General features: G+C 36.8%; 2 protein-coding genes across 7 annotated transcripts; one reads left to right on the top strand and one right to left on the bottom strand.

Annotated features, from left to right (window-relative positions):
* Window positions 1-23,370: 23,370 nt before the first annotated feature.
* On the top strand, window positions 23,371-25,360 carry CRH (corticotropin releasing hormone). Its single transcript, XM_026706072.2, has 2 exons — window positions 23,371-23,699; window positions 24,260-25,360. The coding sequence occupies exon 2, from the start codon at window positions 24,278-24,280 to the stop codon at window positions 24,863-24,865; it is 588 nt and encodes a 195-aa protein (XP_026561857.2). The 5' UTR covers window positions 23,371-23,699; window positions 24,260-24,277; the 3' UTR covers window positions 24,866-25,360.
* A 4,940-nt stretch (window positions 25,361-30,300) lies between these two features.
* Window positions 30,301-67,949, bottom strand: TRIM55 (tripartite motif containing 55). Of its 6 annotated transcripts, none has more exons than XM_026706130.2 (11): window positions 67,640-67,949; window positions 66,917-67,089; window positions 63,436-63,601; window positions 60,710-60,805; window positions 56,390-56,623; window positions 54,161-54,183; window positions 53,937-54,061; window positions 51,623-51,840; window positions 49,798-50,085; window positions 46,189-46,279; window positions 30,301-30,996 (listed from the first exon to the last, which is right to left on the bottom strand). In XM_026706130.2, exons 1-11 carry the CDS (start codon window positions 67,805-67,807, stop codon window positions 30,986-30,988), a joined length of 1,593 nt encoding a protein of 530 aa, XP_026561915.1. In that variant the 5' UTR covers window positions 67,808-67,949; the 3' UTR covers window positions 30,301-30,985. The 6 variants fall into 6 exon arrangements, with proteins under 6 accessions (XP_026561915.1, XP_087787445.1, XP_087787447.1 ...); XM_087931319.1 differs by having other exon boundaries at window positions 63,436-63,616; window positions 67,640-67,924; XM_087931321.1 differs by having other exon boundaries at window positions 49,921-50,085; window positions 63,436-63,616; window positions 67,640-67,924.
* Between the last annotated feature and the right edge of the window lie 4,140 nt (window positions 67,950-72,089).

Raw genomic sequence — 72,089 nt, 5'->3', positions numbered from 1 at the left:
TCTCATAAGGATAGCATTCTATTCATCATAACAGAAAAAAACCCTTCTATTCTCACCAATCTAATTTTAGAAGGAGGAGATTTCTAGAGAAAGGCTTTGGAGAATGACAGGACCATTAACGGGAAAAGTTCATATAGATTATATAGGATTTTACATGGTTGTGTTGCATGCCATGTAAGGCTTAAACCCATCATTTTGTGTTGTACTCCAGTGGACATTAGTAATAAATAAAATGGTTGTAGGATTGGTGATATATATTCCATAGAGATGGCCCATTTAGACTATCCACTGTGTTTAGAACAAGTGAAAAAATTTAAATCAAGTTTTCAAAGTTAGCTCCAAAATATGTTTGATAGTAACTGCATTATCTCTAAAGCAGAGAAAATTCATAGAATCCAGGCATAATAATGGTTAGAGTACACAAACTTAAATGTAACAAGTTAATTGTGACTGAAAATAAATTCCATTTACACATAGTCCTGAATCTACGTCCATTCATTTAACAATGGTTCAAAGTTACAACGGCCTCAAAAAAAGTGACTTATGACCCCCATCCTCAGTAATACAACTGTCACATTACCCTCACAGTCATATGATTACCATTCAAGTACTTGGTAACAGGTTCACATTTGTGACAGTTACAAGGTCTTGCAATCACATGATCCTAATCATTTCCTAGCCAGCTTCCAACAAGTAAAGTTAACTGGAAAAGTCATATTCACTTAACTACTGCTTGATTCATGACCTTATGAATTGCTTAACATCCATGATAAAATGGCTATAAATCAAGTCTGGTCATGTGATGACTTAGTTAACCAGCCTTATTGCTTAGCAGTCAAAATTCCAGTCCCAATTGTGGTTGTTAAAGGGCTATCTGTATTTCAGAAGGATTTAAAAAAAATATCTAACAGATCAATGTTTTATTTTATAGAACCGATCTGCAAGACAAGAATTGAAATCACTGGTGCCTCCTGTCCAGGTGGCTGGCCTGGGAAGATATTGGACAGTAGCTGACACTGAAAATCATCAAGATGTCCAGAAGGAATCAGATGGATAGCAATTTCACTGCAATATTTTTCTGTAAGTATAAATAATCTCATTAGGTGAATTTCAACTTTCCAAATTGGAAATCCAGTTTGAAATGGATTTACATTATCAGTGCACCCCAGGATTGGAATTATATAGCATCACCCCCTTATAACAGAATTTTTCTCAAAAAGGGAAAGCCTGTTGAAATGTTGAATAAAAAAGCAGAGTCGACTACATATCTACACTATAGGCAGTCATTTTATACACAAGCTATTGAAAGGAATGCCCCAGGTACATTTTCACAGGCTATGTGTTTCTCAAAGGAGAGGTGTTGTGGTTTTCTTACTCAAGGAGACATAAAAAGGACAGACTGATTTTAATTTCCTTTTATTTTTTGTACTAGGGACATAAAACTGGCTAACCCACTTGTATTTTAAATTGTAAAAAAATAACTCCCTTTATGTAGGGCTTCTGGGTTTTGTATGTTACTTTTAAAATAATTCTAAAAGTTTAATTTAGAATTACCACCTGCTATTTGACTATGTATAGCTGTTAACTATTTTTTTTTCTGGTAAATTGCAATGTAAGCTTCTTCTGAGCTATAAATAGAAGCTAAATGTGATTTCATATCTTAGAGTGATCTTTCTATTTTGTAATACAGATACATAGGAAATCTCATGAGTTAACTATGGATATATTTCAATTAGGAAATTTTGTTGGTTGAACATTTTTTCATATATTTATAGTTGTAGTTTACTTAATAGTGTGTTCTACAGATACGGAGAGAGTAGAAAAGATTTATAGATGTAATAATCTCCACTGATTAGCAGCCAAGGAATACGTACAGTTTTGAGTTTTGAATCTGGGTTGCAGCCAGTGATGTCATTCCTCTAGTGCAAAGCTTCTATAGTTTTATCTTTAGACAACTCAGAAACCCAATATTTTGATAATTCTTGAGCAAATCATTTCACACACCGAAATATTTTGGTACAGAGTAAAATGGTAAAGAGTCATTCTAAGTCTACAACCTGTGTTAAAGCATTAAGCATAAAGTATTTGCTGACAATAAGAATGCAGAGCCAATGCTTCATTATCTAGTTAATTCCAAAAGCTCTCACTAGGAAGCAATTCTAGATTATTCTTTTATACATTCCTGTTTCTTGCCTTTCTTTATTGAACACAACAACCTATCTGTATAATGCAAGTTTGTTTTAGGAAAAGTTTTTAGACTTAAACTACTTCGCTTTTGTTCTCACTAAGTTATATTCGATCCCTTGCAACCCCATGGACCATAACATGCCAGATCCCCCTTATTCTCCACTGTCTCCTGGAGTTTGCACAAATTCATATTCAACGTCAAGGTCTAGGACTAGTTTGTTTTAAAAATAGCTTTGGTGGAATAAGGCAAGATTCTTTTTATCCCAGCACTTTCTTTTCCACAACGACCTATTAGATATTCTGTGGTCCTTCTGAAGAGGAGAGGAAGGCATAACCTTTTCTTACCTCAGTTCTCCTGCAGCTGGTACTGTATTGAAGCATGCTGTGTATGCTGAAAGTAATATGAGACTAATAGTTTTAATAGAACGATCCTTCCTGAATTTATCCAGTTCCCTTTGAAAGAAACATAATCACACTTTGATTTTATCATGCCTTTTCTCCCAAATGAAAGAATATCATTTTTAAAAATCTATTTTAATTTTAATAAGAGGTGTTCAAACTTCTGCTCAAACTTCTGGTTTCCCTAATCTGGATACTACTGCAGTCATGTTGGGAGTACCAAAATGCTTCCAGGTTGAAAGGATTTGGCAGTGACATCAGGGTTGCTCGGGGATGCCCAGTTGTGGGCTCCTTTAATGTCCTCTTTAAGCTGTCCACTGATATGGTATCCATCTATGTATTCACACTTGCCTGCTTTCAAACTGCTGGTCAGCAGGAGTTGGAGTGAGTGATGGGAGTTCACCCCATCCTGCAGCAGTAACTGGGTCTCAAACACAAGCTTGCCAGTTGTCAGCCCAACATCCTAAATATGTGAACCACTGCACTCCTTACTCTGGATTACAGTGTTGGCAGTTTATTTTCAGTCCTTTTCCTAATGATCTGAGGCATGGCATTTGCTTTTTCACAACTACCACACAATGAATTGACATGTTCATAAATTGACTATCTACTGTGATCTGAATAGCTTTTTCCTGGTTAGCTCCACACTGCTCAGACCCCATTCGGTGGATGTCTCTATGTATATAGTTATTTATTTAAAGTTTATGCTGCTGGGTTCAGCTGTATCCTGGTTGTTTATCAAATAATCATATGCAATTAGAATATTAAAGAAGCAACAAAATAATGCTATAAAACTATAAATACCATCCGAAACATTGATCAGAAACCAACCAATCCACCATCCAGTTCCAAATGCCCTCAGGGTTCTATCCTTATTCAAGGCATTTCTGAAGGATGTCAAGGAAGGTATAACTTAAATATTTGGTAGAAGCTGTTTATAAGATAGAACAAAGTATAAATTGTGTGTGTGTACGTGTGTGTGTGTAGGGGAATTGCCATAAAGTGCATCATATTATAATTACTTAAACTTATCAGTTGATTGTCTGGTCCCAACCCAAAGATGTAGCTTTGATGTGACATCTTTCTCCATGCTAAAGGGACATGTTCCATTTCCTTCTTTCCAGCTTTCTTTCCTCCTTACATTCACTCTAATCTTTTCTTTGGTTGCTTATGGAGATTCTCAATCATCCAAGTCATGATTGTCTCAAAGGTGTTTTTCCAAAAGGCAATTGGACTTCCTTGCTTTTTTTTTCTTTGAAAATGTTCCAGCTTCTCATTCAAGAAGCTTTTTCAGTCCAGTTCAGGAAAGTCCAGTTGCCTTTTAGAAAAGCATTTTTAGTTCTTTCTCTGGGCCTTCCCTAGAGTGAGAGAAGGCAAGGCAACCTTTTCCAGCTCCAAACTGCTGCCCACTAAAGAAGAACAAATTAAAGGTGAACACAGGGAAGTCAAGAAGGGACCACCAAGGAAAAGTCACTCATTGACCAATAGAGATAGCCAATATTAGTGACTTTCAGACAGCTGATTGATTGACAATGATGGCTGATTGACCGATTATGTGCCATCAAGTCATTGTCAACTCTTGGCAGCCATATAGATAAATATCAATGATAGCTACTGTTGTTAACTTGGGCTCATTAATTGCACAGGAAAGCTAAATAATCAAAATTTGCTTATTTCAGCATAAAGATGCAATGTTATTATTCAATAAATTAATGACAAACCTTTTACAGAATAAAAAGATATCTAGGGCAAGTGCAAGTGAGTTATATTATTTAGTTGAGGTGAAAATATGATTCATGAGTTCTGGTAAATTAGATTCACAGACATTGCTAAGTCTTTAACTGTGCTTTACCAACCACAGTGGTTGTGTTCATGTATGTGTGAAGCAATCAAACAATATTGTGATTCAACACAATGGTAGCATTTAATCTTTGCTTCTTTGATAATGCAATACTCTAAAATGAAGTATGTGCATTTTTCAGCTGCAGACATCCTACTAAGATATTCATATAATAGACAAGCCCTTGTGTTGCAGCCATTCAGACTGCAGGTATCAGTGAAGGCAAGATAGAAGTCATAATGATGAATCAGTTGATAGTTGCAGCTCCAAGAATATATTTAATTTCTATACTTCTTTTATAAAGATTGCTTATTTTAATCATTGATAGAATGATAGAATTGCTAATTACAAATAGAGAAACAAAAGGGAAAAGATGGAAAAGGAAGGGAAAATACAATTTAGTTTTAAGTAATATTTTCATATTTTAGCTTCTCAGGTTGAAAATCTCAATTTCTTTAATCATAGATCCTAAGTAAAGTGACTCCATAAATATCCTGGCCAATGCATCATGGTGGTGACTCATTTGAGGAAGCCACACTGGGTGCATTCTTATAAAGCAGTCTGATGTCAGGAGTACAACCTACCTACCGGTAGTGAAATATGCCAAAGGTATGGTGTATAGTATCCACTTCTTGACATTTGGCAGGCCAAGTTTAAAATTGGTTTTAAAAGTTTAAAGGACTGAAGGAAGATGTAAACGGCATACATTTTTATGGAAAGGAAAGGCTTTCAACAAATACTTATCTTTTGGTTCCAATGGAAAATCCCTTGTTTCATCTGTGTCTGTTGAAGGTAAGCCCTGAAACTGTATAGAATACTTTCTACTGAATAACATTAAATAAAATTAAATTACACAATGCATTTAAATAAAATGTTTATGAATAATTAATCAAAACAGAAAAAATAAAAATTAACTTGTTTGTACAGGAGATTTTTACTTTCCTTCTTGAATAATTTCTCCCTGATGATATCTGCTCCCCATAACTTTCAAGGTACAAGAGCACCATTTCTCATATTTTGCCCAAATTAAGCAGAATCAGAGATGAAACGTAACAATCATTCTACTGAAGCAATCTTAACCTGCTCCTTCCATTTTGCTTCCACGCTTTCATAATAGGAAAGGAAGTGAAATATAATTTCATTAATTAAAACAGCAGGAGAATTCTACAGAGCCATGCTTTTAACTTTAATTACCTAATCTGGAAATTGACCAATACTTGAGAGTTCAACCCTTGTTCAAATTTTTGCAATAATCACATAATTATTGGATGTTTATCTACAAAATCTGAAAAATGGCAATGAAGATGCTGTACTAGTAGAGTACACTGGAGTCAGTTGTGAGAAAAAATTATTACTTGAAATAGCAGCTGCAGAATATACTGGGGAATAAAACAAAAATGCTGAAAGAAAGCAATGATTATTATCTATAGCCACACCAATTCCAAAGTAACTACATGGATGTGTCCATGAAATTATTCAGAGTTGAGCTTCATTTTGTTTACAATTAAAATAGCTTCATGGATATTATGATATACTGGTAATATGATTTGTGAATGGTGAGAATGTTAAGCTTATCATAGGTCTGGAAGATCAGCCCCAATTTATATGCACATGATGCAGTGGTGGGATTCAAATTTTTTTACTATCAGTTCTGTGGGCATGGCTTGATGGGCGTGGTGTGGCTTGGTGGGCATGGCAGGGGAAGGTTACTGCAAAATCTCATTTCCTCCCCACCCCACTAACCTGCTTTCCAGCTCCATTCTCCTGTGCAGGCCAACAAAAGAAAGCCCAGCCAATCAGCTGGGACTTGGGAGGCCGAGAATAGATGGAGCGGGGCCAGTCAGAGGTGGTATTTGCCAGTTCTCCAAACTACTCAAAATTGATGTGATAAATTGCCACCTTTTGTAGAATATAAATGGGTATCAAACAAATTCACAAAACAGTTTCAGTATTTTTACCATTGTTGATTTTTGTTGATTGACATTGTATTCATGTTGTTGCTGGAAGATGATGAATTTCAGTTTATGGTAAGTAAACCATTTGAAAGCTGGTCCATTTGGTCCAGTGGTCAAGCAGAAAATAATATAAATGGACAGTGGTTCTCAGTTGTTACCAATTGTAGCAGATTTAGTAAAACCTTTAAGTATAAAAAGAAATGCATTAAAGTAAGATGGAATGTCAGGACTTGAGTGGATACATGCCAGCATCTCTAAGTGAGATGAATCATGCTGCTTGCCTTCCACAGAACGTAGCTAGCAGAGTACCAAGTCATTACTTTCACTGGATTCCCTGGAGTTTACTTAGGAGTAAGTATTGGCAAGTGAAGTACATAATGTAACTGCTTATGGCATATGTGTTAAGCTAAAATAAATAGAATTTGAAAGCTCAGTATTTCTTGATCTCTTGGAATTATCTTGCAGGCAATAAATAATCTTTTTATATAATAGACTATTTTTTTAATGTTCAGTATAAGATATTTAGGGGGAATATCTTCAGTTCAATCCCACAAGTGAATTTTCTGTTTCAAACTTTCTCGAGGAACAAACAGACTCATCAGGCTCAAGATCTCAGACAATACAAGCCGACTTTTATCCTCCTCTCCAGAAAAGCTAGATTTCTGCTTTGCTTATAAATAGTTCCTGACATTTTGGATAAGGACCTCCAGAAAGTCCTACTCTGCTATGAGGATTCTAATATTGGCATGGCTCTTTGGTATGTGTAACTTGGCCAATTTAATTTTCTTTAATGATTCAAAATCCACATTATAACTTAACATCATGCAATGCCATGCCTTATTGAATAAGCCACAACTGGCTGAGTTCACATAGGCTAAGCTATTGCTCATGATTCACAGCTTCCAGTGGCTGAGTTTACAAAATATATGCAAAATGAAACAAATTATACTGAAAGCGTAATGTGCTATATGAAAACAATGTAAGTATTGTTCAAGTCTCTGATCTGTGTTTTGAACATATGGCTTTCCAGCTTCTTGTCTGAAGCTCTGCAATAAAAGGGAACTTACTACTTCATGACGCAACCTACTTCACTGGTTGATGGGTTCCTACTATATGAAAATTTCTCCTCGTATCTAATCTGAACCTGTAATTTCATATGTATATTTCCAGTGGTGGGATTCAAATAATTTAACAACCGGTTCTCTGCCCTAATGATTTCTTCCAACAACCAGTTCACCAAACTGCTCACGAAGTTAACAACTGGTTCTCCCAAAGTGGTGTGAATTGGCTGAATCCACCACTGTATATTTCCCTGTAGTTCCAGTCTTGCTATCCAGGGTGACAGAGAATGAGTCCATTTTTCTTAGCATGAGGGATAAGCTTAATGTTTTCTAATATTGAAGAAAATAAACTATAATATTGAAGAAAATAAACTCTGTGTTAATATAGTCATTGTGATAACAAGTTGAGATATATTATAAAAGAAACTAAATCTATCTCTGCAACCTATTTTTAAACCTATTCCAAATGTTACAATTGCTCATAAGAAATTCTGAATCTAATTTTAAGCCACATTTCTGATGCCTCTCTGAAAGCTATAAAACTGTCCTTTTATATGTTCCTTTGGAGAAAGAAGAGAAAGAAAGGTTTATTGTTATAATTGATATGAAAAATTAATTCACAGCTGACTGACAAGCTAATTAACAAATCATTTTGAACCAACAGGTTCCTCTTAACAAGGGCAGAATTGTTCCCATATAGCTAATGAAGCAATTAAATTTCTCTTTAATTTCCATTTATTAAGTATGTGTAAATGGTTTAAAAGAACATGTTTGAAATGTTACCTTTAGTAGTATGTATATGTGTGTCTGTGTATCTTATAACTATTTGTTGAAGATGGAATATTTAATGTTTCGTTCAAATATGGCTGAGGGTAAATGACATTTTAAAGAAATTGTTTGATAGATATGAACAGAAGAAAAATGAATATTTCCTGCAGTTATTATCCAGAAGGATGTTCAGTATTGATTACTAGGCATTGTTCTGATTGGATAAAAAAGCTGGTGATGCAAAGAATTTGTCAAATTTACACAATCTGCTTAGAAATATAAAAATACATAAAATTATTGCTATGTTGAAATGTGCCCTGCAATTTTAAGTAGTGTTCTTTTGCTGCAGAAAAAGATTTCTATCTACCTAGTTCTCAGGCTCTCTTTAGAAGAAATTCTCTTTAGAATTTCTTTCAGTGATTTTTTTTTTTACCTTACTTTATTGTTGAAGAATGGTGTAAGGTGCTTCAATGTTTTTGTTTGTTGCACATTATTCCTTCATTGTGATGCTTCCTATACTTCTAACGTGGTGTTTCCTTATGAAATACAATGGGTGGGCAGGAAGCTTGGGAGAATGAAGAAAACAACCATTAGAAGACTATATTCACACATTCCTTGGTTACTCCATAAGCGGAGGCTCATATTATGCAAATCTCATCAAATGTTTTGACCATTAAATTGAGTTAGCATGGAGAGAAAATAGAGAAGAAATTTTTATCATAGTATTTTATTTGGTTCAGGGAGAATAGGTATTAAGTCTCAATATTATTTATATGTATTTATGAATAATATCTTTGGCTATAGACAGTGATTCATTATAGAGTAACAACATACAGATTTTGTTCATATATCACACTACACCATTGTGGTTTATTTAACAGAATGTAATTAATCAATCAGATGAATTTGTATAACATGGTAATCATAAATCATGCTGTTCAAATCGCAATGACTGATTTAATGCAGTATACAGTATCAAAACCAAACAAACATGCTAGTTTAATGAGATGTTCAGTCCCAATAACAGTTAATACCTAATACAGATCAACAAACAACTGAAAATTGTTTCCAGAATAAAATCCAGGATTATAGAGCTCTATCTAAGTGTATTAATGAACTTTTATACCAGTCCAATGATTACCTCAGGCGTTGTCAAGTAACATGTCTCTTCCGTTTCCAAGCAGGGTGGTTCATTTTACTGGTACCAGAATTCTTTGAAATCAAATCGTCAGAGACTGAAATTTTGTTGTTTTGTTTCGTTTTGTGTTTTGTTTTGTTTTGTTGAAATACATGCACCTCACTATCTGCATTAAAGTCCTTTCCTGTCATTGATTGTCTTTGGCCATAGAACATTTCCAGATGAAGATGTTTTTGAAGGTACATTCTGGCTTTTGTGTGAAATAAGCCCTTGATAATTTGATGATGTGGTAATATGGGACATGACTTTGCGAACAAATCTGATAACACTTATTTGTTTTCTTCAATAGCACTATTAATGATGTTTCAAGTCAGCCAATGAAAAGAGATTTCTGGCAGAGTTAAAATAGTCCCTGCAGCTGGAAACTTTGTTCCTGAGAACATCCAGACTTGGAGTTTAGAAATTAAAAAAGGGGGGTTGGGGGTAAAAAGAAATGTCAACCTGATATTAGTCATGAATGCAGAGAACGCTGGAAGCTTTAGAAGCCCTCAAATATTTGCCTTCCTTTTTCTTTTTCTTCATGCCTTAGAAATGTATCTTTCTTCCCCACCAGATATGAAGGGAGGAATGGACCATGTCATTTCATCAGAGAAATGTGTTTGTTTCTTGTTCTACATCAGAAAGTAGCCAACACACATCCATTTTAAATGTTCTTTTGAAAAGAATTCAGACAGGTTGGGAAATAAGCAGCTTTTCTGGTAGTATCTCAAGACTTTGATGATTAATTTGGGGCCAAATTATATGTGATGCAGGAGAAAAAGTCAGATGTGAATAGAATTTCAATGCATTCAGAACGTTCCGGCATAAAGGGAATAACAACATGGACAGAGCCTGAAGGAAAGGGGTTGGCCTTTATTCCAGATAATTTTTCTGATAAAAATCACTCTTCTAATTTGCTATTTGCCTCATAACGTAACAGATGAAGCAAAAGAAAAAAGAAAAACAAAGCTTTTGGCCCCTCTGTCCTCTAAGCAAAAAGCCAGCAGGAGCTGGGAGTGGGTGTTAATTGGGGGAAAGGGCATGGACAGTAATAGGAAAATCATTTCACAGCACTGAAGATTCACCATCTGATTGCTATGGCTACTGTAAACACAAGGTGATGATGTTAGGCCATCATGTTCGAAGAGGACCCTGACATCTAATGGGTTGTGTCCGCAGCAGAGGTGGTATTCAGCAGGTTCTGACCAGTTCTGGAGAACTGGTAGCAGAAATTTTGAGTAGTTTGGAGAACCAGGTTGGCCCCACCCCCATCTATTCCCTGCCTCACGAGTCCCAGCTGATCGGCTAGGCCTTCTTTTGTTGCCCTGCACAGGAGAACGGAGCTGGAAAGCAGGTTAGTGGGGTTGAGATTTTACAGTATCCTTCCCCTGCCACAGCCACCAAGCCATGCCCACCAAGCCACACCACACCATGCCACGTCTACCAAGCCACGCCCACAGAACCAGGAGTAATTTCTTTTGAATCCCACCACTGTTCCGCAGGTGGCTGGTAAGACCTATATGGGCATGGAATGTTCTGCCACATATCGGGCAGACATATGTGGGCACCATTGTTGCAGCATTTTCAGCTCTGGCTTTGTGGAGTGCTCGCTTCTTTTATGCTGTAGTTGTTCTTCTGTCTTCAAATGTCTGGCAGCCTTGGTGATCAACATGGGCCATGTCGATCGATCTTGTAGCAGGGTTTCCCAGGAGGTGATGCCAATATCCAGGGACTTGAAGGAAACACAAGTTAATAGACCCACAGCATTCAAACATAGTTATGGATGCTTAAAAAGAAGCATTACGTCATACATATAGAGAAACATTATAGTGATTTTGCTCTATCACAAGCCCATGAGATAACCTGATATTAGGTAGCTACTAAGGCTTCTTCCAAATGTTACCTACATCCTATAAGAATAATGAGCCATTCTTTTAAGATGGCATTAGTGCTAGGCATTTAATAAGTTACTTCTTATTAAATCTGTACCAAAATAAAATTGAGTGCTGCTGGAGAAATGATAGCTGAGGATAGTGGTGGCAAGAATACATATTTTATCTACTATACATAACTTCTAAAAATAATAAACATATTTACTGAAATGTTTCAAAATGGCTTGCATCAGCAATAATAAAGGTAGTAATAAGAATGATTATCATGTAACTATTGGAAGGAGCTTTTAAAACACAAAGGGCATATTTACAAAGCATATAATTAATCTATGGGATAGATTCCATAGGAGTTTAATAGGCCAATATGGTATTAAATATACTGTGAACCTACACTTATAATCACGGTGTACACTTAATATTACAAATGACTCACCAATGTTGGTTTGTTTGAGAAATCATGGCTTCAAATCATGAATCTATAACTGCTGATGTAGGATCTACTTACAGTTAAAAACTCAAACCACTAACACATTTAATCTAATTTCATTTATGTTACTGATTATTTTGGAGATAAGAATTGATTGAAAGGCCAGGAAGATCTATGTGTCTTTGAAAATATATCTATAAGTTTCCTATTCTTTTAGTGCCAATTATTATTACAATACATGCACAAACAGGCGGAGATTATGCAAGTGAATTTCCCAGTAGCTTGTTACAGGGCTAAAGGGAGAAGTATCATTTGCATTCCTTAAAGAACTGATTGAGATTCCAAAAACAGATTGGAAAGTTGAAGGTAAGAAATGCACAGCTTGAAAGTCTTTACTTTTTGGCAAGAAAGAGTAGTCCAGATTGACATAATCTGTGACATAGTTTCTAATGAAGCATTGATAATAAAGCATTTAAGAACAAAACACTATTTAACCCATTGGGATAGATACACAAGAGGTTTTTGGTTGAAATTCTGTCAGCCTTGAATAGACAAACTCATCTTGAATTGAGTTTAGAGAGGGATTCAAGTGTAAATAAAAACCATGGGGAGAAAATGCTTGAGGTATGAATATATGTATGCATATATGTATGCATATACCCTGGGAACTAGAATTAAGAGTTGCAAGAAAAATCTTTGGGAAATTAAGAAGAAGAAATCTTTTCTGATTAGTATTCATCTCAAAGCAGTTATGTATTATATTTTTTATAGATGTTTCCTTCAAAAGTGACACAATATAGACAAAAACATAAGATTTAGCTGAAGGAGGAAACTAATTCTAGCAAAACTGACAATAAGAGAGGTTAAGAATGGATTGAAGAGTATGTGACTAAGTTACAATCAATGAAGATATATTTCTCACAGTGTGTGTATTTCAACTTATTGGGAGTGAGCTCATATAGCAACATACTTCTCAATAGCATATATAACATTGCACTACAAATGCAAAGCAGGAAACTAATTATGAGACTGGTTGGATTGCCAAATATAAATGAGTTGAAAGACTGCTAAAGGATAATAGGCATACAAAGAAATGGAATAATTACATCAATTTCATAATGGAAGACACTGAATAACCACATATCCATTTTTAAACTAACCAGTTTCAGTATTTAATCAGAACAGATAAGAAATGAAGCTGTCAATCTAAAGATTAAAAAATTCTGTTTACAATTTGTTTATTGAATTTTTTTACATCTCAATACTATTTCTGATATTACCTCAAGTGAATGAGCTCATTACAGACAATGCTATGTCCAATATAAAATCTAAGAAGCTAAGACATTACAAGCACATTGCTCCAATACTGAGTTTTAAATGGAAGAAAGTACCACTAAATTAAACTTTTAAATTATTCTAAGTTTAAGGAGGGGAACAAGATTTGCTGAACCAGAATGGCTTCTGAAAAAGAAGTTTTCTTTCTTTTGCAACATAAGGATACAAGTAGAGGTATGTGATATAGTATATAGTTCAATCAATCAATCAACCAATGAACCCTGTGTACTTATCATACACATAAATACAGTATCAATAATAAAAGTATTGTAAAATTCCATCTCAAAGCTGTACTATTCCTATCTTCCATCTGGCTCCATGCTATGAATAATTTCTGACATGGGGATGGATTCCCCCCCCCCCTTTGTTACTCTGAAAGACAGCAGAAGACATGCTAAACAGTGCAATGGCAATAATGAAGGACAGGGGACCAGCGTGGCTTGGGATGTGGAATTTCACTCTCATATGATTCAGATGTTTTCTTTGCAGCCTGATGATTAATTTCTTGATGCCCGATTCCATGCTTCCTCTTCCCATATTTCACCAGAATATGCAAGCTTATATTTGAATTTGGGACTATGGGAGGGCCATCTTTGAATAGCCATTTTCAAACTGGCCTATGACTAGCCAAGGTGATTGAAGTAGCATTGGCAGCTTTTTAACATTTTGCTCAGGAAGAGAGTGATAAAAAAATATGTTTAGAGCAAATTGATTAATTTATTTATGTTGGTAAAATATTATACTATGGTGTGATATGGTATATATTTATTTAGGTTTATAGGCTTTTTCAATCATGATCAACTCTTATTTTCTTAATAAAACATTTTGATTATGGTTTAAAATTATATGAAAACAGACTCACTTTTTTCCTTAACTTTGAATAAACACATCCTGATCGAGACCTTTATATGAATGTGACCAATGTGTTGAAAATAAGGCTTGGCTTCAGCTTTGCAATGTGGGAAAGTTTTTAATATGGAGGAAGCTTATATTCATAGAAGTTTTTTTTCTCTTGCTTCCACCTTTCAATTTTTTTTCAGCTCCCCTACTGTTATATTTGGTCCAGCTGAGGAGATCTATGGGATTATCTTCCTATTATTTAATCATTTTTGCCTGTGAAATGATAAATACATTATACTCTCTAGCTAATACATCTTTGATTTAGGATAGTACTATTGGGTATTATGTGATGCTACAATATATACTTTATGATTAGTTCTATTATGCAGAACAATATATATTATTTGACCGAGAAAAAGATTGAAAGTTCAGATTTTAGACAACCATGGAACTAGCACTTAAATATTATTTGATTTTGAAATATGTTTACATGACTTAAGAAGCAGAAGAAGGGAAGAAAAATCCCGCTAATAGGCAGAGATGGGTCTGGAGCCAACCTCTGTCTTAATCACAGTAAAGCTGAATTAGTACAAGTCGAGAAAGCACATGAACACTTCATCACTGACAATGTTAGTATTAATTTAAGGCAATCAAGTTATTTAATAGCTAATTGGATGGCAGCATATACTGTACCTGAAATCTCAGTGGTGTTCCAATTCACAGTAAATGAGATCATGATGACAAACATCAAATATAAGGATACGAACAGTTGAAGAGAAATATTCTGTATGAACAATTAACTCCATCATGAAAATAGAATGAAAGTGGAAGAATAGGATCATTTTTTCCTAGGGGGAGAGCCATCTATATTTTTTAAAGTTCCCATTCTTATCTGGTATCAGGAGTACAGTAGCTACCAACTAGAAGATAATTAATCAGTCAATCCTAAAGGAAATAAACATGGACTGTTTTTTGGAAGGACAGATGCTGAAGCTGAACTCAAATACTTTGACTACCAAATGGGAAGAGAGAACTAATTGAAAACTAATTTTTCAATTAGTTCTCTCTTCCCATTTGGTAGTCAAAGTATTTGAGTTGGGAAAGATCGAAGGCAAAAGGAAAAGGGGATGGCAGAGGATGGAATGATAGTGTCATTGACTCAGTGAACACAACTTTGGGAAGACAGTGGAGGATAGGATAACCTGTGATCCTGTGGTCCATGGGATTGCGAAGAGTGGGGCCCAATTTAGCGACTGAACAACTGCAACAGATGGTTACTTGGGAGAACCCAAAGTAGTGGGAGAAAGTCAATTTTTCTCCCGTTGCCATAGAGTTTGTTGGAAATCCAAGGCTGACAACTTTAGAAAAATTAAGGAACACTTGACATAAAATGCATTTAACTGCAGTACTTTTAAAATGTCAACAATATTAATTACAACCTTGAGATTGCATTAGTTCTGCAGAGGAATTTAATCCTTTCCTTCTGTGATATGATCCTCAGATGTGTGAGAAATCCCTTTTTACTCCACCGGGCAGAAATTCTCTTTCCATGCTATTCTCTTCAAACACACACACACACACATTTTTTTGAGAAAAGGACTAAGATAAACACTGCTGTAACTGAAATAATTGAATGCAGTTTTTTTATTGGCTGTTGCTATCTCATTTATTTGCTTTTTGTTTTTAACAGTATTATGAATATGAAATGCAAAGGTGCCATTAATACTGTCCCTAGTTCTTTGCTAAAATAACTTAATGGTGACTGCAATCATAATGCTAAGGAAATTTAATATTAAGTAACTAAAGCCAAGTTCTGAATAACAAGAGCTTGATTCTATACATTTACAATTAGCAAACTGGGTTTCTTGTATGACAAACTGATAAATAAGAATATTGTTAAAGAAATTCATGCTTAGAAAAGACAAATGGAGTCATGGGTATTGTAGACTGGCTGAGAGTTAATAAAAAATGTGGTTCTTGTGTTGGAAGATTCAGGCATTTGATAATCCACAGTGAATATAAACTGCTTTCGTTTGCTAGGTGTTACAAGCAGACCTGGAACTTAGAAATCCTTTTTCCTAAAAATTCCTAAAACAAGCATTTAGAATCCTGTCTTACAATAATATTTTAACTATATTAGATACTTTAGATACAAATGTGTCAACACTTAGCTCTTTTTTGAGGTATTTAACCCGATAGACTTCCAGTGTTCAGTGCCCTGGGCAGTGGTTCTCAACTTTTATCAACTTTTACCAAGTGTGAACTTCAAATCTCAGAATTTCCTATCAGCATGCTGGCTGGGGAATTCTGAGAATTGAAGCCCACACATCCTAAAAGTTGCTGGGATTGAGAAACAATGCTTTAGGGATGGGTTTATAATTCAAGAATTCCCAGAGATCATTGTGGAGTTTCAACAAACTTGGGCAATTCTAATGGGGAAATCTGTGCTAAAATCTCAAACGTTGTACAGTATGCAATGTTTCTTTTCTCTAAAGCAGGAAAAACTTTCTTGTCCTACTAATTTGGTTTCCTTTTTACCTTGAAAAAATGATGGAAGGGGAGGGCCTGTAACATATTTCTGCAACATATTTGAATATATATCTAATTTCTTCCAGACAGAAAGAAATATAAAGTATTTTAAAAATCTGGTTTGTCAAACCTGTGGCTGGGTAACTTTAATTAGGTTTTCTTGTTTGTATGACATTCTTAAACCTCTCCCGATGACCTAATTAACACACTTAAGTGAATGAGGTCCACATTAAAAGATAATTAGGGCCAGTTAGATTTTCAGAACAGAAAATATTAATCCAAACCAAATTATAAAGTGCTTAATTTGTCTGCATGAATTCAATTGAATGGTTTCAGTTCATGAGCTACTTTATCAAGTAACATCTTTATGTGTGTTACTTAAGTAATATGTAACTCTCCAGATATTGCTGTCCAGCATAGGCAATGGGGTGTGATAATGGGAGTTGAAACCAACTTTTGGAGGCAACATGTTTATCCCAATGGCATTTGTGTACATGAAACCTAAACAACAGCTTGCAATTACTGTGTTATATAGTATAAATTCTTTAAGGAAAAGATCAACATTATTGGTAAAGGCAGCACACATAAGGTAGTTGATTCCCATGCAACTGACAAATTTTAAATTAAATTGTATATAATGGTTATGGAATTATTTTGGTTAAGTATAGGCATTCTTATTATAACACTTCAATATATTTCTAATTAAGACCAGTTCTTTCCTGGTTATATTTAGTATGGTAATCATTCATCAACAAGACACTTTTTTGATTTAACCAGCTGTTTATTTCCGGTCTAGATTTTCCCAATTATTTCACCTGTCTTCTTTCTTAGACTCCGAACATGCTCTGAATAAATACTGCTTTCCCTAACTGCTTTTTTTAATGTTTGAGCATTGATCCAAGTAAGCAACATTTAGATAATGTTTAAAAAAGACGAAGGGCTAATTCACTTGGGTACATTGGGTTGGGGAAGACTAATTGCTTTGTGACTTTCCCAGTTTGTAAGTACATGGCTGGTAATTTCTTATTATAAAATATAACCAAAAGTAAAACACAAATAAATGCACATCATTCCAATGTGACATGGATCTCTTGATGATCCAATAAATGTAAAATTACCAGTCCAATTGGAATTTCCAATGAGTTTGAAAGTTTCCAGATATTTATCATTCTTTTTTTGAGCTCAAAGCCCCTCTGTCTTTCCAGAGTTGAGTCATAGTTGGTTCCTCCACATGCAGGCTTTCACAGCCACCAGACACTGGGTAATCACCTGAAAGGCATCATCTGCCCCACCTGGGATGGAGATGTACAGCTGAACATTATTCTTATATGGATGATATCACATGCCATGGTGTTGAGGGACCTCCCCAGAAGTCTCCTGTAGATGTTAAATTGATAAGCTGAAAGACCCGAGTCTTGATGCACTTCATAAAAGACAGGCCTAGAGAAGGACGTATCAGTCTCACCAAGATCAAATGGAACCTGTCACACAGGAAGGAGCAGAACTACTGGAAAACAGCATTCCTCCATTCCCAAGTCTGAACCACAAGAGAAGGATTGTATGGTTAATGGCGTTGAAAGTCACTGAAAGATCCAGGAGGGCCAGGATGGGCACAGTATGCCCATCTCAAGCCCTCTATATAACATCTAGAAGTGCAACCAATCAGTACTATAACCCATCTTAAAATTCAGCTGAAAAGGCCCAAATAATCCACATCATCCATGGTCCTCTGAAACTTGAATGATATGTGGGAATGTCATGGGAGATAGGAGCAAGAGCTGTAACCTTGGCAACAATCTGATAAGAGATAACTCAGTCCACACATGGTGGGAAATCATGGAAAATATTCCTCTAGTTCTCTGGAGACTAAAAAAGAAAGAGGGAAAATACTTTTAGTCTTTCAAAATTGTGTTTTATGTAATCTTACAGTAAGTGCTATCCTTGTTGTGAGGTTACAAAACTTAAGTATAAATCAATAAAACATGTACCAAAGGGAGAAAATAAGTAATAAAAGAGCAAAATAGCCCAGTAACTAAATGTCCAGATTTTCATTTGTTTATTTAAAAATATTAACATACCACTTTGAGAAGAATTGTCAATAAGTGGTGACATTTGGAATATAACCAAACATTTCTCCTTAATGATGTCAACTACACCTCAGAAAGGAGAACCATATGGAGATATTCAGTAACACTGTTGGCCCAACACATTTGCTAGCTGAAATAATGACACCCCAAATCAAGGTATATGTAATCCAGGGGTGTCAAAGTTGATTCTATTGAAGTCCTCATCAGGGTTGTGTTTGACCTTTGGGGGCCAGGGTGGGTGTGGCCAAGTGGGCATGGCCAGCTCAGCATCACTCATGTCAGGGGGCTGTGTGGTGGTCCGAGCACTCTGCCAGTAAAAATGGGTTCCCGAGATCTGTTTTTGGCTGCGATGGCTTCCTGCAATCCTCTCCAGCAAAAACAGAGCTCAGGAGGGCTGAATGTGGCCCTCCTGAGCTCCATTTTTGCTGGCAAAGGCACTGCAGGCCAGTCCTTTGTGGTTTCCAAGGCAGCCTCATGGGTCAGATCTAAGCACCGGATCAGGCCCCCGGGCCTTGAGTTTGATGTCCCTGATGTAATGCTTGGTTAACAACTGTCCTGTTGTTCTGACCCAAACCCTTTTCCAATAAAACAAACATGAACCAAAGGGAACAGAAACCTTTTAATGATTCTAATGAATCCCTGGTTAAAAACCTGCTTCAAACTAATTAACTTTGATAAGCATGAGTCTCGCCAAAGCTGTGTGAGACTGCCAAGAATAACAGATAAGGTTACCTAGAAATATTTTACAACACAAGAGTCTTCAAATACCAACTAAGATACTGCAATGTCCACAAGGCTCAAGTTTCCAATTCACAGCTGGCTTCTATCTTTTTGAAGGAGGGGCCATTACCTTGCAGCCTTACTCCCGAGTCACCCATGCTGCTCCAGCTGCTCTTTCCTGCGAGCAGCCCTGCATGCACGGGCACTTGGCACAGGCTCCTCAGGAACCTCTTCATCGCTGCTGCCAGACCCCAACAATCTCTGAAGGCAGCAGTCCATTCCCTAATGGTCCTGGCTCCTCATCTGAGTCCTCGCTCTCCCCAGCCGTCCACACCTGCTGCCAGCTAACCACAACACCTGTTTAGAGACAAGTTTGAAATTGCAACAGTGGTGAAATAGTAACTTTATGACCAGTGTTTGGATATTAGACAGTTGCAGTATACTCACAGTCACGTCCTCACAATTTGGAGGTTTTGCAACTGGGATGATTTTATGACCACTGCAGCATCCTATGCTCATGTGATTGCATGTGCAAGTTTCATAGCCAGCATCTGACAAGCAGAGTCAATGGAAAAGCCAGCAGAACAGAATAACAGAGTTGGAAGGGAACTCGGAAATCTTCAAGTTCAACCCCCTGCTTAGGCAGGAAACTGTATACCATTTTAGACAAATGGAATCTCTAGACATTATGCAATCTGTAGCAGTAGATCACGTGACTGTGATGTCTCACTTAATGACTACAAATGATTTGCTTTATGACTGTTTGGGAGCTGATACATCGTGATAAATACATTACGATCATTTGATGTTTCACTTAATTATCACATTACTTCACAATGGAGTTGCTGGTCCCAATTGTAGCATTAACCGAGGACTATATGTAGACATTTTACCATCTGAAGTAGAAAATCCCAAAAGTGCACTCTATGCCAGTAAAAATACAACAATATTCATAGCTAGAAACTGAACATTTGCATGGAATTATGTAACATTGCCAAATGTTTAAACCAGAATACTATCACATATAACACATGTCCCATAGCTTTGTTGCTTTATCATTAACCAAGGAAAAGGTTTCCTTAATAAGATTCCCACCAGATATATTATAGTACTAACATGAATGTGGCTGACAGCTAAATATGAGCCAGCAGTGTTCAGTAGCAGCCAAAAAAGTTAATGCAATCTTAAATTGCATTAACAAAGTGATACAATCAAGATCAAGTGAGGTACTAATACCACTTTATAAAGCCTTAATAAGACCACACCTAGAGTACTGCATCCAGTTTTGGTCATCACACTATAAAAAAGATGTTGAGACTTTAAGAAAAAGTACAGAGAACAGCAACCAGGATGATTATGGGACTGGAGACTAAAACATATGAAGAACGGTTACAGGAACTGGGCTTAACTAGTCTAGTAAAGAGGAGGGCCAGGGAGACATGATAGCAGTCTTCCAATATTTGAGGGGCTGCCACAGAGAGGAAGGGGTCAAGCTATTTTCTAAAGCACCTGTAGGCCAGAAAAGGAATAATGAATGGAAACTGAACAAGGAGAGATTTAACCTGGAAATAAGGAGAAACTTTCTGACAGTGGGAACCATCAACCAATGGAACACCTTTCCCTTGTGGGAGCACCATCACTTGAGACTTTCAAGAAGAGATTGGACTGCCATTTGTCAGAAATGGTGTAGGGTCTCCTGCTTGAGCAGGGGGTTGGACTAGATGACCTACAAGGTCCCTTCCAAGTCTGATGATCTCTTATGTTATTCTTTCCTTCCCCTTGCCTCTACTATGCTATCCCATCTTCTCTTCCCCTTCCCCTCCTTTTCCCACCTCTCTCCCTTCCTCTTCTTCACCTGCCCCTCCCTTTTCCTCCCCCCCTCCTCCCTTCATCCCCTCCCTCCTCCCCTCCTCCCGTCTCCTTCCCTCCTCCCTTCCCCTTCTCTTCCCTTCCCTCCCATGCCCTCCCCTTTCCTTCTTCTTCCCTCTATTATTCTATTCCCTCTCTTCCCCTCCCCTCCTTTTCCCTCCTCTCTCCCCTCCCCTTCTTTTCTTCACCTGCCCCTTCCCTCTTCTCTCCCTCTCCTCCTCTTCCTTCTCCTTCTCTCTTCTCTTCTCTTCTCTTCTCTTCTCTTCTCTTCTCTCCTCTCTCTCTCTCCTCTCCTCTCTTCCCTCCTCTCCCTCCCCCCCCTTCTCTCTCTCTCAATCTCCTTCTCCTTTCCTCACCCTCCCTCTCCCCTCCCCTCCTCCCTTCTTCTTTCTCATCCCCTCCCATTTATCAGCCATAGAAAGGTAAATACATCTTCTTACTGCAAACCAACTTCTTAACTTAGTCTGAGAGCAACTGGAGAATAGAGAATTAAAGAGTGCTTTTGACTTTGGGACTTCGTTCCTATAGAAGAAACAAGCTGGATCAGTGACGGCAGTCACAACAGCAACTGTTCTGGGGTCCAAGTTCAACTATCAGCAATTGGGGGTGAGAAAAGAAAAAAACAGTATAGTATGTAAGTTTGTGTGTATTTCATCTCTGATATTGAAGCTCTTGGATTGCACTGAGGAAAACTGATTGGTCATATAATGTGTTCAAACTATTCTATGCTTATAAGACTAAGGACAAAAATGGCAAGGGTGACACAGAATCAAGTGTAAATAAAAATTTAAAACTAAAGAACTAATTCAGATCAACTTGCTTCCTAACTCCATGTACAGAGGATATACAAAATAATGCCTGGTTGGTACTTGGTGGGAGTCCAAGAAATTCTACGGGTAATAATAATAAGACTGTAAAATGAAAAAAACCTTGAGGTGAGATAGGCAGCAAATAAATCTAACAAACAAACAAAAATCCCATATATTCTTAACAAGAAAACCGAAGAGTCCTTGGTGCTCTCTGAGCTTACTTGTTTTCTTGCAGATGTTTCATTACCCATTCATTTCAACCCTGAGCTACAAATATCCTCCTTTATTGGTAACAGGAAAATTACTTGGTTGCCCCTATGATGTCAATAGGAGTTGAAGTGTCCTTGAAGAAGACTTAACTTTACAGGCACAAACAGGCAAAAGGAGGGGCCAGTAAAATTAAAAGGGCCATTCAGCAATATCAAGTTACCCAGATCAAAGGAAATTAGAGGTAGGATTACCCCCAGCATTACTGTTTTCGTGCATGCCAGAGATAAAAGCCTGAGATCATTTCAAAGGCTATCAGAGGTGTAGAAAGAACAGCTTGGATTCAGCTATATACTGTATATCAGACTCTTAGCTGCTGCAAAGAAAGAAAAGATCATCAGGTCTAGCTCCAATAAGACCAACAGCACATTTTAAATTGGATCCACTGTGTATGGATGTATAGCACAGTAGCAATGACAAACCCTATTTCTCCCTTCTTCCCCTTTGTGTGTGTTTTGTGTGCTAACTAGATGGGCTGGACTTTCACCTCCCTATAATGTCATTGGAACTCTTTTCATGCCACACTCCAAGTTATTCAGCAGAGAAAGTTCAATTGTAATTCATGAAATTTTATGCTCCAAAAGAAGGTTAGGACTAGCAAACTTGTCAACTTCACTATTTTAAGATAATACTTTATCACTCTTTACCATATCAGCCCTCCTCCCCCTGCCCCCACTATTAGAAGCAAAGCAGGAGTAAAAGGTGTGTTGCATATGCTTGCTTTACCTGATTATTTCCCCTGGTTTCAGTATTTCATTTGAATTCTTCTCCTATATCAATAGCAAAACTCAGTGGAAAGGCTACTCAATTTTTAAGATGTTATTTATGCCCTTGAATATTAGAAATTCTATGGATATTCTACTCCGTAGAGGAGGAAAGTAGAAAGAATGGCTTTATTGGCAATAAACCAGACTTACTTTCAGAAGTTTTCCTAGGAACGACTTGTTACCCTTAAAGAAGTGTGATTCCAGTGCCTTGATTTCCTTGAGTTATGGTTTCCTTAGAACAAACAAAGTGGAAAGTTTTGACTATCTTGACCGAGGATAGTAGGAGGTGGTGCTTGCTGATGTTCTGTCCTGTCCTCCCCCCCTCCAGTTTGGGAACTTTTCATTCAAGAGTTTTTGTCAATGGGAAAGAGTGTCCTGCTGATAATTCCCCACCACAGGCTTTGCTGATGTCACTAACGAAGCAATAAATATCTCTTGTTATAATTGGATGTGAGCCTTTGGGTTGTGATTGCAGGACGTTGCCCACCGCTGCTATAGAGCGGCCCCCATGATTGATTCAGCAGTGGATCGGGGCACGCAAGCGAGCTGTCAAGAAAGCGTCAGCTTATTAAGCGAGGGCTGCGTGATTCCAGAACAGGGTCTAACCTATAAAAATCACACAGCCAGACTCTGGTTAGGACGCCAACGGATCACCAGGGCAGGCAGGAGACGTTAGGTACACATCCCAAGAAGGAAAGAGAGAGAAAAAGTGGGCACCGACCACTGACTGGCTCTACTTCTCCCAGACTGCTCCGTGGGTATCTCTTAAGGTAGGGAAGAGACGGATAGAAGCACAGGTTGCAAACTTTTCTCAGGAAGCATGTCCGTGTGTGTGCATGTTTGTGGATTGTGGTGGAAGTATGTAGTTTGGTCTAAGAAACATCATTGTCCTGAGGTCATGTCATAACTGTGATGATAAGGGAGGAGGAGGGAGAAGACATTGTTTGGCATGGCAAGGTTTACTGTTTTAAAAAGATGAAATGTGGTGATTTATAGGAAGCCCCCGATATAGCGATTTAGCCGTATAAATCAAGTACGGCTCCGTCTATTCTGACCTTTAATAAGGAAGAGTGGGTGGATTTCAGGCAGAGAAAGAATGCAGATCCTTCTCACGGGAAAAAAATTGATTCGAGTTGGGTTGATCGTTCCGGGGTGTGGGGGGGGGAAAGTCTGATTTGTGCTCTCGGTTGGTTTAGAGTTTTGGCGAGGGTTGCTTGAAAGATTTCAGCACCTCGGACAGAAAATTGCACGGACCTGGGAAAAAAAAAAAGCCCAGTTCTTTGATAGAGAGTTGTGCCTTTTCCCACCATCCCTCCTGTTACATTTTCAGATCTGGCCATCCTGAATCATGAAGATCCAGCTGCTTGTCTCTACAGGGATCTTATTGGTTGCTCTCCAGCCCTGCCATGAGTGCAGAACCCTCAGCAAGGGAGCCCCGGCCGCTCCCGCCGCCAGTAGCGCTCTGCAGCAGCAGGATTTCCAAGAACAACCCCAATCGCTCCCCGTATTGCTCCGCATGGGAGAAGAATATTTCCTGCGCTTGGGCAGCCTTCGGAAGAACCCCGCTGCTGCTCCCGCCGGCGGATCCGGATCCTTCTCCTCCACTGCCAGCACGAGCACCAGCAGCAGCCACCTAGCCGCGTCCGCATCCGCATCCGCGTCCGCGGGCAACTTTTTCCGAGCCGTCGTCCAACAGCTGCAGCAGCTGCAGCACTTCCAAGAACGCTCGTTAGAGGGCGCCCCCGACTCCTGGGACGGCGAAGACGACGGCGCCTACCTACAGGCCACGGGGAAGGAGAAACGATCCGAGGAGCCGCCGATCTCCTTGGATCTGACTTTCCACCTCCTCCGAGAAGTCTTGGAGATGGCCCGCGCGGAGCAGTTGGCGCAGCAGGCTCATAGCAACAGGAAACTGATGGAAATCATCGGGAAGTGAAGCGCTCTCCTTTGCCTGGCCCCGACCAAAGAGCTCCTCCAGTTAGCACAGCCCTTCGACCTAGATCCACTTACACCGCTCCCTCGCGCCCTTCCCGTTCCCGCTCCCTCCTGGTTCTTTTATTCGAAAGCTTTATCGAAGTAGCCTTGAATAGCATGTCCGGCGTCGTACCCAAAGTGTCGTCGTTTGTAACTTCTTTTTCTTTTCTCACCCGTCCTGTCCCAGGCGAGATTCAGGTTTAGGCGTTTCAGGGTGGGGTCCGTTGGTCTGGCCATCGGAAGCAGGTGAAGGACGAGAAGCGTCTTCTGAGGTTGGTGGGCGGGGAAGGGGGCCGGAGCCTCTCTGTACTCAGCTATTTCGATTTCACTTCTCTTTGTCTTTTCTTTGTAAACATTTCTTTCCACAAATAAAACATATTTTCAGCGCTCGGTCAACTTGGTTGTGTAAGAGAACGTTTAATATCTATCTATATCTATATAATATCTATATTTTTAATAAAAGCTGCAAAGGAACGTTGGCTTGCATACACTTCCTTGATTGCCGGTACGTCAAATTTCAGAAAAAGGGAGGGTTGGAGACCTTCGATGGGGTGGGGTGGGGCTGTTAAATGGATTAATGGTGGATTATGGGGTAGAAAAACACACCGACAGGCACAGAATCCGATCGTGGGGCATAATGGTTGTGGACCCATCTAGTCAAGGCTCAACTTGCCTGTAAGGGAAGAAATGGTGTTGAAATGGAGCATATCAACTCCAGATTAGCTCAGACACAAGCAATTAAAAACGGAGAGATACATTGGACAGATACAATGATCACCACAGATTTTGAGTGAAAAGATAAAAGGTTCCTGATTCAACAAAATGACTCTGGGTTCTAAGTTTCCTGCATAAAGGTAAGCAACCTGCTAGTCTCTGAATGGTTGAAAAGTCAGCAGGTCAAAACTGTGACAACAGGCTGTGCTAATTGGAATCGACAAAAGAGAATTTCTGGAAGGAGTGAGGTTGTTCATCCTCCCTTAAGTTTCAAGGAATTCTTTGCAGTTTATATTATTCCAGAATAAAGCATGTGCAAAACTGCCATTTGGTGTATCCATCTGCCTATTCTTTCCTTCAGGCAGTAACTGTTTTGGTGTCCTGTTCCAGTTAACCCAGTTAACCTACAATCCAACCAAAAGATGGATTTCCAGGTGAAATATATTAATCAAACTGCAGTGCTTTCCCCCTTTCCTTTCAATATATTTTGGCATTAAAGGAATACAGGCAGTGTTCATTGTCACCTCAGATAATAAAAAAGATACCATATATTCTTATCTTTCAAACAATGTAAAAAATAAGCAAAACTTCCTTCTTGTTAATAACACGGAAAACATCCTTCAAACATTTTCCATCTTTCCTCATCAGAGTTTTGCTTACAGGTTTGTGAGGAAGAGTGAGAGGAAACTATGAAAGAAATGTGGCACATTTTTTGGCCTGGAGTGAGATGAGAGGAGATGATTTTCCTTCAGAAATCCTTCCAAAAGAGACTGGTGGCTAGAATATAGGTGTTTGAGTGAACTGCTGGGTTATTTCTCACATCAAAGCCTTTGCAAAGTGTCTTATTTTGTGTCCATATTTAGACAAGGGGACAGAACTCTCAAGAATGTTTAGAAGAGAAAACCAAGATAGTGGAACAGAACTTCCATAATTCCTGGACATTTCTGACAGTGAGAAACCATTGGGAAACCATAGGATGGTAGCTAATTCAAAATCAGCCCAAGTGAACGACTGTCATCTTTCAAATGGAGCATGTGTTCTTCCACCCCAACGTTTAAGCCAGATAATAGTCATTTAAACATGATATAGTCATTTAAAAAGGTAGAGTGGGGACCAGGAGAAAGTGGGTATCAACCGGTCTGCTGTTTATCAGCTTAATTGACATCACTAATTTTTGATGAAGATTAAATGGTGGTGGTAGTGAGGATGGGGGACAAAGCTGTGAGTTTTGGGAGAGATTGTCAGTGATAAAAAATGTTAAGCAGATGATTCTGGATATCTACATGTGCTCTTGTTGAATAATAAACTTCTTGGTGTGCCTTAAATGTGCTTTTCAATAGAAGGTCTAGTCAACCCTAGCAACCCTGAAAGGGATAGAGAGCTCTTCCAGCCTGATAACACCCAGTTACTCTCTGTCAGGGGTCTCCAATTTTAGCAACTTTAAGACTTGTGGACTTCAACTCCCACAATTCCTCAGCCAGCTGGAAGTTGAAGTCCACAAGTTGCCAAGGTTGGAGACCCCTGCTCAGGATCAATGACGTTAAGATTGCTAGTCTCAAAGATCTTATCATCCGCTTCTGAATCAGCAACAGATTTTAATTCCTAGGCACTGGCCAGCTCCTTCTGACATTGTGTCTCTTCTACAGTAATCTTCCCCAAATTATGCCCCCTTGAAAGACTGGAATGACAACTCTCAGAATTTTGTCTTTCATTTCTATGAGATATAATTTATGTATATGTAGGGATCAGCAGACCAAGAAAAATCTAAAACAGAAGATCTGTCAATTTATTCAGTTTAATTTTTTTCCACCTGATTCCAAATATCTCTGAGCAGTTCACAGTATAACCAAAAGAATAAAATGGATTATAATCCAAAAACAAATGACCAGAAAATAAAGAAGAAATAAGGTAAAAAAAGTAGATGGTGAACTGGCCAAAAACAACACTCACAAGGGGTTCCAAAGACTCTAACTCAAGTACTGAGGAACAACTGGGACTTCAGCGGTTTTGTGTTTGTTGTTTCTTATTATATTGGTTTTACATTGTCTGGTATATTGTAAGCCAACCAAAGTTGTTTGGAGTCAAATCAATTAAAATAAAAAAGTAAAAATAAACTGTTAATAAACTAATACCCATCCAGAGGGATATTTCCAACCAGCAGGGCCTTTGGAATGACAGTCAACACTCAGTGGTGCAAATATAATGAAAATACAGGAAACATGTTCCTTGGGATCTGCAGGTACAGGAGACTGACTCAGGTTCTTCTTGTCATCAACTCCTTGCCCCATGGACATGTAAGCATATTTTATGCAATTAATAACCCCCATATGTGGGCTACAAAAATCTGGATGATCACTAGATACAGTAGCAGCAATGTCAGTTTTCTGATTCACTTTGCTGACATAACTAATATTAATAATAATAATAATATGACCCCAACAAAAGCACATAGTAATCTTTCAGATTTTTGTAGATATTGATGCTTGAAAGAATATATTTCTGCTGGCTTAGTATGTTCATGGAGGACTTGTGGTGAGAGGGCCATGGTTGCAAAAAGCCAAGTAGGATGAGGAAGGACATTCGGGTGATTGAGGAAGGTAGGAGAGATCATTTTAGGCCTGAGATCTACTGTAGCATAGCATAATGGTATGTGGAAGAACCTTGGGAAACAAGAGGAAGTTGACAACTCTCTGATGAACAAAATCTGAATCCAAAGGATGTGGGGTGAAGAAAGAGTCTGAGAAGGGGTCCTTCCAAATTTTGAAGAGTCTACTTTCAGACTCATATTCCTTTTATCATTCTGCTGACTAGACTGTGGGTCTTCCTCCTGACTTCTAAAGTCATTCCCACATACCATTACATAGTGGCAATAAAGAAGTAGATGTGTGACCTTCCTTTTCTCTTTCTCCAGTTCAGAGGTGGTATTGCAGATTCTGACCAGTTCTGGAGAACCAGTAGTGGAAATTTTGAGTGGTTCGGAGAACCGGGAAATACCACCTCTGACTGCAGATTTTACAATAGCCTTCCCCTGCCACATCCACCAAGCCACCCACAGAACCGGTAGTAAAAATAATTGGAATCCCACTACTGCTCCAGTCCATTTTAAATGGCTACAATGCCTTGCATGACAAAGCAGGCTTTTAACAAGTTTGCCTTGGGAAGATGTACTTATTACCCACTCTATATTATTTGACAGTGTCTGTCCAAAGTTTCAATGGGAATTTACCCCAGTTCTGTATATGGTGGATATGAGTTGAATCTAAAAACTTTTGCATGCATAACATATATTTTTCACTAAGTAACAGTTCTTCCTGATATCAGCACCTGCTTCTGTATCTTTTCTCAATACATCTAAGTTTGTCTGAATTACTTGTAGGCTTAGCTCTGTGTCAATGCTGTAAAACAGAGACACTAATATTTGGCAGAAGACACAGGAAGGGCCAACATGTTCTTTTCTTTGTACGTCATTGAACTCCCCCCACTCCCCCATATATTTGGATGTTCTCAAAAAGAAATTGCGATCTTTTTGATTTTTTAGCACTACTGTGACTATGTTAAAATGAAATTCAAAATTTAGATTGGCAGGTGGCATGAATGAATAAATGTATGAGATAAGTTCTAGGCAGAATTGTCAGCAGGAAGTCATTATTTTTTATCAAAAGGGAAAGGAAAGTTCAAATCAAATATTTATTCTTTTTCTTCTTGATGGACAAATAGGCTGTACATGGACATGAGAAATATTTGGGCTACTACTCACTAAAGAGGACATTCCATGATGTTGCACTGAAAGTCATGGAAACTTTGAAAGAGATAAACTTTTAACCTTCTAAGGAATCATTGGTGTGGCATACATATAGGTCTGTGTTGCACTGTATCTGATTTTAGACACAGTTCACATAATCTTTTATCATTGTTTAATCAAGCTAGAGTGGATGGGAGTTGAAGCCCAATATTTAGAGGGCGATAAATTCTCAGTGTAGGACATTTTAAATTCATTATTAATGTAGAAAATGAGAATTCAACTGAGTTGTAACATAAAGTCTATGAATTAAAAATAACAGAATCCCAGAAATTAGGTCACAATTTAGGATACTCCATTATACATCATCATTGTTGCAAAGATTTTGAACATTGATTTGAATTGTTATTCTTTATACTATATGAAAACATTACTTTGAAAACTCCAAAAATTCAAAACCAGTTTTCTAACAGAATATAGGGCAATTCTGATTTAAAAAACCTAACTGGAATCCAAATGTCATCAGGAAAATTAGTGCCTCATTAATTTCGATGACTTTGGTTATAAATGTCAGTTCTCATCATTTAATGTTCTGTAAATGTCCAGCTATAATATCCCACCCTTTTATGCAATAGGGCTTGTGGTAGCATTACGAGTTTTGAATTCTCTGCTGAAGAACATTATACTAGCTGGGCCCAATCTCATTTTGAAGTAACAGATTAAAAATTTTTCTGTTTCATTATGCTTTTCATCAATTTCAATTATTTTTCTTTTGTTATTGCTTGCAATAGTTTCCTTTTTAGATCCTGTTAAAAGTATTGTAAGATTTATTAATTTTATATATATGCAGTAAAATTCTATGAGTTAAACTATGAATATTTTAATAAAAAGTTTAATTTCAGCATTACTGAAGTCAATTACAGAAAAAAGGCAAGTGAAGAAACTTCCAAATAATGAGAAATTTATTAACAACAATGTCTTTAGTGAAGAAATGATAAAGTACAAACATGAAACTAAGAATATGCCTAAGGCATTTTACAAATATGCATAATGAATTTTTACTTTTACTTTAGTTTTTAGCTTGCTTGTAAATATATTATTCTTTTCAATCCCTTCCTTCCTTCTGATTTTAATTTTATTTGAACATAAGTAGGGGCATTTGCCTCATTCCTATAATAATTTGGGCATAACCCTGATCAGCTATTAGAAATACTACAGAGCCTTATGTCCAAATCCCAGTACCTAGAGGCAAACTGGACAAGAAATGTTATCATTTGATATTTAGCATGAGCTAAAAAAATGTGTATGAATTTGGCATTCAAATGGTTCATGACAAGGTATTAACTCTTACTCTTTCTCTCCCACCACTACCACTCTGCTCAAATTATACAAAAGTCAGATCCAATGTGATGATTTTCAAAATAAAGTCTTGAAATAAAATCTGATCCGCTATTATTTATAATGTGTTCTTGTTGTTATTTCCTGCTATTGACTTCACCAGATGCCATCTGGACTAGGAGTCATCATTCATTCAATGAGTTCAACCAGGAGAAAGAGAAAACATGACGAGCTGGCTCATCAACTCTTTCGTTGCTCCCAGGCTGTCCTTCCACATGTCCTTGTAAGGTCTCAGTCCCAGTCTGAAGAAAAAAGTAAATTGAAATATTTTATACCAATGTAGTTGGATTATTTTAGGTACTTTATGGGTGAGAACATAAAATATTTAGAAAACAGTAGAAAGTATCTGTCTACAAGACTGCTGAGATGAAGCAGCACTTTAGACTACTTGATCTTACGTACTACTTGATTCATTTCAAAAGACCTTGCACAGAACTGTCCTAAATTACCATATACATTTTAGGAACAAAACCCACACATTCATAAATACATCTAGAATGGGATATTTCCAGTTAATTTAAACTTTTCAGTACTGTTTTACTGGGTTAAGGTGCTTATTCTTGAGCTAGAAGACACTATACAAGTATGAAATTCATGTATCTATTGTTGATCCCTATCCTGCTTCTGTAGCCTCTGTTTCCACCCAGGGCCCATCACCTTACTTCTCTCCAAGGTGACAAAAACTCCCATTTTCAAAATAAGGCAGGTGTCAAAATAAGATGGAAACTGCTAGGACACAAGGGCAGCCCTGTTAAGCTTACTTGATTCATAGATAATGAATCATGGAAACATGGCAGAAAAATGAGACTAGCCATGTTTGTGCTTGTGCTTGTGTTCTCAGGAAGCCTAGATAGGCTATTACTTTTATTGAATATTCTTGAGCTTTTGGAATTACATCTGAAACCCAGAAAGCAAACAAATATTATATATTGCTTCCTCTTAAACATATCAAAGAAAATATAATTGAATGAGAGCAAGTTTGGTATAGTGGTTAGGAGATCAAGCTAGAACGTGGGAGACTGTGAGTTCTAGTCCCACCTTAGGCACGAAAGCCAGGTAGGTGACTTTGGGCAAGTCATTCGCTCTCAGACCAATTCCTCTAATAAGGTTGTGGTTATGGGGAAAATAGGTGGAAGAAATATTAAGTACGTTCGTCACCTTGAGTTATTTATGAAAATAATAAAGGCAAGATAAAAATAAATACGTTAAAATAAAATAAATAAATATGACTTTTACTTTGCTTTGGCAGATTGTTTTACTTTGCTTTGGCAGAACAAAATTTCTAACTGTGATACATTTTTTTCTTAAGCAATATAAAGTCAAAGGAAATATCTTCTTAATTTCCCCATGAATTGAGATTACATGCTTATTTTGTGAAGAAATGCATATTTACCAAAAGCATCCATAACCACAAATCATAAAAATATACAGTTATGAACTGTCACAGATGCTTGCAAAGAACTGCTATATGAAATAGAAGATGATCTGCCGTATTCCAAGCATCTTTTGTAAATGCATTATGTTAAAATTCAAAGCTGAATTAGTAAGGAATGGTGATATGTTAGGTATTAATTAATTCACATGCCAAATGGACAAAGCCATATTACTGTATGACAGGTCCTGTTGTCTAATGATTGTAAAAAAAAAAATAGAAATGTTTTTGTCTAATCAGAGCTTTTCTATTTGAGTTGCTGCATTATGCAGCTTTGTTATCTGGGGCTAACCTCTAAAATACAAATACATCCTAATGTGGATTATTCTTTTGCAGTGGTAAAATTATTGGTAATAAAAGAGTTGATATACAAATTTTCTTTACGCTTACAGACAAAATTTTTGGAATTATACTTTTATCACTACTGAATCCTATACTTTCTTTCTCAGCACCAAAGCTGAGTCTTGGAATCCACATTCATGTCCAAGGCAGTTTCATCCATTCAAACTGACTAAGAAAATAAGGGGCCATCAGAGAGTTATTAAAATAATAAATATGTTCTTAATCTTTGAAAGATGCTATTTTTATTGATGAGGATGACGCAGAGAAAAAATGATTGTCCTACTACCAAGGGCTCAAGATTAGGAAATAAAATGTGGCTGAATTTAATGGTAATAATAGGTTTCTACCTCCACTAGGCAGTCAGCATTGGTTTTTTAAGAAGCCCTTATATAATGTTATTTTTTGTTCTTCGGAACTAACATCTGCTGTAGGCTGATTATACAGGTAAAAATTTCAGATATTGGGATGAATCTCAGTGGAAATGAACAGCAGTAAAAAGAAAAGATGAACTGGGAATTTTGAGTGCATCTTTTTATCTCCTGATGCATATCCATTAATTTTGAATCCGAAATTTCCTATAACTTTCTATGTGTTTTTTTTAAACTTAGCCTTAGAATATAATTAACTCAATTTGATAGTGATAAGGCTGGAACAGAAACCAGCAAAGCTCAATATGTGAGTTTCTTTCTGATGTTCTCTTAATAACACATTGCAAGCATAGGATTCTTACAAAGGGAAGTAATTTTTACATGGAAAAAGTTGGAACTGGAGCACTTAAAACGTTCCCATATTCATACCAGCTTACTTGCCCTAAAATTGTATTTTGGTACCCTGATTTTAGTTAGTCACTAGCTCTAGAATTTGGATTCTGTTGAGGCCTACTGAATATTACATCCTTTTTGTGACTTTAGTTGCTATTTTATTTATTAATTACATTTATTATTATAGGACTGATTTGAAACCAAAGTAAAGTACATAAATTATCAGACAGTCTCCCATCCAGGCATTGACCAACCCAGATTTATTTATTTCTTTTTGATAAGAATGGTATAAAGAAACATCTGCAAGAAGGGAAGAAGATTAAAAAAACTCAAGACGATAGCCACTAGTGTGCAATCAAAGCCCGTTTTAACATGTGTTACATGCATGACATAAATATATATAAAAGGGGGGGGTGGTTAAATTGCATGACTATGATCTCTATCTTGATTTGACAGCCTTCTCCCCCACCCTGCCCCAATAAGCCCATCATGTACTTTCAGATTCCTACCTTTGTAAACTCACCATATGTGGGAGTCTGAGTGGTAATTTCATTAGATGATGGCCCAGGACTATGCTGGCCAGCTATTACCCTAGTTGCAGTGTGTTCATTAACAACATTTATCCTTCTATTATGAGTTATGATGGCTTTAATATTTCTATTATTTAAATCCCCACAGATTTACATAATAGAAATATTAAAGCCATCATAACTCATAACAACAACACACAATACAGAAAAAAATTACAGATGCAGCCCAAGTCCACTGTCTACATCAAATGTCCAGTGAAACAAAATCATTTTCATTGCTTTGCAACATGTGAGATCAGATGTCTTTTAGCTCAAGGGGCAGAATATTCCTTAACATGGGGACTGCCAATAGGAAGGTCCAACTCCAGGTTCCCATTGCTTTAAGCTCATGTGGGAGTTCTGAAAGGGCCCATTTGGAGTTGAATGCACAGGACAGGCAAATTCTAATTCGGAGAGATGATCTTGCAAGCCACAAAGAGCTAAATATCAGAACTATTTCTGGACTGTAGAGCAAAACACACTTTTAATTAATGGTAAATTTTACTATAGGTGCCAGGAATGTAAAACTGAACAACTGTACTACTAGTTTTATACTTAATTCAGCTCACACTAAGAGATTTACATGCAGTTTAGCTGAGATTAATAATAATCAAATGACCAAAGGGATATTCTGGGATGATTTATTACATTAGTTATTCTTAAGAGTAAAAGCAGAAGGCATTCTGTCCTCAGACAATTCTGTCCTCAGACAATTGTCATGAAAATGTTGACTAAGACCATATTTTAAATGAAACAGCATAAGTTATTCATAGCTAACTTAAGTTATGTTAGTGCCAGGAAAAAAAAAGACTAACAATTCAGTCTGCTTCTAGATGGTGACTCCATTCCTCACCAATCCTTCACCCTTTTACTTCTTCAGTCTTATTCACACATAATAAAACCATAAGCTTTTTAGAAGTCAGAATTAGTGCTTAAAGTTAGGTTATTTGGCAGTTGTTTCAATAATCAATAGAGCAGAAACATACATATACCACATATCAGATACATTTGCACTCTGAATTAGTTTGAAGAGTTTCCTCTCTGGATTTTTTTATTTCAATGGGCTAATTTTCACATACTTTTTTGATATAAGTAATATGCAACTCATAATATTTTATCAGACCATCAAAAGTATTACCACATCACTTTGGATGAATGTGTATCTTGACTCTGATGTAAAGCAAACTCTGTGTGTCTGGCAGAAGGGAGATATCAGCATAATAAGCATATATTCAAGTCTGTGCAGAACTGTCACTTGGATTATATTAAGAGTCTTCCCTGGCCTGGTCTCTTCTAGGTTGTATTAAGAATTAAACACCTAGAATTTTCACTGCTATAGCCAATGACTAGGTAGTCGGGGAGCTGTCGCCACACTTCATTTTAAGCATATTAAGTTGGTAAGTGCGCTACAACATTATTTTAAAAAGTCATCAATAATTCATCCTTAATTAAGAATGTAAACTGTACATGCTGATGAGCCACATAGACCAGTGTGTTTTAATTTATTAACTAGGAGAAAAGGAATGCCAAATTCTGAATATGTGTCCAGGGACTCTTTTACTACATTAAAAAATATTACAAATGCTATTATATTAAAGAATTCAAATATTATAAAAGTATTGGTGTCAAACTCAGTTCACAGATGAAACAATAGTAAATTTTGCTACATTGATCTGAATTTCATCTATCAAGTATATGGAGAACGAAAGAGGATGACTTAATTATAACAAAATAATGCTTATTAGAGCCCTACATGGAAAAGGAAATGCCAGGTGTTCAAGCTGGCTTTAGAAAAATCTGGGGAACGTGAGGCATTACTGCTGATACCCCCTGGATAATTGAAAAAGTCAAAAAATGTGAAAGAGAAAGGCCTTTGATTATGTCAGTTGTGTCAAGTTGTGGGAGGTGTTCAGAAAAATGGGAATCCTAGAACATCTTATCATGCTCATGAGAAACTTAAATGCTGGCTAGGAAGGCACAACATAGACAGAACATGGCAAAACAGACTGGCTCCAGGTTGCAAAGAAGTGTGACATCTGTAATCTTATATGCTGAATATAAATTAAGGGCAGCTGGATTGGAATATGAGTATGGTTTTAAAACTGGAGGAAGAAATATCAGTAGCCTTTGCACTGCTGATAACCTACCCTGATAATTGAAAATGCAAGAGATCTACAGGCTCTAATAATATACATCAAGGAGCAAAGTGTAAAACAATTGAGTAAAATTAAATATAAAGAAGACCAAGCTAATAAGAACAAATAGAATAACCAGAATTCACAATGAAGATATAGAAGTGGAAGGTAGCTTATGCCTTTTAGAATCAACCTTCAACAGTAAAGGAACAAGCAATCATGGGAATATGCTGCAGGCTAACACTTGGTAGAGCAACCTTGGAAAAGTCTTGGAAAAAAGCTATGATGTGCCCATACCTACGAAGATCAGAATCACATAAATTGTAGTATTCCTTCTGACACTATGGAAGCAAAAGTTGGACTTTGAAGAAGCAAGACTCTTCCTGAATATTGATGCCTTTGAACTTTGCTGTTGGAGAAGAATCCTGAAGATACAATGGACAGCCAAAGAAATAAACTAATTTATCATCCTCACACCAATCAACCCAGAGTTCTTGATTTTAAGTTCTTAAGGCTCAAATTAATTTACTTCAGAGACATTATATGAAGACCTAGCTATGAAATCAAATCTTATCTGTCAAATGTGCCATATGTCTCAGCATTATAATAACATAAATTATCCCCTGATAATTTATTGTGCATATAGCAGCTTATTCTTAATTAGCAAGGGCCTGTTTTCTGGCTACTGAACATTTTACAGGGAATGGAATGATGTGAAAATCTGATCTATAGGCAGTCCTCACTTACTAACAGTAATTGGGATTGAGAACTCTATTGGTAAGTGATGCAGTCATAAGATGCAATGCCACATAATCATGCCAACCTATAAAAACAGTTTTGGCAGTTACAGTTGCCAGTATTAGTTGTGATCACATGATTAGCATTTGTGACCCCCTGCTATCTTCTCCATTGACTTTGCTTATCAGAAGCCAACAGGGAAGGTTGAAAATGGAACTGGTGGGATTGTGGGACTGCAATGTTATAATTATGAGCAGTTTGCTGATCCCCTAAACCATGATCATGTGACCACAGGGATACTGTGCCAATCACAGCTACAATACGAGGACCTGTTGTAAGCATCCTTGTCCAGTGCCATTGTAATACAATTGCTGTACCAGCGGACTTTTAACAAAGAGTACCTGTAGAAGTTATTTTGAAATAGTTTTGAATTTTTATATAGTTTCTGTTTATATCGCAGTGTAATAACCTTGCTTCAGCTCAACTTTCTATAGCTTTCAACTTTTATCGAAACAACATAGTTAGAGGCTCAAAGATTTCTTTCCTTATGCCTATTTTTAATTCTCCAGAAGCCAACTGAAAATCTTTTCTTATGAAATAAATTGTTCAACTGCATAACTGCAGGCAGGTAAAATATGCACCACAAACTCCATCCATCATGAGATTAGCTCTTCAGTTCTCAGCAAGATGGTTGGTCGTGAACTTCTCGCACCCATGGGGACTGACTGTCTCACCAAAATAGATTTTCATTCTATTACAATTAGAGCCATGTGGCAAAAGGATAATGTAATGCTGTTTATTTCACACAACCTTAACAATTCCAAAAATAGTTCAGAGCAAATGAATTCAGTGTTGCTCTTTGTGTGTAGGCCGGGTAAGTTCCCTGAAGGATATAATGTCAAGCATTCTTTAGGAAACTTAAACTAATGGAGAAATCTTTTTCTTTTCTTTTCTGGGAAGAGAATTCTTAAGAAAGGCTGTATAATGCGAAAAATCCCATTGGAGGTCACCTGAAAATGGTACCATTTATTGAATTCCTAATCCTGCTCAACGTACTATACAGTCGCTAAAAATAAAATTTTGAATATTTCTGCTAATAATCATATTGTATCCTGTATTATATCTATGAAACTATAATACATTGGTACCCCAGGGACATCTTGCCACACAGGGATGACTTCCATTGGAGAAAGGGAGTTTGAGAGGGAGAGCAAGGACTTGAATTGTTCCCATGACCATGTTGTAGTTTGCCATTATGCACTGCTTCCTTCCACTGCCTTACCCTTTGCGCACTGTATCCAAAGGGAACCAGACAGGAGAAAATCAGTCTCTTGTTGGTTGATGTGCTCTCTAAGCAATTTCAGATGAAACAAATAAATCCCACAATTGCTAGATAATTATTAAGCACTTTGTTCCCATCCAGAATTAAGTAAAAGACTTAAATCATATGCTTTTAATACATTGTGGGAAGATGGACAGGGAGTATAATTTTATGGTACAGGTAGTCCTTGACTTATCATCACTGCTTTAGTGACCATTTGAAGTTACAATGGTACTGAAAAAAATGGCTTATGGCTGATTTTCACACTTAATTGCAGCATCATGATCAAAATCCAGATGCTTGGCAACTGGCACGTTTGTTGCCATGTCCCGGGGTCATGTGATCACCTTTGAGACCTTCCAAAAAGCAGTGTCAATGGAGAAGCCAGATATATTTAATGATCATGTTGCTAACTTAACAAAAGCAGTGATTCACTTATTAACTTTGGCAGGAAAGGTTGTGAAATGGTGCAAAACCCACTTAGCAATTGTCTTGTGTAGCAACAGAAATCTTGAGCTTAATTGTCAAGGAGTACCTGTACTTATTCATATTTTTAGTCCAATAAAATGTCTAGAAATAAACTCAGTTGAGTATATTTAATTCTACTGATAAATCTACACTGATAAAAGTTAATTCTTTAGCACTGCAATAATTTAAACATATCAATTAACCCTATCCAGTTATTTTCAAATAGGTCTTTACTGTTGATTTTTGACAAATCAAAACTGAATTAATCTTCCTGTTGTAGTCTATGCCCATTAACGATTTCACAGAATATGCCTAGAAACTGTTGGCAAATCAATTGCTGTAAAAATTAATGTGGACTAATTGGTGGATTACTCTGGCTGGTTGTGCAACGTACATTAAGAGGGTTTTGTGTTGTCTGAAGTCAACTGCAAAGAGTTGCAAGAAGAAACTTTCTCTCATTGAAGAAAAGAAGGGCAGATATTCCTGCAGTGACGCAGAACAAAGTCTATGCCTGCCACTTAGGAAGCAGACAGCACTTTAAAATATAGATTGCTCTCTGAAAGGGCCTGATGAATGAGACCCATTACCATTTCAGATTATGACTCATAGCAGAGTTTGTACCATGGATTCATTGGATCAAATAACAAAGACTGAATAATTTGTTGCGTTTGGATGCAGGGATCATTTGATCATGAATGAATGACCGAGTTGAGATGTTTAAACTATTCTAGGAGGGACACATAACAACCACAGAGACACTGCATACCCTGTGGAAATCAGCCCAGTTTTGTAAGAGCTATGTAAATAGAGCATCTTGTTGAAGCATCAGTGCTACAATCACATTCTTATTTCTTGAAGTCACACAATAGTTAGAAAGAGTTCACCGTACACTGTATGTTGTTTTTTCTCTTTTCTAATCTCCAGTTATTTGCAATTTTTGATCTCACTTGCCTGAGATGTGCTCTCTGCCCTCTCTTATTCTGATATGAGTATTGCTAGATGAGAAATGCAAGAATTGTATCCTTGCTCAGCAGTTATGGTCAGAATGGATTATAACACAAGATGGTTGATTAAGGCTGCAGTTTTATGGTCTAAAGGCAGGGGTGCGAACAACCGTTCTAGTGAATAGGTGCGAACTGGTAGAATCCCACCCCTGTCTAAAGGCCCCTGGGAGATGCTCGATGAATTTTCTGAAATGTCCAAATCCAGGGATGTGATTCTACCAGTTTGCACCTATTCGCTAGAACCGGTTGTTAACATTCTAAGCAATTCGGAGAACTGGTTGTTAGAAGAAATTACTGGCCTAATCCTGTAAGGAAGGCAGGAAGGAAACATTCTGGTATTGCTTACAGATACTGCCTCTCCATTAACCCTTATTACATTCTTGGCAGGACTAGACTTCCTGTCTCAAGAATATCTCTGGAGTTTTTTCCCCTCCTTTGCGGGTACTTTGCTTGTGTGGAGTGACCATTCAAAGTTACAATGGCACTGAAAAAGTGACTTGTAGCATCCCCACAGTCATGAGAGGCCAGGCGAGGAGATGCGTGCCTCAATGTGAGTGATATTGAGTTGGCCACACCCAGCCAATAACATGACCACCAAGCCACGTCCACCAGTCACATGACCACCAAGCCACGCCCACCACCTAAGCCACACCCACAGAACTGGTTGTTAAAACATTTGAATCCCACCCCTGTCCAAATCCCCCATTAAAGAACAAGGGGGGAGAAAATAATTCCTATTTTAGAGAAAAACTTCCTTCCAAATGCCTGAAAAGTTTCCTTTGCTCTCTGATGCTGCTCAAATTCTTGCCAAAAGAGATAAGGAGAAGTGATTCAAGTTACAGGAGGAGTTAAGAAAGATTTGGACCTAAAGCACCGATGACTTTCTGCGACTCTGTCACAGACTCCTGAAATATGCACCACAAGGAGAGGCAAACAGTTAAAAGGGAGGCAAAGAAAACTATTCCTTCCCCTGTTCCCCTTTTCCACAAAGGTAGCAAAGCTTTGGAACGGAGGTCTCCTCTAAATTTGGGCTCTTCTCCCTTCAGGAAACACATTAACGTACAGATAGCCCTTGACTTACGACCACAATTGAGCCCCAAATTTTTGTTCCTAAGTGAGACATTTGTTACCCGAGTTTTGCCCTATTTTAAAACCTTTCTTACCACAGTTCTTAAACGAATCATTGCAGTTACTAAGTTAATAACATGTTTGTTAATTGAATCTGACTTCCCCCATTGACTTTGCTTGCAAAAGATGATGACCTGACCCCACTGCAACTGTCCTAAATATTAATCAGTTGCCAAGTGTCTGAATTTAGGGACCACGAGAATGCTGCAATGGTTGTGAGTGTGTAAAAACGGTCATAAGTCACTTTTTTCAGAGCTATTGTAACTTTGAACAGTCACTAAACAAACTGATGTATGTTGAGGACTACTTGTACTTAATAGCTATGCTTGAATCATTGAGGATGGCTATATAATAAAGGAATTGGAGAGTGTGCTCAAGATGATCTGATTTTCCCTTTTCAATACCACTGATAATTGAGGAGCAAAATTAAGCATAACAGATCCCTTCTCATGCTTCCTGTACATTTCCCTCTGTTTGTTCAAAGCTTGTTTTTTTATGATGTCTACATTCAGAGGTTTTCAATCAAAAATTCATTAATGCTTTGTACTCTGATGGTGGTTGTGTTTTAAAAAAATATTTATTTATTTGTTTGTTTGTTTGTTTTATTCTTGATGCTTTGGATTGTTAGCCGCCCTGGATCATTTGATCATTATAAGTAATTTCATCTTCTGTGAATGTCTTCCTAAAAAAACAAACTGATCTAACTGACTTTTGTTTTCCATACCCAAGTTGTATTATATGTATAACCTAGAGGGGGGAAGGAAGAGAGGAAGGAAGGAAGGAAGGGAGAAAGGGAGGAAAGTAATGTCACTCCAGCAGATGTGGTTGAAACTGGAGCAGGAACATCCCAAAGGAAATGGCAAATGAATAAATGAGGCTGGAATACTTGAAAATATAAGTGTACCACAATAAAACAGCTGCCCGAGCGATGATATAAAAAGTGGAGAGTAGGCCAAAGAGGGACAATGTATACCCACATACAAATGATTTTAAGGCAAAATGTAGAAACCAACATTTCTGAGGGAAAGATGTGGCATTAAAAAAGGAGACTTGTTATTGTTACATTACATTATTTTACAAGCAATTTAGGAGATGACAAGCTATTTTAAGGAAGCAATTTAACAGAGACCAGATTTCAATGAAATAAAATAAAAAGGCAAGGTCAGCCTCTCTGCAATTTCATTTTAGGAGGAAATCCCTCTCTTCCATTATTCTGGATAAAATTACTAAAAAAGTTCTAAACTCAGATGCCGGAAGATAAGCTATGACTCATAGTCTGTAGAGGTAACTATTAAATGCTAAAGGAAGGAATCACTGACAAAATTAATTACAGCAACACCATTGCCTTGAAATGTTACAAAATGCTTTGTCTTTGCAATAGCTTTTCACTGGTGTTATTGAATCATACGAGCAATTTCCAGAAATCAAAAGTGAAGACTAAATTAAAAAAAGAAAAACTGAGGAATACACTTCCAGATTTAAAAGACATGCTACATTGAGCACCAACATGTGACTATTTTTTCAAAAACTGAAAATCTTCAGAGGGCAGTTGGATTAGAGAAATGGGAAAGAAAAGTTCTCTGTAAGTATCTTCTTTCCCATTACTTCCCTTATCATCTGTATAGCCAGAACAGGCTCAACTTTCAAACTCCATATAGAAATGAAAAAAAAAAAAAGATTAGGATGCAAATAAAGCAGGCAAATGGTAAGTGAACTTTATTCCTTATCCCTCCTCTGCTTGTTGTGGGGAATAGGCCATAGTTACCTCCAGGGGTGGGATTCAAAAATTTTAGCAAAGGGTTCTCTGCCTGGTTGCTGGGTGGGCTTGGTCATGGTGGGCATGGCCTAATAGGTCTTCTGCACCACGGCGTGGGGGGGAGCGCTTTTGTTCTCCCTGGGCTTCGGAGGCTTTTCTCGAGCCTCCAGGAGGGCAAAAATGGTCTCCCCAGGTTCCGGAGGCTCTCTGGAAGCCGGAAACAGGCCCATTTCTACCCTTCCTGAACTTGCGGGAGGCCCATTTTTCGCCCTCTCCGAGCCTCCACACACACCCTACACTTACATACCTCCAAAACGGGCCACGTGGAGACTCCTGGGAGGGGTGGAGTGGGTGGGGGCAGCCAGGAGTTGGATCTGCACAGAATCTTAGCTAGGAGCTCTCCCGAACCCCTGCAAATCCCCAGCAGCCCACCCTTGGTTACCTCTTTATGTTGGTCTTTTAAAGATTGAGTAAAGATTATTACAGTTAAAGAGATTTTACCTAAAATGTAGTGTGCACCTTAAAGCTTGAAATAAGGTATTCCATTCCATCACAGAATGACCACCTCTACCTCTGGAGATAAGAAGAAAATTGAAAATGAAAGGGCAGCTCCATTTTAAAGAGGGAGCCAGAATTTTGATTTTAGTATCTACTGAAGAAGGAACACAATGTTACTTTAGATTGTTTCTCTATGAACAATTTAGAGTGTTTCCTTGCGCTACCAAAATATTGCTGAGGGAATATAAACCTTGTCATTGTTAGATCAGCACATTGATGGTTCAGTGATACTGAACAAGCTATAAAGCACTGGTAGGGATCCTGCTATACTTAATTGCCACAAAATTTATGGCCATGTCATGCAGTATGGTGTTACTGTGTTATTTATTTTAAAACCGACTTTCATAAAGTTTTACTCCTGCTGAGACTCTTAAAAGCAACCAGGGTTTTAAAAGGGTTCTTCATTTTTTTTATATGCAAAAAAGATAAAGCGCTCATAAAACACTTTTGATGGATTAAGTCTGGAAAGGTTGAAGTCCTAAAAGCTTTTTTTAAAGTTGAACCCTAAAATGATTCATTAAAACAGTGAACTTATTTGAGCTGACTTTGGAATCGAGAGCCATTTAGCAATTTAGAAAAATGTAAAAAATATAATCACAATTTGTCTCTTGAAACTCAAATGTAGCCTGGTATTAATTCATTGTCTGATCTTTCAGTCCTTTCTTTTAATGATCTTATTAGCCAGCATGCACTTGAAGTATAACCACACGGTTAGCAGTTGTCTGAGATTTAGCATAGAGTTGATTCCTTTGACATTTGGCATGTTCCATCTCTTAGTCACCCATTTTTAAAATGTTAATTCCAAATAAAATATCCATTTTGCAGCTGTGGTAAATATCTACTACGCTATATGACCAAGAGAAAAATTATAATGGGAAGATGGGTTTAGAATGGGGAATTCTTACAATAAAATGGAAAACAACACTAACAAAACAAATTAGTTTCCTTGTTGGACAGTTCATTGTAACAAAAAAGTGATGTGAACCATAAATAGAACCACAGTTCTAATAGAATTACTGTTTCATATTGATTTTTAATGAATGTATAATTTGCTTTATAATTTTAGTAGGTTTGGAAATGCTTCAGTGGTGGGATTCAATTTTTTTTACTGCTGGTTCTGTGAGCATGATTTGGTGGGTGTGGCAGGGGAAGGATACTGTAAAATCTTCAGTCAGAGGTGGTATTAGCCGGTTCTCCGAACTATTCAAAATTTCTGCTGAATACCACCTCTAAAATGCTTATATAGTGATGTGGACTTTGCAAAAGACATGTTTAAAACCTCTGTAACATAAATTTGATTTCTTCCAATAATTGACACCATTAAGAGGTTAACAAACATGCCATTCAATGCATCTACTATTGTTACTATAAAGGCAGATACAATGCCTGTATCTATAAGTTATACAACTGGCACTTCCATTGCTCTTAATGTCAAACAATCAATGAGACTTGACTATATCACCATGAGACATGGAATAATAAATTCCTAAACCTGTAGCTTTATGAATAACCATCTCTTATGCTTGAAATAAACCCAGAAAAAACATAGCTCCAATAGAAGAGAATATACAGTATATAGTTCAGGGTTGAACTGTGGAGTCTCCTGTTTTATCCCTCCCTCCCTCCCTCCCTCTCCACTCTCCATCTATCTAGAAAGTCCAAAATTCTCAAAAACTGAAAAGGAGCATAAAATATTAATGTAAGTTGAACTGAGTCCACAATAGCAATACTGTAAATCAATAAAATCCTGAAATGCTATAAACTTTTCAAATAATTGTGTTGGTCAACTACATGAAAACCATTTGGTAATAATAAAATAGTACCATTATTAAGGCTAGCCAGAAACTACCAAACAGTGATAAATATTTAGCAACCCTGCAAAGATTATTAAGTAAAACTAATTAAATGTCTATGGAGATTCTCAGTCATCCAGGTCATGGTTGTCCCAAAGGTGCTTTTTCAAGAGGCAACTAAAGAAGTCAGAGCTGAGGAAACTTCTTGGATGAGAAGCGAAATGACTTCAAAGAAAAACCAGAAAGACCAGTTGCCTCTTGAAAAAGCACCTTTGGGACAAAACTAAATGCATGAAGGGCACAGTAGAACTAAACTAAAATGAAGGGCACAGTAGAAAAATCCCCTCCATCTAGTCATTCTAATTTTTTTTAAATGGACCAAGCCACCAAATGTCATCATAAAAAAGCATCTGAAGGAATTGATTCTACTCAATTCTTGCCATAAAACAGAATGTTAGTGTCTCCAGGGAGCTATCCTGGCAATCAGCAATACCTGACTGGCGAGGGAGATCAGAGTCACATAAGCAGTGTTTCAGCATTGTGTTGCAAGCTCTGTCCCTTTTCTGTGTATGGTGTGATGTTGCCCAGATATCTAGGCTGGCTAATATTTGAATGGGAGACTGTCAGAAAATCCCACATAAGCTGATCTCCAATTTCTAATGGAAAATCAGTAAAGTATATTGACAATATGATTTCATGGTTACTATAACAAAAAAATTGATCTATAAAATTTGGAGGGAAATCAGGTGGCACACATATGGGAATGTAAAATGCATGCAAAGAACAACATGTTTCAATACTTCCCCTTGATAGGAAACCTCCTACTTATACTAAATGAGTGTACTAAGGAGAAGATTAGGTTTAAAATCAGGGAGCTAGGACATGTCGGTTGGGTTCACTTAACATGCTAAGCCATAATGTAATTAGTGTGATGTGTGAAACCAGTCATATTTTTAATCATGTGGTCCCCTCTTTCTGTTTTGAATTTTTTTTTTTCATGACAAGAGGAAAAGTACAGAAATAGTTGGTTATAAGGGACAAACAATGTTGCTTCTCTGGGCCTTCTCTGCCGAAAATATTTTGCATTTGGGGTGGGCAATCATTAAAATGCTTATTTATGTGGAAATTGTGCCTTTTTAAACATCTCCAAATATGCTGAAATATATGTCTGTGGGATTAATATAGGATCTCCAAGATCTTTTGCCCCCCCACTTTCACTACAAGCTCTCATTTTTTAATCATGCGATGTAACATCCAGGATAACATTTCAGAAGAGGGAAAGATGAGGAAAAGCTTTAGAGCATTAATGACATGATAGTATGGTCCTTTTAGATGAAAAAATGGGATCTTTGTTTCTTAAACTACCTGCAGGCATTGCTAGAAAAAAAGACTGGTGCTGTTAGTTGAGATAAAACAAAACAGTTCCTACCCCTCAAAGAAAAAACCATGTACTGAATCTGATTCCAGATATGGTGCAGTAAGATAAGAAAAGCCAAAACTGATATGCAGAATGTCAACCCCTGTGAGGAAATAATAAAACATGATTTCACCAATGTTGCCAAAATCATCTGCTCATAACTGTTGAGCCAGGTGAAGAAGACATTCCACTCTCAGTATACATTGAGCCCAGTTTTTAAAGTGCCAGGTGGTTATATAAGCAATATCAAGTAAACTTTGTGCCAGATTAGTCCTTGTAAGAAGCATGTACAAATTAAAATGTTAGGCAACAATAAAGACCCCTGACTTAGAATATCTTATTCAGTCTTTGCCTGTCCCAGTTTGAGCTAAAGAAATTAAAATGCTGGCACAGATTGAGGTGCCGGCAGTGATTAGGGTGAGCTTTCTGAATAGGAGTGAGTTGGCTCAGTAGGGGACATGCCATTGAAAGAGCCTCAAGTTAACTGAAATGACACTTATGGTGGTTTGTTTAGCTGAATCCACTCATCCAAAATGATAATGTGGGCCTTCTGAACATAAAAAAGGATACGTTCCTCACAAAAAGTCCCTCCTAGCTCTGTTTCTGACCTCAGTAGGATCTTGATTCAGAGCTTTGCAATGACAGGACCCTAACACATTTATATGGTGATTTCATAAGCACCAAAAAGATGTAAAATTATATTACAATATACTGTGCTACATTGTAAGCTGTCCAGATTCACTTGGATAGTGAAAAGGGCAGCATATAAAATAAATAAATAAATAAATAAATAAAAGTACATTAAATACAGCAAAGGGGCTGTACCTGAAAGCAGGCTACCTAAAGCTGCTCTCAGTGTCCCACTCTGAGAAGACCAGATGTCCACCAGCAGCATGGTGGCTAGCCACTTCATCTGCCAAAATACACTGACACAAGCACGTCTTAGGGCCAAGCAAGTAAGTGGCTTTGCTTTCAATACTCTTGGATAGAGGAACAAACATCTTTGCTTTGGGTAAGAGAATCCTGTTCAGCAATGATAGCAGACATAGCTGAAGAGGTGTTTTGTTTTGTTTTGAACCAGAGGCTATCCATAGTGGTGACTTTGGTACTCTGCTCTATTCCTGGCCTTGAAATCCTCTGGCATGAAGTGTAAATGCAAACACACATAAGATTAAAGATGTCGCTGCTGAATTATATTTTACCTTAATCTTTTATCTGCACTACATAAATGAACCGTTAGTGAATCATTTAAAGTAATATGTCTCAAGATCTCTACCCATACAAACATTAATTTATGATATTTTAGTAACTGTTTCCATATGGAACTGTTTGGAACTTTGTCTCAGCATAACTCTCTTATCTGATATAAGGAGATTTGTTTGGAATTAGTGGAGATGAAATGTTAACTTTTGATTACCAATGCAGCTGATTTTATTAAGTCATGATTTTCAGATACCATCAGTGTCAAAGGCATTACCATACATTTGCAAATGTGCTAAATTACACTTCAAGCCAATAATTTCTTTTTTCTGAAATAAGCCTCTTTGAACTCAATGTGATTTTCTCTTAATATCGTTAGTTATTTGATGAGATTAGATCTGAACATGCCAATTTGACAATGAAAATTATTCCTTCCACCTAAAGAGCCAATTGAATCCAAGGAAGGCTGTCCGTTTAAAGAAAATGATGGGGAAGCATGTTTTGCTAATTTGTTTTTTTTACAGAATCATGTACTGTAATGGAACGGTACATTAGAGAACATCTAGTCCAACCCCCTACTTAGTGTAGATTCTGCTAAAGCTCTGTTCAGTTCCAGAAGTATTTTCCGTAGTGTTTTAGAGGTGAGAAAGTCTCCAGAGCAATATTTTAGTAGTCCGCTGAATTGCAAAGAGTAAAAGAAAGCTACATCCTTTTCTTCTTGTTGTTGTGGAGTGATATGCAGTTAAGCACACATCCAGATCCCACCTATGTACAATACTTACTGCTTTCTGATTTAAAGCTCACTGTGTTTTTCTTTAATTGATACTAACAATAGGAAAGAAAATAAGGTTTCAACCATCATGATATAAATAATACAAAATGTGGAAAGAATTAAGCAAGTATCTTCCAGTTGTATGATTAACACGATTGCACAACTGGAATTCATGATACATATCCAGCAGGGCACATTTACTTAATTTGTCTAATTTAAATGTAAAACACGTGATTTAAATGAAAATTTGTTTTGGTATTTTCATTACCATGATTACCATGAATTTTTATGTACTTTCAGTTCTCACCTGCCTTTTTGCATATCTTAGAATTGTTTTTAAAGCTTTTATTGAGATAGCTTTTATCAATAAAGACATAGCACTTAGACTTATATACTGCTCTATAGTGCTTTACAGCACTCTCTAAGTGGTTAACAAGTATATTACCCCCAACTATCTGATTCTCATTTTACCGACTTCGGAAGCGTGGAAGGCTGAGCTATCCAGGATCAAACTACTGGCTATGGACAGAGTTAGAATGCTTCATTCTAACCACTATGCTACCATGGCTCCTCAATACGGAAGTCACTTTTTTCTAGAATTCCCATATAATTTTCCTATATAGGATGTTATGGAGAGAGGATGGCTGCCTAGAATTTCTCAAATTTATATTTAAAGATCTGTTGATCTGATAGAACCATTCTTGAGATCCCAGCTTGAGTTCTGTTTCACATAGACTGTGAATAAAACTGGCTTCTCTTGTCAGAACTATCAGGCAACTCTCAAGGCAAGCATTTCAAAGGAGACCTCATAATCAAGACATGTTCCTGATCTTCCTACTTGTTGCAACTTCAGTTCTTCCAAGCATAAAAGAGGAATAGCTTAAAATTGTGCTTCTTTCTAAAAGTGATGCAAATTGATCCCAGATGATAGTGGAAACCAGAGACCTAAGAGAGGCATTGGAAAGTCAAGCTTCTTTGGTACAGGGGTGGAAGTAAATTTTTTGTAAAGTGTTTGATTAGGGACACATCTTTATTAAAACTTTGCAGCATTGGCCAGTGTCCCTCAGATACTGTAGTGTTGTGTTTGCTACTTATAGTATGTATGCACAGAGGTATTTCAATGGCACTATAAATTATGAGTGAGGAAATTGCCTTGTCAGCTAATCCCAAAATAATGCTGTCCAGTAAAGGTATTGTACAATAAGCAAGAATGTTATATGCATCATTGTATGAAAGACACAAATCACATTGCTGGCATCACATTGCTGGCATCAACTGCACACTGATATCATGATACATCTGATTTCATTGCCTCGTCTTGCGAATGCCCATGTCTTATAGAGGTGTAAAATAACAGTTCTGAGTATCCCTTGTTATTTTCAGGAATATTATGCCAAGAAAAGCTGCACTAGGTTTTAAAAGCCAGTATATATAAGTACTATGAGCAGCATTTGATATAAAAAATTACAAAACTGTGTCTATATCTAAGAATATAGCCTTCCAATTTTCTTTTAAGATTTCATAGGGATTCTACGTGGCTAAATTGGCATATATTAGAGTTAATGAGGTACTAACATAATTTCCTTCTTAGAGGTACTTTTCATAGAAAATCATGGTTGAATGCAACATATTCAAAGAATTATACTAACCTGTGAAGTATCTGTAGATGGGTTAACTTCCTTACCACACACAGCAGAATTTGTATTTGCAGAAGCTGCTTCTGAAGCCTCTGTCTTCTTGACATTCACTTCTACAGGAATGGAAGGCCCTACCTGCCTACTTTCGGTCAATGGAGCTGGATTTGAATTGCTTGTTTGTCGTGGTGATGCTTTGTACCAACTAGGGTAGAACAAGGGATCAGATGGCTCTCCATTTGACTGTAGTCCAGTCTCTACTAGTTCTGCAGGCTGTGCTGTAGTAGTATCTACAATTTCATCCTTAGTAGGAAAGATTTAAAAAAGAAAAAAAAGAATGCAAATTATTGGAGGTGTTTTTTTGTCCACCATTTCTTCTCATCTTACTCTCTGAAAGGGCAGCATCATGAAAACTTATATTTTAGTTTTCTATACTTGATATTCTAAACTATGTTTATTTATTATTGAAAAGTGCAGCAGATCTTAGGGCTTTTCCATAGTTATCCCCAACCATAACAGAACACAACACATGACACAAACATGTCCTGGCAACATCTTTTTCTATTGTCTTCCCATGAAGTTTGCTTTATGTTGGTCCTATCCATGAGTACTTTCTGCCTTATTCCAACACCACACAAGGGCAGCCTCCACAATTTGTAAAATTTGTGACCAGGGAAATATTTTGGATTTATAATTATATGGTTGTTATTGACAATATACAATATCTTCTAAAATTAACTGAATAATATATTATGAAGATTGGTTCTTTATTTTAGGACATTTTAAGTACTGGTATGATTATTTAAACTTAGATATTGTTGTATAGTTATCTCTATTGTTGTATTGTTATCTCTACTGAAAAAGTTGGGGGTCACTAGTGTTATATATTTATTTGATAGGGGTTTTTTAGTCACTTTTTAACTTGTCCTGTTATCCTCTCTCTATTTTTTATTTTATGTTAGTTTGTATTTTAATGTTTGGTTTTGAAATTTAATAAAGACATTTTTTAAATAAAAAAGTAAAATCTGCTAGCTATCACTTCCCATTACATTCAAGGAATGCAAGTGACTTCAGTGATTTGAAACAGAAGAAATAGAGACAGCACAGCAATCGAAAACGGGAACAGTCAAGGTCAAGCCAGTATAATATTCTGCCAATTCAAGGATGAGGGATTACACTTTTAACTCAGCAGTGGGGAATTAAAGTTCATACTAAGGAAACGATAAATTCAGCTTGGTAGTTGTTTGTTAATACACCATCTGCAGCCAAAGTAAAAAGAAACACTTAGGTTGTAAATCTTTTTGTTAAATTCTGAATTCTACTAGTTGTTTTATTAATTATTATTATGTTAGTTTTATTTTACATAATGTTACTTTTTAAATCCTCTTTTGGTTTTTATTTGTTCTAGGCAATAGGTTATTTTAAGATGACATTAACAGGAATTATAGTTTTAAAAGTACTGTATCAGAAGAGAAAAGGGCAAGGTAGGCTGGGTGAGGTTTATTTTCTATTGCTATTGGATTTTTTAGTATGCTCTAAGTAAAAGTTTAAGAGCTGCATCCAACAAGGGCCTTCTGCAGAAAACCATTCCACTTGCTCTAGATGAAGGGTCCAGTTTTCACTGATCTCTTTACCTACTACAACCTTCAGGGTAAGAATATGCTGATTAACAATTCCTAGATTTACTGGAGAGCAAGAAAATTCTAGCAGTTGTAGACTAACAAACTCAAATTACCAAAAATTGGGGAAGACTGACCTAATGAATTAGCATATTTAATTAATAAAGGGATTAACAAAGTGATAAAATATTTAACATAACTGATATGAGAATATTTGTTACCTCTTTTGCTGTAGTAGGAGTATTAACTAGTGGGTTAGAAGGTAATGATGGTGCCAGACTACTCTGAGATACTGCTAGTGTGTCTTTTAATGCAATATCCTGTTGAAGTTGCTGAGATGATGCTTGTTCAGATATTTCATCTTCTTCACCTGATGATTCAGTGTGGATTTCATCTGGTGTTTTCCCTTCCGTAGCATCTTCCTCCTCCTCCTCTTCTTCTATTGTTACATAAAAGAGAAAATACACTAACTGGTTTCCCCTAAAATAAAATTTGTTAATAGAGAATCTTTGATTCTAAAGGTTCTGGTTTCTGCTTTTCTAAGTAGGAATATTTGTCTTTGGCCTTATTAAAAGAATTGAATTGCATCAAAAAAACAAAACAAAAAACCACAGCCAGCACTCTGAGCAGAATAGTATTTTTGCCTCAGTTCCTGTTCATAGATGTTTCTCTCAACACATAATAAAATTAACAACTTGTTTTTCTGTGAAACCTTCCCAAAGGAGTTTGAGATTTCCTAGAATGGTTGGCACATTGTTTTTTTTAGAAGCAGAACTATTCATCTAATAATCAGAACAGAATAGGAGGAAGTAGCTTGTGTAGAGAGTAGACAAGCTATCATAGCAGGCTTTTGACTTTCACTCCTGAGTCCTTTGATTTTTGTCACTGAGTTCTTTATTCCTAGGAAAAATGGGAAGTGCAATTATAGTCAGGATATGGTCATTGGTCCAAGGATAAATTATTAATCATTTCAATTGTATATTACTTAAAATAAAAAAGGTCTCCAGTGGAACAGTCTAAGAATACGTTAGACATATGGAGTGGCCAAGGGTATCAAGAACATATGCTTACACGATTTGTGTATAAAAAAGGAAAGGGAAATGATTCCCCTTGCCATCAAACTTTCTGTGCTATAATCCCTCTTCCCAATCTGCCTCATGTTTGTGCTGAAATATAGATATATATTACTTAACAGCAATATAAAGTAGCAATTAAAAAAGCTAAAGGATACCGTCACACTTCTTTCCTTAAACTCTCAATTTTTATATAACAACTAGGCCTATCACATGATTTTGTACATTATTGGATCAAAGATTTGAAATGAAATATTCTATGATGAATATGACAGATTATGATGCAAGTGATTATCTCAGGGCTATGTGGAAACGATTTGTTAGCATTCAGTACTTTTGTTTTTCTAGAAGGGTATTCTGAACTGACTTCATCATATTTTAAATACTGGGTCCAGCTTCACCTTTCTGGTGATAAACATTTCAGTAAACCCACAAAATACCAAATTCTGATAAATGATGGTTTATAAAGAAGTATTTGTGAACTTGAGCTGATTTTGGTCTAACTAATATAAATGTGATTAAATACTGTTACCTTCCCATTGAAATAGTACCTGTTTATCTATTCATATTTGAATGCTTTCAAACTGTTAGGTTGGCAGGAGCTGAGGCAAGAACAGGAGCTCAACTTGTCACATAGCGTTGGGTCTCGAATTAAGTAGAGAGTCACACAAACACATTATTTTAGGGTGACATGGCATCACAGAATCCTAATTTAGCTTATTTTAATGGAAAAGTTGCCTTTCTATCTTGATTATATTTGTTCCAATTTTTTTTAAATAGTTGTTTACACTTTTGTTTCTTACTCTTCATTTACCACTACATTTATGAAAACAACAAGGTAAGAGTAGAGAATGAGAAGCTTTCAATTATCACTTTTTCAATAAGATTCCATGAACTTTGACTAACAACAAAATTGACATTCTTTCTTTACAATGGCTGTAAACACTGGATAAATACTACTGTTACTGTATACAAATTCATTTACATGATCACAGATACACATGTGCACACATATAAATAACCTGTCAATATTTCTCAGTATAACTTTGGTGGTAATTAACATCTTTTGGGTACAAAAATACACAAAATCAAGCTTGATGACTACCTTTATTCAAGGAAATGTTCTATCATGAATCACTATTGGTAATCATTGCCAAGGTTCTGCTAGTCATATAAACAGATCAGACAGAGGTTAATAGCTTTGATGTATACTGAATGTTGGAATCTTGAAAGATTTACAACACTAATGCCAACACTCAGATTCTATGAAAAAAACATATTTCAGCATACTATCTTAGTCTTCATGAGTTTACTTTTGATTATTAGACATGTAAAATATATCTTTCACTTTTGTAGAATGTCAAAAAGGTCTTTCAATTATTTTTGTGACAGGATGTCTTCACAAAAATTGAACACGTCACAGCTAAAAGGAAAATAAGCTTTTTAAGAAAGGGAAACCTACCTCTGTAAAAGTAAATTTCTCTAATTATCTTTTCTTCTCTGTTAAGATTGACTGTGAAGTGGGTCATATTTTCGTAGCCTTTCTCTATTTTTTCCATCTGAAATGCTTTAGAAGCTTCAGTAATTCTAAAATAGAAACACCATTGTGTCATCTGCATTATTTTGCAATGGAACTATTTAAAAATTGTTGGTTTACAATGAAAATGGTAACATATCTTTACTTACTTTTGTAGCAATGTTTTAGCATTCTGTGAAAAACAAAATATATCAATAAAATACATTATTTAATAACGTGTTCCTTTTCTTTTCAGCATACAGATTTAAAGTTAATTCATATATAAAATGTTAGAATGCATTTTTAAACAAATAATAGCTGGAATTCTAACCATAACAAGATATTCCACCAAGATAATGCAATTACCCCTTTGGGGTAAACCAAACTAGAAAGTATATTTCGATCCAGAAAGATATTTTAACTGTTAATTTCTCTAGGCCAGGAGTCGCCAACCTTTTGGACCTCAGGGACCACCAAACTCATAATTTTAGATCCCAGGGACCATTAACCAGTTCTGTGGGCATGGCCTAATTTGTGGGTGTGGCTTGGTGGTCATGTGACTGGCTGGGCATGGCTTGTATGTAAATATTATAAATATTTATATAAATATTGATTTTTTTTATAAAAAAGAGCAACTTTTACCCAAAATCAGGCAAAGCAGGCAGATTGAGTTGCTCACAGAATCACAGATTCATTCAGAGATCTATCTATCTGCCATTGGCTAGCTCAGTCTGTCACATAAAATTTGCTTGCAAGCAAACTCACAAAATTAACTCACAACACACCATACATGTAAATATTGAATTTTTTTATTTAAAAAAAGAGCAACTTTTACCCAAAATCAGGCAAAGCAGGCAGACTGAGTTCCTCACAGAATCATTCAGTGATCTATCTATCTGCCATCAGCTAGCTCAGTCTCTCAAATTTTCTTGTTGTGAGTCTGCACTGAATTTACGTGCAAACAAACCTTCAGTCCTAAGGGAGGTTTGGCTGTGCTGAGCCAAAGATCTAAAGACTAGCTAGAAAGCAAGAAATCCAACCATTTCCTGCTTCATAGCTAATCTAAATCTCCTGGCACAGCAGAACAGATGATGGTCAGAAAAAGGAAAAATAGCAACTTAGCAAGCAAGTTTACTGGGTAAGGAGTGAGTGAGCGAGCGGGGAGGGTTCCCACGGGCCATGTGGGCAGCGCAGCCTTGTGTTTCTGTGCAGCCTGGATTAATTGCTTTGTGGGGGTGCTCTGGGGGTGAGATTTCTCTGAGGCCCACCAAAATTTTCTCACAGCCCACCAGTGGGCCGCGGTCCACCAGTTGGCGACCACTGCTCTAGGCCACATTGGATAGCAAGAGACCTTCTTGATGTTGTTAAATTAAAACTTCCAGCATTACAGTTAGCATAGCCATAATAGATGCTATGAGTTATAAGACATATAACTTGACAACATATAAACAATTACATGTTTCCCATCCTTATTATACATGTACACATTTCTAAAATCATGCCCATGAAGATTATGATCTGCTATGGTTTGTCCTATCTGCTACATCACAGCCTGAACATTTAGTTCAATACAGAAAGGCAAATCAATTTGTTCCTTGGGTTAAGCAATAACGTAGGCCAATTAATATCACAAATTGCTTGTACCTATAATTCTTGCTTCTTTTGCACGATAGATTAATGACTGAGATATGCATCAGTTATAAGCTGACAGCAATATAGAATTAGTGCATTTTCATATTGGGAAATATCAGGCTAATTATATTCAATTTACTTGATGTACTTAACAGAATGAATTATCAAATTCTAACTTTCTGGTTTGGGAGAGCTCCCAGCTTAAAATAAAAATACATGCTGTGATTCCTTTGCAAAATCAGAAGGAACTTGAATATGATCTTCACAAAGTAGAAAGTTCAAGTTAAATAAGAACCATTTGATTCCTCAGATTGGAATATAAACTGTTCAGGAGAAAATTCTATTATCTATCAAAATTCAAATTTAAACTTAATTTTTGGGGAAAAAATTGGGTCACTTTGACATAAAACATAATATAACCTAATTATTTCCCTATACAATATGTTGTATTACATTCCAAAGGTTTTTATTATCTTTATTTAATAACCCTAGGATAAATGTTGTTTCAAATGCATATCATTTATCACTTTGAAAAATTTATTTTCCTGTAAGTGTTGTCTGTTCAATCATTTCTTCTGATTTTAAGAAAATCCCATAAATCCCATATGGGATGGACAAAAATACAATGTTTAGATTGAATATGGAAAACTACTGTACAAGTAGATATTCTATAAAACTTACATTTGAGAAGTACATGCTGAACACTCAAATGGTACTTTCCATAGTACTAAGCTATTCACATTTTAAAAAACTCTTCTGCAACATACCTGTAAAAATACAGCCATTTCTGGCTCTTCCATAAATTGGATGCCTGATTCCACCAGTTTTGATACTGTCTCTAAGTGGTCTGCGTACTTTTTTATCAGAGACCGGACATGTTCCAATTTCTCCTCTTGGCTCCGAGTGATTATTTGTGTCATCTCACCTTTTCGTTCTTCCAATATTGCATACAAATAATCAAATTTTTCACATAGTTGCTCCTTCTGCCTTTTGCAGCATTCCTGTGAATGAATCATTAGCTTTGTGTTAAAAGAATTATGTCGACTACATCTGTTTTTATTTCTATAAATTGAGGGAAAGGCCTCTGCACTGAAAAAGCGTTTTCTTTTTTCTTTTAAACCTTCACAGTATCTTGTAGAAGCCAACAAACTTCATTGATTGAGACAAATCACAAAGGTAATATTGAACAAAAAAGGACATTTAAGGTTTGAACATTCCAAACTAACACCCAACTAGATTTGCCTCATAATAAGTACTAATAATGAAACCTTTTTCAGATGCTGATGGTAGAGCTCTAAACATTTCTATTTAAGCATCAAGATCATTTTAATTTTAGAATAAATATTCTAAAAATATAAACTGTAATAGCTTTTAAAATAAATGTTTATACCAAAAGTCTTCAGGATGACTTGCAAATTCCCCCAAACCCCTCAAAACTTTGCCATTTATAATGTTTACAATTACCTTACATTATAAATAATAAATAATATAATGTAATTTGTAAATTATTAAAATTACTTTAGAATTATTTCCCTGGATTGCAATATCTTCTATTACATTATAATTGCAATAGAAGATATTGGAATCTTGAGAAGTAATTCTAATAATTGTATTTAACTAATTTAATACAATGTAATTACATACCATTAAACTAAATCAAAATTTATTTTTGCTTAGGTTCCAATTATGGCTTTGTCCTGGTTATCTCTTCTGAAATATGATTACTTTCCAGGTACCTAATACAGTTTTGCCACTTTAAATACCCTGAAATAAGTTTTCCCTTTCCATAAATTGAACACTCAAAAACCCGTGAAAATTTCCAGAACTAAATATAGTTTAGTAAGATATACTTTGCTTTTGCAAGTGAATAATCAGACTATTTTAATAGCTTTGCCTTATTTAAGTTTTTCAGCAAGCCAATTTAAGAAAGGTAATAAAATATGCTATCTGTTCCAGATGGGGAAAGAAAAATTGCATTTCTACTCAATAGGAAAAGTATTGTATTTAAGTGCCAAGTGTCTATTTGATGTCATAGTGGTGTCTAATGGGCACAAACATTATATGAAGTTAAGAAAAATATTTGAGCTATTACTATAGGGAGAAGAAAGGCTGAGATCTTTATGTTCTATTACTGAGGGACACAAAGTTAGTCAGAATTATGAAAAAGAGCTTCTTTGGCTCACACAGACTATGAAAGATGTGTCCTTGTGAAATTGTTTTGGATCTTCCTTTACCGTATTGCTTTTTGTTGAGCAGAAAAATGTGTTTCCTGTTGATTTCATAGATTTTAGATATAACCTTCTTATATTCATGTTTTCAGTTTTACATTAATTACATTTAAACAATCTTGCACTTAGCATTTTTAATTGGTAAAATCATTCTGTTGTGCAAACATGTAAGAAGTTTGGGGTATTGCCCTTCTAAATAAAGAAAGATAACAAAAACAAAGAAAACAAAATATTAAAAACATAATGAAGGCTAAACCTATTAAATGCTATGAAAATGAAAGGATTTATGAGAAGCTGCATTCCTCAGCTTAGCATTTGGAAAAAGTGGGAATTATATGTAAGTAAGTCATTATTGAAAACATATAATATCAGTCTTGGTGATTGCTTCCATTTCCGGTTGGATTGTTTTGTAAAACATTTAACAAAGGTTTTGAATTTATTTAAGAATTTTTCTTTGCTTGCATCTCATTATGGCACAGAGATGTGTGAGTGTTCTGCTTTTTACCATTGTGTTCATTTGATCCTTAAACCATATCTGAGGTGGCATCAAATCTCCATAGGTTTACCAGTGCTTTTATTTTTGCCTTATTCTGACACAAGTTTTGCAGTTGGTAAAACTTTATGCATTTCTATCACCATGCTATCAATAGTGCAATTTGGTGATCCCTAAAAGGTGGATCAGCCCAACAGCAATTGTTTTTTTAGATTCACCTGTTAGACCTCCCAACTCATTCCTGGGCATTGCTTTGAGCAGAGGAACAATCCACTTCTTTCAAACTGAGTTTTCACTAACTGCACCTGGTCTCTGAAACATAAGTCACGTTGAAAAACAGCTAATAGTGGAGATGCCATAGCAGGGGGTAAATGGTAGAGGCAGATCTGGTTGTCTCTCTGCTGCTTTTCAGCACAACTCCCATCACAATGTCATCTTTGCTTGGGTTATTTTTCAGCAGGCACTTAGTGCTCTTCTGAATATCAGCTGGGAATTGGGCTGCTTTGAATACAACCACAGACAGCACTTGTAGAAAGTCATGTTTTGGCAGATGGTTAAACCTAGCAATCTAGTTATCTGTTAAAACTTGTCTTTCTTTTCTTCCCTCCACATTCTATTCCATATTAAGGAAAATGAATGATGAATGTTTTCCTGCCAGCTATTGACATTTGGTAGGAAGAGAGAAAAACAAAGTCAGTGAAATATGGCAAGCCCCATCCTTAAATGCTTGGTACACTGTAAATAGACAACACTATTTGTTGGCATTGTATGGTAGTAAGGATTATCAACGGGGATAGCAATTTTTATGTCAATATAGATAGTTTTATGCCCTAATAGATTTCTGCCATCTCGGGGATTAAGCTTGATAGTAAGGAAGAGTCCTAAGTTGCTAAAACTTCAATATTACAGTATCTTTCCTTTGGAGAGTGTTTAATTCTCACCGTGAAGGTACTTGAAAGGTTTGCTATGGTCTGCAAACTCCTGATACTGACACATTTCATCTTTGCAATATGTAGACTTCCTTTATGCATACTTGCAATATGTGACGTCTTAACTTTTAAATGCTAATATTTTCATACATTCCTTGACTCAGAACTTTCAGCAATTTTGAACCATGTTTGCTATATTATTTCCTTTCGTACGTTTTGATTATGGAAAGGACTCTGATGGACTTTTTGCAAATTAGAATGATATATTGCGATGTAAGCATTCTTTACCTCATTTTTTAATTTAAATCTTTCATTTGGAGATAAAATTTCCATAAATGTGGGATTTTTTGCTTTTTGTTTTTTTTTGTTCAAACCCAAGGCATTTTTAGAAAAAAAAAAGGGAAGTTGCAGTCTAGTGCTTGGTCTATTTGCCCCAAAAAACTAAAGATAGGAAGTGAAACAAAAGAGAATGGGGAAGGACTAAATGGGTGTCAAGTAGCATCCTCTTTAACTAATACCTTGCAACTGGTTAAGTCTTCCATGTCAGCTATTTTGTGACTGGGAAGTGGGACAATCCCTTTGGAAGCAGTGGAGTCTGTGGGCTTACAGGGCAAATGGTCAGTTTGAGAAAAACAGGTTCTGTTGTTGCTTTCACATCCAGAAGGGCAGCGCTTTGCAAAGCAGTGCTGCCTTTGTCATTATGATAAAAGCAGCAGAATCTTGCAAATCCTGATGCTTGCTAGCTTTTCATGGGAGCAGAGCACATACTGTGTTATAGAGAGCAAGGACGATAGATTCATGGATCTTAGTGCTTCAGGTCAGCAATAGGGGCTGAAACATTTTTCAAGTCTTGACAAACAGAGATTGTCGTGAGTCATTGAAATGTAAGGAAGGGGAGAAGGTACAGCACAATCCAACTTGCAAGGTTCTCCATAAAAGTAGTTTTAGCCTTCCTTTAGAGTTGATTTCCTGGCCTGGTTAACTAGTGCAGCAAACATCAACCCCAGAGACTAAAAATTTCAAAAATGCCTACTGGTTCCAGAAGGCTGGCAGCTCTAGGCAACATATGTGGAAGTTGCGTAGAGTGGGTTTTGAGCAATAAGAACTATTTCTCAGAAAGAAAAACTTATGCAACCTAAAACTGTGGACTTCCTCATCTACACACCATTTGGATGACCACATTGGAACAAAAAACCAAAATACCACTTTTAAGCTGCACAGCCACAAACCTGTAGCTTTTATTATTTGTAAATAAATATATTATTATATAGTATAGTACAATGTCCTAGATTTTGGGGGAGATTTTGATGCATGTGAAGGCCAGTTAAAAGAACTGGCAACTATGACTTCAAATTGTTATGAAAAGATATTATTAACAACAACAACAACAATAATAATAATAATTTGGTTTAATTATATTAAATAGTGATTGCTTACTTCAACTGTTCTGCAGGTTTCCTCCAGCTGAGTTACAATTCCTTGTACTCTGTCATTACTTCCCACGAGCACAGCGATCCCATCACTAAGTTCAGACTGCGAAATAAAATAAACATATGTGGTGCTTTGAGAAGATCTAAAGCATGGTACTAATCTAATTTTTTAAATTCTCTAATCATTAAAACTTTCCTAAAAGGGTACTGAAAAAGTATATATTATGTTTAGTTACTAAGGAGATGCAACCTAATTTTCAAAATTCCTCATTAATAAAATTGCTGAATATAATACTTTTGCAAAATATGAAGTTATTATAACAATTTTATTTAACTGAGGTTTTTTCTTTTCATATTGAAATCTGATTTGCATGATTTAATTCTCCAACTAAAATATTTTAGACAGTTTCATGTTAATTATTATGTCCTTTTCATCTTTTCATATTGTGTCCTGTGATTTTTAGAACATACAACAGTATCTTTTACTATAACCATACAATAAGAATAGCGTCTATATATTCACAATACAGAAATATTAATTGTCACTTGTGACAGGAAATCTAGTGATTGATATGCATAAGTATAACACTTTCTATTTAGATACTTTTTCTAAGCACTATTTTTCATGTGTTATTTCAGAATAGAACACAATGTTTATCAGTACCCATGTACACCTTTAATATTGATAAATATAATAATGGGCTTCTTCTAAAAGCTCTGCTTATAAACTGGCTCTTTATCATGGGAGCCTCAGCAAGGCTTTCAAGAAATTGTGTTGCATTTCTCATGAGGATATTCCATATAAACAGCTGTTTCATGAATGCTGTGTTAAAAATAAATAGACCTTTAACAGATGGCAGCAAAGGATTCTGGGAGCATTACTGAACTTTTCTATCCCATGTCCAATAAACTATTGGCAAAATAAAAAATCTTAATAACTAAACAACAATAACAGACAGACAAACAGACAGAAATATATTGGTTTGCAGATAGAAGCATTTTCAGAATAATAGCCAGAATCTGAAATCAAAGACTGAAAATGTTTGGATATAACTTTTTAAAGAATTGCTAGATTCAGACTAGTAATATTTCAGAGTAGAAGAAAAACAACAGTAATCAAATCTAATTAGAAGGACAGCGGTCAACAGCAACAGGCTGAGAGTGGGTGGAACAAGTGTTTCAGCTTGCCCTGTGGCTCCAGTGATGGGATTCAAAAATTTTACTACCAGTTCTGTGGGCATGGCTTGGTGGGCGTGGCATGGCTTGGTGGGTGTGGCAGGGGAAGAATACTGCAAAATCCCTTTCCCTCCCCACCCCACTAACCTGCTTTACAGCTCTATTCTACTGTGCAGGGCAATAAAAGAAGACCCAGCCGATCATCTGGGACTCGGGAGGCAGAGAATAGATGGGGTTGGCGGGGCCAGTCAGAGGTGGTATTTGCCGGTTCCCCAAACTACTCAAAATTTCCGCTACTGGTTTTCCAGAACTGGTCAAAACCTGCTGAATGCCACCTCTGTGTGGCACCCAGACTTCAATCAGATGAAGACTGAGACTACTCCATGTATATTGCTAGCACTTGAAGCTATCAGTGAAAAATTTAAAACATCTGTATTCTACTATTTATACTGCTTTCATGTCACATTTAGGAACATTGTGAAAAGATAAAAAGCAGTTCCACTGATGCAGACTATGTTAGTCTGAAATGTCAGGGAAACTCACTGGCTTTAATTGGAATCACTGTTTGTTGCCTATCTGGAAGGAACGTGCTGTAATAAACATGTTTGCTGCTTCAGAATTACGTGAGTAGCTTTGTTTGTCAGATAAGAGTTCCAATCACTCCAAGTGAGGCTAACATGGAGGGGTTGTGTGCATCTTTTGGGTATGTTGCAAATTGGTGGGTGTGGTATAGAGGCCCTGCCTTTTTGTATACAAATTCAGAGCTGCTGCAAATGTGGCAAGTTTTGATTGCAATGCTGTGCCCACCATATTGCAGATTTTGGTCATCTGAAGAACCCTCCAGAAGATATTTAGACATCCATTGGAAGGGATGTATAGTTGGGAAAAGTGGTAAAATGTATGGCATAACATTGTGACACTGTCTCCTTCTTGATGTTATGATACATATTTCATCATTTTGGTGCTGCTAGGGTTAAGAATTTATGCTTATGGTCAGTTGCATTTAATATGGAAATGAAATTTTTTATTATAAGGATGCTCAATACATGATGGCAACTATGTGAAAAACAAAAAGAAATGCTTCTATGATACCAGACCAATTTGGAAGCCATGAAATTAGACCATTTCTCCAGTATCTACTTGGATTGATTATGTGGCATGGGAGATCTGTGCACCAATAACATATAGTGGTTGTTCTGGCAAAAATTTGAATTAATTTGGAAATTCCTCAAACAAAGCTTCACTTTTTCTCCATCATGATTATTTGTGACATTGAGAGTTTCAGTCCATTACCGCTTCAAGGCACCATATTTGGAATGGCAGCATAGGCTCAAATATTTCACATTAATTGTAACTGTGTGCCTGCCAGCTGGAGCAACAGATTGAGTAGATTTTTAAAAAGCCTTCAAGGACCTAAGTTCCAAACAAGATAACTTCAGTAGAAAATAATTATGTACTTTCAGTAATGCATTCTTATAACTTAATTTTATAAACAGGAGAGTTATTCTCTAAATGAAAAGCCATTTAAAAAAGAAAGATTTTTGTTTGTTTTTTTACCTTCTGCCTTTGGTACACATTTGAGAGGGGAGCAACCTGACAGTCTTTATGAGCACCAAAAACTTTGCACATGGAACAGGTGGGCACTTCACAATTCAGGCAATAAATGTTAATTTTCTCATCTTCATGTTCTTCACACATTGGCTGCTCAGTTTTTCTTTCAGGCCTGTGAATGGAATTACTTTAGGAGAAAAAAGCAAATCCAAACCAAAACGATTAAAAAACTAAAGATCAAATCAAAGAGGCAGATAAGAATATTTCTCTATTTGGAAGGTAACCACGAGACTGATAGCAGGTCTCTGGCATCATAGGGGAAGCAAACAAATTCCTATTATTTTATTTATTAATTAGGTATTAATTCTGTTTTCGTTACATTAATAATAACTCAAGATGGCAATCATATATAATATTCCTTCCTCCTCTTATTTATCCTACAACAACAACCCTGTGAGGTGTGTTGAGCTGAGAGAGAGAGAATGACAAGCCCAACATTACCTAGCCAGCTTTCATGTCTAAGAAAGGTCTAGACTCTAGAACTCACAGTCTCCTGGTATCTAGGCCAGCACCTTAACCACCACTAAACAGTTTTATCCAATGGATTCTTTTCTATGAAGATGTTAGGAAGTGAATCTGTGACAACCTGCATGCAAGTGTATGCTTCTTATTGAACAATTGGTCTCTCCCCAATAGAACAGGATGCAATATAAGGAAATAAAGGCCCTGAGAATGAAAAGATTTCTGGGGATAAAGGAGAAAGTCCCACTGATCTAAATGAATTGTTTCTCATTAAAAATATAAAAGACTTGTGGGTTGAAAAATGCCACAAATAATGTATTTAAAACAAGCTATCTTCTAATGGAGCGAAAAATGGAAAGGACATGAATATTTGGAAAGACCTCTGTGAAAAGTTAAAAGGCTGTTTTCTGTAAATGTTACTTGGCAAATATCCCAAATAATTTGCCTCCTTATGCTAAAGCACCAATATAAAACATTTTTTATGCCCACTTGTGGGAAGTAACTTAAAGCATCTTCCACCTAAGGGAAGTCTAAGGCCACTTCCATACCAGCAACACTCCCATACCAGCAGCAGTTCCCAGTGGTGGGAATTTTTACTACCGGTTCTATGGGCGTGACTTGGTGGGTATGGCAGGGGAAGGATACTGTAAAATCTCCAGTCAAGGGTGGTATTTGCCAATTCTCCGAACTACTCAAAATTTCCGCTACTGGTTCTCCAGAACCGGTCAGAACCTGCTGAATACCACCTCTAGGTTCCACCTCATTCTCCATCAGTCACAAAGCATTATCTCAACAGGGGAAGAAGTCAAATTCAGACAAAGATATGGGATGCCATAAACCAATCAGACATCACAATATTTCTTTCTGTCAGATTAATAGTAGAATACAAAGAATACAGTAGTATCTGGTCAGTGACCATCTCCCTGAGCCATTACCAACTGCCAGATGTGGTCCATAGGCCATAAAATGCTCAGGTCTGTTTTAAGCAGTTTCTTTTATTGTTCCTCACCTACAGATAGAAATCTTGCTAAACCAAAGCAACTACTCACATCATTAAAGATATACTCTGAGAATTGCTAGGGAGGAGCTGCCTTACTTTCTTTCTCTCAACTCCTCTCTCCTGGGAATCCAGACTACATTCCACCACATCTCCTTAGTATACAGAGTCTATTAGACATTCGTATTAAACAAAGTGTCCTAAAAGCAAGACCTACAATACACGTTGTGAAATTAAGCAAATTGTTTAATTTTGTGGACTTTCATCATTTGCAACATTGTGACTCATTTGAATAAGTCATTTTTACAATGTAGTTAATAAAAGCACAAAGATAATTTTTTGCTGAAGAATCAGTGGACCTTGTTTTCATGATAGCCATTTTTCAGAATAAGTCTTTCATATAATATCTATTATATTGCTTTGAATTAATTAGAACAGTAATATACAACCATAAATATCGCTATAAGTTTATAAATTATTACATATTTGATTTAAATTTCAAAGAAAGAAATCAGCATGACCAATTTACTATTGAATCTTACATAATTGTCTTGGGTCGCACGGTCTAATTTGATACATACCATTCATATAATGAGCCATTTTTGAAAACACAAGGAATTTTTCTTGATCTTAAACTCAAGGAATAGATATCAAATTACCCTGGTTAAAATGTCTGAAGAAAAGTGACCTTAAGTTCTTTACAAACTGAGACCCGGACTAGTAATACAGCAGAATAAAGTAAAAGACCAATATATAAAAGACCAATATCAATAATAATGATCTTTATGTAGTTGTTGAACAAGGAGACAACATCCTTAAATCCTATTTTCTACTGACTCCTCCACTCTCTAATTCCACTCTCCTTTCCCCTCCCCTCCCCTTTCTCAATGCTGAATGTCTGCATGCGTCTTTTAAAATTCCCATACAGTAGTATAGCATAATTCCAAGCATTATTATTACAGTTGTCGAAATATTATTGCTGTCTAATAGTCTTGACCTGGACAAAAAAGTCTAGTGTATATAACAAACTGCTGAAATAAGGTATTTACCTTTGGAACCTTCTTTAAGGGCTCTTGCATATCTGCTCCTATCATTTAATGCTTCTCAATATGAAAGCGTCCAATTTGTAGACAAATGCTTTCACGTGGAAACATACGCAGTAGTTATATGGACAGGTTTGAGGAGCCCCTTCCTAATGTTGCTAAACTTCAGACATATATTTAGGGTATTTTCTCCCATTTGTGAAAATTAGGCATGAGTCTTGTGTTTTAAGCTTCTTGATCAACACAAGAGATAGGCTTGTAGCCAGTGGTGGGATTACATTTTTTTTACTACTGGTTCTATGGGTGTGGCTTGGTGGGCATGGCATGGCTTGGTGGGTGTGGCTTGGTGGGTGTGGCTTGGTGGGAGTGGCAGCGGAAAGATACTGCAGAATTTCCATGCCCACCCCATTCCAGGGGGAAGATTACCACCAGTTCTCCGAATGACTCAAAATTTCTGCTACCTGTTCTATAGAACTGGTCAGAACCTGCTGAATACCACCTCTGCTTGTTGCTCAAACATAAGCAATTGTGGGGTCAGGTAGATGCCAAGAAGTGGAAAAAAGAAGAGCACAGAAGTAGGTATTAGGCCTCTTTTTGCTGCTATTAATTTTTAGCTTTTTAAAAGGACCCTCTAAAAAGTAGTGCTCAGCAAGATAGGCCTATAGGACACATAACAATAGCAAAAAAACCTTAGTGTCTAGACTTACTTATTGGGCAATTAGAAAGACCTGATGAAGACTGTTGTTCATAGTTATTACAAGTTTCCCTTTATAACTGCTTAGTATTAAAACTCCCAGGCCTGAATTTTCCAGAATTCTCTGCTTTTGACTCTTGAGAAATCTAATTCCATGTATTTCAAAGGCAAACATCACTAAGTTAAACGGGATTGTTAAATGATCTTTCAAAGATAGAAATGGTTAATTACCTGGAAGATTCCTGTTTGTATATATCAATTATATTTTCCACCAGCAGGTTTCTTTGAAGGCCATACACTCCATGCCTGTCAAGAACTACTTCATGTCTACAGGAGGGGCAGCGAAATCGACCTCCTGAAGCCACAGTGGTACCTCCTCTGATTGGTAGATATGGATTGGAGGCCTGTTCTTGCCAAGCAGTGAAACAAAATTGTAAAGCTAATTGTATATTATTTCTCAACCATTCTGCACATCACAAGATGCCTATCAGACCATCTACTTAAGGTATGATCTAATGTTTTAATGTAGTCACTGTTATGGTATTAGTGGACTTCACATGAGATCAAATCTCAAAAAAGTAGAAAAAAAGAAATAAGTTTCAGTATCATTTTGTTCAATGCTTGGAAGCTAATAATATGCAAAGTAAGCTAGAGAGAAATTTGCCATTTTTAGAGGTGTTGAGGAACAACAGGAATGAGTTTAAGTGTTAATAGCTCTAAATACTTGAAATAACAGTTCAGTTCCTATAAATAAAAGGGACATTTCCAAATGCAAGGGATCCAAAATCACACATGATAAATAACAAACAACTTTTCCTCTAATTAATTTTCTCCTTATTTAAATAAAATCCTGGTAATTAAACCAACACTGTAATATTCTCCTGGTTTTGTAGTATGAGATCACTAAGCTAGAAATAATGTTAATTGGAGGCGTAAATATTTAAATCAACATACCTGGAAGATATCGCTGGCACATTTTCTACAGAGGTTGTGCTGACATGGAAGGATAACCACTGGCTTAGTAAACATTTCTAAACAGATGGGACAAATAAGCTGCTTCTCCAAGTTATCCATAGTTTGCTGCTCTTTAGAAAAAGACTTATAATTCAGAGTGGCGCTCATCTCCTGGCGATTGCAGGGCGCATAGGCTCAGAATCAGGGTGCTTCCGGGTTAGGTCGCTCAAAAGAATTCCAAGGCTAGCAAGATCAAATGTCCTTTGAAAATCTTTCCCTGGAGGACATTGTTTTAATGGAGAGCAAAAGGAGCGGAGTTTATTTTAGAAGCAGGACTCAATTGGCTGCCAGACTCACTTTCTCCATATATGCCTCTGACACAAGGACAGATTTAGACAGGTGACAGCCTACAAGAGTGAGAGAACCACATTCTTGTGTTTGGAATGGAAAGGGGCAGGGAAAGGGGAAAAGGAGGAAGATTTTGACAGTTGCCAGCAACGTCTCCACAGATGTACAACTCTGTCTTTGGAAAAACTAGTGTGTTAAAGTCACAAGTGAATGGAAGCTGTTCTTATCGTTCTTTAAAACACCCCCCCCCCCCAACTTGGCAACTTTAAGAATTGTGGACTTCAACTTGAAGCCCACAATTCTTAAAGTTGCCAAGTTTGGAGACCTCTGCTTTACAACTTTCATTCCAATAAGGAAAGGACAAGATGCTGTAAAATAAATGGTATTCAGTATTAAGTTTTGTGCATAACAAAACTACAGTTATTCCTTTTTCCTCTAAATATCCTCCTCCACATTTGTGTGTGTGGGTGTGTGTATGTATATGTATATATATAATTTAATTGCACAGGGTTTTACCATTGTAAGCCACCTTGTGACACAAGGAAATACTGTAGATGCTGAGTTTTATCTGAACAAAAATATTTCAGGCAATCCTCACTTAACCACAGTAATTGGCACTGGAATTTCCTTTGGTAAGCAATGGGTCATAAAGCATAATTTCATGCCTGCACAACAGTTGCTATTGTTAAGGGAATCACCACAGGTTGTTAAATGAAAATGTTAGCTGGTCACTGTTTATAGTTCCTCATTGGCTATGCTTGTAGGAAACTGGCAAAGAAGTTGCAAATAGTGATCATGTGACTGCAGGACACTCCAGTGTTGTAAAGACAAGCCCAGTGTCAGTGCTCGGATTGCAATCCTGTCACTGCGATGGTTAGAACTTTGAGAAGTGGTCATGAGTACTATTCATTCAGTCCCATCATAAGTTTAAATGGTCACTAAAGGAGTGGTTGTTAAACAAGGATCACCTGTCTTAGGATAGCCTTCTTCAAATAAAAGTGCAGGGTCAAAGAAAGTATTCAAATAGGTGACAGATTACAAGCATTGTATGATCATCATAACGTAGTCTGATTGCTTGCATTTTAAGAGAAAATGAAGGCATTATTAGTAGTGCTTACTCTTAATTAAAGTAACCTCATGTATATTTTCATGTTGTTTGACATTCAGTTGAAGTCGTTAGGAAAAAATGGTTCTATTAAGAATTGACCCAAAGAGGCCTTATCAAGAGGCGACTGGATTTTTTTATTTTTCTTTGAAGACTTCTCATTCACTTTCACTTCTCATTCAAGAAGCTTCTTCAATTCTGACTGGAGTTAACATTTATTTTTAAGAATTGACATTTACTTTCAGTTGGTGAAATAGAGTGTATGACAGGCAAGACAACGGATGTATCAACAATCCCTAGCTCTCTGATGTGTTTGTTGCAACTTCCTGCTTGACTAATGAGAATTTTTGTAGATGAAGTCATAGGTTTTTTTCTTTTTTCTTTGCTCACATTCACTATTTTATTCAATGGGAAAATATTTATTAATCAGGACACCGTCCAATGAATTGGGTGATTTTATTATGGAATTCCATAATTTTAGAACTCTGCTTGGACTTCTCTAAGCTGGTGAATCTCACAAGTTCAAAATAATGTGCAATAAATAAACTTATAGGAAGATGCATCCCAGTCATATAAATATCTCTACAAAAATGTTTAACTCTACAACACTTAAGATACAAGAAGAAGAAAAAATCCTAGAGAAGGAGACAGTCCTTGCAACGATTGTTCAATTAGTTAAAGCTGGATATCTCAACTGAGTAGCCATTATACAATCTCATACTTTATTTTACCAGGATGGGGATGGGACTGTGGTATAGGTAATCCTTGATTTATGACCATAATTTAGACCAGATTTTTTATTATTAAGCAAAAATAAGTTGAACCTGATTTTATGACCTTTTTGCCATGATTGTTAAGTAAATCACTGCAGTTAAGTGAATCAGGCAGTTGTTAGGCAAATCTGAATTTTACCCACTGACTTTGCTTGTTGGAACCCAGCTGGGAATGTTGTAAATAGTGACCACATGACCCTGGAATATTTCAACTGTTGTGAATACATGCCAGTTGCCTAGCACCTGAATTCTGATTATGTGACAATGGGCATGCTGCAGCAGTTATATGTGCAAGGACTGGTCACAAATCACATTTTTCAATGCTGTTATAACTTCAAATGGTCGCTGAATGAATGATTGTAACTTGAGTGCTACCTTTACACTGAAGGAAACTGGTAAATAATGAAGAAAAGTCCAGTTTTGACAACCCTCATTATTTTTAGAGCATTGCAGTGAAGAAAATAGAGTTCCTGAGATAAAGTTAAAAACTCCCTATTGATTCTGTTTCAGACATGTGTAAAAATGGAGTTGAGTAAATATGTATTTTTCTTCCCCCAACAAAACAGTGGGTACTGTCACTGAAATGGGTCTTCTTCTGGATCCTGATAGAGTTCTTTAATCTACAGGATCTGAAGAAGGCCCTCTCTGCCAGCATGAGTAGGATGGGCTTGTAGCCTGGCCTGATGCCATCATGAGCTTTAAGAGTCATAACCAACATCTTGAACTGCACTTGGAAGGGCACTGGTATCCAGTGAAGTTTGCAGAGCAGAAGTATAATACAGGGCATTCTAGGGCCCCAAAGACTGCTCTTGTTCCTGCCCTTTGCACTAGCTGAAGCATCCAAATGGACTTCAAGTGTAGCCCTATGTACTTGTAGATTGCATTGCAATAGTCCAGGAGAGATGTGACCAGGGCTTGAGTAACTGAGCCCATGAAGTCATGCTCCAGGTGCACAATAGGAGCCATGGAAAAGCTCTCCTGATCATGCCTGCCACCTGCTCTTTGAGTAAGATAATGTGAGTCAGGAGAACCTGTAGGTTGCAAACTGGGTTTGAACAGGATAGTGCAACCCCATCCAGAACTAAAAATGAGAAACATTCGGATTCTGAGGTTCCATGCACCCAAAGCCAATCAGTCTTGCCAGGATGCAGTCAAAATCTGTTGTCTCTCATCTACATCCCTACAACCTCCAGGCATCATGAGAGGACAGAGACAGCAGCATGTGGCAGAGAGTCAAGTGCCTTCCTTTAATTAATCCAAGCATTGTTCAAGTCGGTCTTCCTTCTTTTGCCGTATTCCAAAATCATCTTGTCAATTAGGAGCTGATATTTTGTTCCTCTGCTGTTGAGCAATTTCCTTTCTGTTCAAATGTAGAAAGAGCTTGTTTTCAACTGGATGCTGTTGGACTGCAGCAATTACCACTCCAGTTATTATTATTGTGGTTAATCTCACAGTCAGCCAAATGTTTAAATTAAATTTGGCATTTTTATCGAGTTATTCTTGTTAATATTACTGTTTGCAAATTAATCTGGAGCAGATATGAACAGCAAGGTAGAAAGCTGAAACTAACAAACATCATTCTCATCCAATACCAACTCTTTAGCAATATTCTATGTACATAAGCTTGGATAGTATTTTTGGTACATACATATATACATACACACACACACACACACACACACACACACACAGTTTGACTTCTCTCTCTCTCTCTCTCCCTCCCTTCCCCCCACACACATACACCCCAAAATCTCTCTCTATCCCTGGTTACTTAGAAAAACGGTGATGGCATGCCGCCATTGTTGGCTGAATCTAGGTGATAATTCCATGGCCATATTTCACTTCCAGGACTAAGTTCCAGCCCTGGGCATTGCTATGTTTCTAGCTGTTTATTAGACATATGCATCACTCAACACTTGGCATTTGCTTGAAAGTTATTTTTAAAATGACAGTTTTCCTGATCACGTCTGGCATGTGAGGCCTAATCTTAGGGTAAAACCATCTGTGCAGTTATTTGCTAATACTTCATCACAGAAAATTGTAAGTAAGAGCAGTTTGCATCATAACTTTAGGCCAAATATCCACCATGCTTTACTGTAGCAAACTGCATTCCACAAACATTTTCTATTTACTTAGTACTTTGCATTTTTATTGTATGACAAAAATGGTAAATTTACACAGCGTTGAAAGTAAGCCCTTCCAGACTTACTACTACAGAATAGTA

Source organism: Pseudonaja textilis, chromosome 3 (genome assembly GCF_049901715.1).
Source record: "Pseudonaja textilis isolate UNSWEBS1 chromosome 3, rPseTex1.2, whole genome shotgun sequence".
Lineage (NCBI taxonomy): Eukaryota > Metazoa > Chordata > Lepidosauria > Squamata > Elapidae > Pseudonaja > Pseudonaja textilis.
The sequence above is the reverse complement of the archived record's forward strand: the minus strand, read 5'-3'. Positions and strand labels throughout refer to the sequence as shown.

What these genes read in the sequence shown, in the direction of transcription:
- TRIM55 (XM_087931318.1), bottom strand. Translation starts at nt 67,807, where the DNA reads ATGAGCGCCACTCTGAATTATAAGTCTTTTTCTAAAGAGCAGCAAACT. An exon ending in TACAAACAGGAATCTTCCAG is followed by an intron (nt 63,617 to 66,916) that starts GTAATTAACCAT and finishes TTTCTCCTAAAG; the next exon opens with TAATTCCATTCACAGGCCTG. An exon ending in AGAAATTTACTTTTACAGAG is followed by an intron (nt 51,841 to 53,936) that starts GTAGGTTTCCCT and finishes ATGTAACAATAG; the next exon opens with AAGAAGAGGAGGAGGAGGAA.
- CRH (XM_026706072.2), top strand. Translation starts at nt 24,278, where the DNA reads ATGAAGATCCAGCTGCTTGTCTCTACAGGGATCTTATTGGTTGCTCTC.